The 51,395-nt window shown below is 37.6% G+C and overlaps 3 protein-coding genes across 3 annotated transcripts; 2 read left to right on the top strand and 1 right to left on the bottom strand.

Moving 5' to 3' along the window:
- Window positions 1-707: 707 nt before the first annotated feature.
- Window positions 708-34,282, top strand: ttc6 (tetratricopeptide repeat domain 6; the record flags this gene model as incomplete). The annotated part of the gene is made up of 28 exons (XM_084394168.1): window positions 708-718; window positions 2,435-2,614; window positions 2,801-2,960; window positions 3,514-3,618; window positions 4,103-4,210; window positions 4,918-5,007; window positions 5,333-5,691; window positions 5,928-6,393; window positions 6,561-6,690; window positions 7,887-8,062; window positions 9,345-9,481; window positions 10,703-10,872; window positions 13,745-13,865; window positions 14,101-14,260; window positions 14,673-14,755; window positions 14,921-14,997; window positions 15,986-16,143; window positions 20,293-20,427; window positions 20,590-20,766; window positions 20,872-21,012; window positions 21,117-21,230; window positions 21,405-21,524; window positions 21,867-21,940; window positions 24,997-25,207; window positions 27,570-27,722; window positions 28,998-29,171; window positions 29,287-29,512; window positions 33,213-34,282. 28 exons carry the CDS (start codon window positions 708-710, stop codon window positions 33,341-33,343), a joined length of 4,347 nt encoding a protein of 1,448 aa, XP_084250294.1. The 3' UTR covers window positions 33,344-34,282.
- Window positions 34,283-43,196: 8,914 nt separating this feature from the next.
- On the top strand, window positions 43,197-45,476 carry sstr1a (somatostatin receptor 1a). The gene has a single exon (XM_084392863.1). The coding sequence runs from the start codon at window positions 44,092-44,094 to the stop codon at window positions 45,193-45,195; it is 1,104 nt and encodes a 367-aa protein (XP_084248989.1). The 5' UTR covers window positions 43,197-44,091; the 3' UTR covers window positions 45,196-45,476.
- A 2,860-nt stretch (window positions 45,477-48,336) lies between these two features.
- Window positions 48,337-49,944, bottom strand: clec14a (C-type lectin domain containing 14A). Its single transcript, XM_084392649.1, has one exon. It carries the CDS (start codon window positions 49,844-49,846, stop codon window positions 48,710-48,712), a length of 1,137 nt encoding a protein of 378 aa, XP_084248775.1. The 5' UTR covers window positions 49,847-49,944; the 3' UTR covers window positions 48,337-48,709.
- Between the last annotated feature and the right edge of the window lie 1,451 nt (window positions 49,945-51,395).

The raw sequence follows: 51,395 nt of genomic DNA, 5'->3' as shown, positions 1-51,395 counted from the left end.
AAGCACAAAGTGTCCAATTATTTTTTGTTCTATATTGCAACATTTCAAACCTAACAAATAAAAAAATTTGGTGAAAATGTGCTAATGCTATCCTTTGTAAAAAGAAAAAGAAAGCATACTTTTAAAAAGAGTACTCAATACAGAAATATTATACTTTACATTCGGTTCACACAAAGTACATTCTATTAATGTTTTCTGACCATTAATAGCATGTAATTAAATGAAAATGTTTTATAGTTGAAATTTATATTAAATGCAATTAGTTGAACTAAATATACAATAAAATTAACATACTTCTTTAAAGCATCACAAAAGATTATTAAAAAAACTTAATGATTTTGTAATACACTTTAATTTCAATGCACTTTAAAGTAAAACCAAATTAAAAGTAAACATTAAATGTGCAGTTTTTAAACAAGTACTTAAGTGTGTGAAAAAAGCAGTCATGAAAAGTGCACTCTCTTTAAGTACACTTAAGTGGCATTCTATTTCATTAAAATGATATGTAAGTACAGTTTAAAAAAAATATATACTACAAGTGCACATTCAACACAATTAAGCACATTTCTTTTTCACTAGGGATGCTCCTTTTAAAATAGATGTTGTTTTGATGTTTTGCATATAATTCAATGTCATTCAGACATTTTTAAGTAAGACGTCAATGTCCAAATACTTTTGAGGCTGCTATATACTTATTTTTATGCATAATGACACTAAGGTTCACTAATCTATGTGTTGATATATTGGCATGTTCCACTTGCTATCAGCATGTCAATCTCTCAACGCGTCACTAGCGGAAGAGCGCAGAGGGTGGCCTTGGCCGCAAATGATCATCTAGTTTCACGCTACCTGAGAAGAGCGTCCAAAAGCTGTCATCAGCTCCCCCTCAGCTCTATTTAGGGAGCAGTAACACAGCGAGTAATTGCCCCGTCACTTACTCCACTCATCTGTGCTGCGGGTCTGTCTGGAGCCAGCGCACCCACGCATCCCTCCTCCCAACCTCTCCAGCACTCACCTGAGAGCTGATAACGCAAGATTTACTACCTGCACGGCTGGACCTGCGCCACTCCCTCGCTCTTGAGAAAGGGCCTTTTAATTACTAGCTTTTTCCAGTCACGAGGGTCACTGAAAGGTTCCTGTTGGACGCGGTTGAGAGGGTTTATATGAGAGCCGCCTGCCTACGGGGGTAGATGGATAGCGGGGCAGGTTGAAGGTTCCTCCTTACGGTTCAGGAATGTTTTTTTTCAGCGCAGGCAGGGCCAGTGACTTTGGTGTGACCTTCTAGGTCTTTCGTTGAGGCTTAACCGTGCCAGAGTGGGGTGATAAATCTAGCTTGTCACAGGCCTCAGTGAACGAAACGTACTCAATAAATTGACGCTGTCAGTGGAGCCGTGGGGACGTGGGTGGCGGAGGGCCTCTCCTGCCTGTCTGCAGTTCGCGGAACACAAAGAGCCCACACACAAAGTCAGTTCTGAGGTCGTTTCTCCCGCTGTCTACAGTTCAAACAGTGGTGTGAAGTTATGGCAGAGACGGTCTGTGCAAATAGACTGACGCATCATCTTTTTATGGCAGTGCCTATATCACATTGGCTTGGCACCCAAAATGGTTTACGTTTGAGGTCCAAGAAATGTTCCTGTGAGACCCTAATATTAGATTGATAGACATTTCAGTAATGAAAAAGTCTGAGACCACTGATGGAAATGCTTCTATTTTACTTTTCTTTAAAACATTTTTTATTATTATTCTGATGTATATGAATGTCTGTCTTGTTTTCTTCTGATCACATGATCATGATTCTCATGATCTCAACACTTAACTGTACATAACTCACCATTCTCTCGTCAGCCACAAACCATGATATATGTTTAGGGTTGGTAAGATAATGTTTTTGAAAGAAGTCTCTTACGCTTACCAAGGCTGCATTTATTTGACCATACAATAAAACAGCGAAACTGGTTCTGTAACAATTTAAAGTCACTGTTTTCTATTTGAATATATTTTAAAATGTAATTTATTCCTGTGATGGCAAAACTGAATTTTCAGCATCATTACTCCAGTCTTCAGTGTCACATGATCCTTCAGAAATCATTCTAATATGATGATTTGCTGCTTAAGAAACGTTTCTTATTATCAATGTTGAAAGCAGTTCTGCTGCTTAATATTTTTTGTGGAAACTGATAATTTTTTTCAGGATTCTTTGATGAACAGAAAGGGAAAAAAATCTGTATTTATTTAAAATATAATTATTTTGTAACATTATAAATGTCTTTACTGTCACTTCAATTGAATGCATCCATGCTGGAAATAATTTTTTTTTTTTTTTTTTTTTAAGTAGCATGACATGCAGTAGTAAAGCATGACATCTTAGGTTTTCTGTATTTTGAAGAAAATCAAATAAAAACAATTTCCCTCTAATTGTTTGTTCTGTCCACAGTGCTGAAGGCTATAAAACCATCCACCATTTGTGTACCACTCCTGCCAGTCAAGTCGTGCCTGTTGAGCTCCAGCTTGCTTCTAGAATCTGCCACACTCAAAAACCGATCACTGCAACAGCACAGTTTAACCAGCAGAGGGAAGCACTTGGACATATATCTGTACATCCTGACACACAGAGGTATAAGCCTAGCTCTAGTTATTTCTTTTAGAGTGATTCTTATTAAAGCTCATTGATTTTCAGGTCACGATTTATAATCTCTTTTGAACTCTCCACCTGTTTTAGTCCCTCTTAAGATGTATTCCCATTCCTAAAGATATTTTCAGACGTGATGACTTATCAATAATGCTGTAATACTCATTGTAGGCTGGTGTGTGAAGGTGTTTCTGTTGATTCTACTGGGGTTTCAGCACAGACAGACTGTGTTTCCCACATACCTAAACAGACGTCAGATACTCTGGAGGACTGGCAGAAAATAGCAGAGTATTACGTGGAGAGACCAAGGATTATGATGTGTGGACACGCTGTAAGAAAGATCTATTGTTTTATGACTCACCGTCAGTGACTTTCATCAAAGTGACTAATGCGTGACACTGACAACTCGATCTGTTAAAAACCAAGGCTCTGGTTTTAAGGAAGTACTTTTTTTTTTTTTATGATTAGATAATTATGATATTTAGTGCATTATCAAATATGTAATCAACTTTAGTTAAAACTGACTTTTTATGTCTGTGATCTTCCTTGAATAGCTTATATATAAAACTATAATACAGTTTTAATCGGTTGTTTATGTTCTTTCCAATAAACCTAAAAAAATCAAAGTATACCCAATTTGTCCCAGGGTACATGAAATAGGCTACCTGTCACTAGATGGCATTAGACACACATTATTTTTCCCAATAGAATTAATAAATGACTGAAAGATTTTCATATTTTTTATTGTTCAAGCTGGGTCATTAAATGTAGACTGTTAAATAAATTTCACATTAGACCCTTTGATTATCACTTGAATTATTTGATTTGATTTTAAACAGCTCCTTCTGACATCCAATTATTGTGTTTCTCTTTATTCCTCAAAGGCAACACTGTGTCCCTGTGAGCTCAGAATGTTCTGGAACCCAGCACCGCCTAAATTCATCTGTGCTCCCTGTGTTATGAAAGACACACTTTTCCCCAAATACCAGGTACAGCAGCACCATTACCAGATGGAAATGTGCTTCCTTCTCAGTGTGCTGGGACTTTTTAACAGCAGCTTTTTTTCTGCAGAAATCACTGCATGCCTCCCCCATCAGCCTCCTGCTTTTACACTGTAGACTTCTGCATTCAGAGAAGAGCCTATAGCAGCTCTGTTTTCTCTCTGTTAATATCTCGATTTAAATACAATTCTCTTGTAAGCGCATAATATAAGAAAAACGAGATGAAGCGTTTTGAGAATAATCTTGAGTTTAAATAAAATTATGAGCACGACATGCATATTAACGCCTGTAATTCACAAGAATTATAGTTATTAATATTATCTCTAAGATATTTCCTTTTAGTTTGCTCATGCTGGTTATATTAAATTCCTTAAGTTACCTTCTGATCTGGAAAAATGCTAGCATAAAAAATTGAATTCCAATGTAATACATTTTTAAGCCAGTTTTTCTTTATTAAATTTTGTGTCCTTAGGTAACTCAGCCAGACCTGTGCAAAGAAAATCTGATGAATCTGATGGACGAGCACAATGTGGCGGAGTCAGTTAGCCATGTGATGAATGCAGAACAGAGTACTTCTGAGGTATGTTTATTGAATTAACCTTAAATTAGTTTAAGGTGGAAATCCTCAAAATTCCTGTATGTTCCAATACTTATAATATGTAACACAATGAAGCTCTTTATGAACACACTATTCTGAAATATATATATATTTATTATAGTGTTTCTATGTATTTTCACTACCATTGAAAATTTGGGGTCAGTCAGATCTTTATATATATATATATATATATATATAACAGTGAACTAATCAAAGAAATTAGACACAGCTGCACATAATAATCAGTCAATGAATAACCAAGGTAACTAACAGATAACACGTAACAATATATGTGTGTTTGTATTTTTTTTAAACATTTTTTATACACAAATATTATATACAGTAAAAATAGTAATGTTATATAATATATACTCGCAGCAAAAACAGTAATATTGTTAAAAAATATTATTATGCATGCATAATACATATTTTTTATTTAAGAAATTGAAAAATATTTTATTTAGTTTTTGCTGCAGTATAGAATGTCACAATGCAGAACACTGCTGTCACTGCTTGAAATGTCAACTCTTCATATTTGTCGTCTTACATAAAAATAAAAATAAAGGAAGAAAACAAGATAAGAAAGAATTTGTTACTTTGCATTCATGTCACTTACTCCAGTGAGTTCTCGAGAGTTTTCTGAATAAAATTGTGTTGGACATTCTGTAAAAATTTGGCCTTGTCCCCAGGAAAATGTCTCGCCTATTAAGTGTCAGTCTGTGGTAGACTTCAGAACAACAACCTCACTGACTCTCTCTGGGTTCATCTCAACAGAACAGGTTAAAAACCTTTCCTATTTTTGAGAATTATTTCATAAATTCCTTGTACTTTTTATTGGTTAGCCTTGTTTATTTTAATGTAAAGCTAGAGTCTCAGTAATATAACAACAGTACTCTTTCCTGTTCCTTTGGCTATGGCATTTTAGCATTTAGAAATTTTGATATTCTTCCAAGACACTGTTCTGTGTTTATATTATATAAGGTACCTAAAAGCGTTTTTATTCTTTTTACTGTAATATTTGGAAACAAGCAGCTCTGTTGCATTGAAACCAGTGCAACCAGAATTTCACCTCTTGTAATATCCTGTCTCCCCCCGGGGTTTCAGACCAGACGGCCCCGTTCTGCCCCGCACTTAACCCCAGATCTTGAGCCTCGTCTTCAGCTGCAGTCTGACTTCACCAGCCTTTCCCAGGAGCTGGAGCATGTGTGGTGCCAGTGGCAGCAGAACACAATCTGTGCAGCTCTGGCCAGAGAATCCCCATCCAATGCCAAACAGGCAAAGCCCCAGGAGGTTCACACGGAGCCCAACTCATCAGAGTGGCCAGAGAACCCACACAAAGGCAAAGAGAGGGCAAGGGTGTCCTGTTCCAAACGCAGGGTCATGAAGAGAAGAAAGACACGCAGCTCTGTCAAAACGGCATACATTTGGAAAAAACTGAGAGAACCACCACGGACACTAACAAGGTTTTACTTTTGTTATAAAAGCATATTTTTAATTCCAAAACAAGACCAAAACATGAAACTGCATGTAAACCAATTACATAAAATATTCTCGCACAGCATTTTATGATGCATTGGATCTTATATCTCATAAATGTTCTTGAAGGAACAGTTTTGTACATCATCTTTCTTGAACTTTTGTAAGTCTGCTGTGAAATCTGCATTAATAATGTGTTTATCTTTCTTTTATTCTCTAAAAGGAGCGAGTCTCTGTGTCAGATACCATGGGAGTCCAAAACTTCCAAAGGGCAAGTTTCACCCCTCCTCTGCCTCAGTCTGCCTATGCTCCTAGATTTTGAGAGCTTTGCCACAGATCGTGGTGGGATACCTGACACTACATCACCCAGAGAGTGGGTCAGAGACATATGGGACGCCTGGTTTGACGAAGTTTTTCCTCCTCTGGAAAATGTCCAGAGTGCAAGCTCTCCCCCTGCTGGTCTGGAGGAGAACCAGCTTCCAAAGGACAAGATCCAGAATCTGGAAAAAGTTGATATGTCTGAGGTTTTGGACAATGGTCTCACTAAAGCTGATTTGGAGCATGAAGTGGCCAAGCTGACCCAAACTTTGACTGAACGTGGAAACCACGGTGCCTTCGACCGGTGTCGACGTGGAGCACTTTACATTAAACTTGGTTATCTCAACCAGGCCCTTGAAGATCTCAATGCTGTAAGCCTTATTTTTTTAAATTAGTAATGCATGCTAAGGTATTATTAAATGGTTAATTTCAGAAATCATTATCCAAACCAGAACAGAACATTCTGCTAATGCAACCTGATTTTCTGCTTAGTTTATCATGTATTAATGATTGATCTGTTGTTTTTCTGTTTTTAAAGGCCATCTCCCTGGAGCCCCATTTACTGGACGCCTACTGGCACAGGCACAGCATATACCTGCTGAGAAACGACCCCGATAGAGCTCTGGACGATCTAAACGTCATCGTTAAAAACAACAAGAAGCATGCAGGTGTGCGCATGAGTCCCCTTTCATTACCAGACAGCAGGAGAGACTAGATTCTGATGCAATACTTGCCAATGCTGTCTGACCTCTGTATTGGGCAAAACAGAACCTGTAAGGTTAAAGGGCATGTATCAAAATATAGACATAAACATACTCCAACGTTAGCAACGCTAAGCTTCCTCCCCTGTTCGCACAGACCAAAGTAAGTTCCTTCAGAATAGGGTTATTATTGTTAAATAAAATAAAGCTAATATATAAATATAAATATAAATATTAGATGAAAAACTTACTAAATGGAAATAACTAAAATTAAAAAAATGAAATAAAACTGAAATGAAAATAAATGAAACCTAAATAATAATATATAAAAAAAGGCAAACTCAAAAAAAATGACAAAATATTGAACTAAAAATGAAACAAATCATAAAAATAAAAACCAATTCAAAATATTTATAAAATGATAGTATTAATATTAATTATAATAATAATACAAGTAATACTAAAATAACACAGATTCAGAATTTGTCATGATCATGATATGAAATCCATGAGCACATTAACATATGACTGCGCACATTATAATATGGCTACGTTCACATTGTCAGGTTTTGAGATTTACAACTGCATTTGCTTACAGGTGTGAGTCTTGAAAAGTCCCATTAACACAGCAACTTACCGTAGTGTCTCGGAGACTGTCTGTATGAACGTGGTACGGGAGTCGAGTCCGTATCCTCTGACCAGTAACCACAGCAACAGTATCAGAGATGGCAACATCTATGAAACTGAAAAGTATTATCACTTTTGACACGACAAGAGTCCAATCAAGCTGCGAGTTCATACATCAAATTTTTTCAAAAGCAGTTTTGAAAATTTACGCGTGTGAGTTTGGTTATAGAATGCCGTTAACACTCCCATAAATAACTGAACTGTGTGTGACTGTGAACACAACCATATTAAGGACTCAAATACAGGACTGCCAACCGTATTCTGCTGCTGTGTGAATGTGGCCTATAAATTAGCATTATAATATAAGTTCTTCAGTATTTGTCAGCCTAACCCTGCAGCAAAAGCCTACAAAGGTAAAGGTCAGAGAAAGGATGTAAAATGACAAATGTAAAAGTAAATTATTATATTTTTTGGTGCTCAAAACTTTCTTCAGAACAAAGTGTTGAAGCTCATGACTAATGCCAATTGTGTTCCAGACGCCTTCATGTCTAAAGCAGAAATCTACAAACAAAGAGGGGAAACTGCACTGGCCACATTCAGCTACACTCAAGCCATCAAAGTCAAGCCAGATGATGCAGAGATATACTTTAAAAGGGCAAAGATGTATGAGAAGATGGGCGAAGTACTGCTGGCCATGGAAGACTACGCCAAAGTAAGCCCTAAGAAACAATATAAATACTGTAGATTTGAATTTACAGAAGGAAATACCAGTGCTTACAAGGTGATGTTGATAGACCAATCGCAATTAACTATGCAAATATTACTTACATTATTTACTGCCAGGAAGATTTTGAACATTAATTGTCATAATTGTGGTAATTTACCTAGGTTACATTTGCCTTGATCTTCTGAGATTATCTACAAAAAAATACTGTAACTTTCAGAAGTCAAAACTTCTTTAATTCTCCAAAGACCACAAATTAAAACTTAGCCTTAAAAACATCAATGAATCGGAGTTATGAAAGTTAAAGTATATTTTTATAGTGCAATATGCTCTTTTTATCTTTTATAAACACCAACCACATTTACATGCCAGCAAAGCCTATTCAATGTCCAGATATTTGACATAAAAACTAACACAATGAGGCTGGACAGTTGCATTTTCTTGATTTTTATCTGTTTTATGTTTTATTAATTCATTGATTTATTTGTTATGCTTTTTACATTCTGACCTGTAAAGCACTTTGAGCTACATTTTATAAAATATATGAAAGGTGCTGTACAAATTAAATGTATTATCAAATAATAATAATAATTAATATTACTATTAAAGTGTATTTTTATATTATTCTCAAGCATCGGAAGAATACCGCTAAGAGTTGTTGAACTGTTGAACAGTTGTTCCTGGCTGTGTGTAGCACCTGCATTTCCTTTTTGCAGTCGGATATTGACAGTTTATGCAGCACATTTCAGCATGAATTATTTTGTGAACCTGTCAGAAAGTGATACAGGCTTCACAAAAAAGCTGTTTTTGAAAGATAAGAGAGTTAAAATCATCCTGGGCAAGAGAACTGCAATTTGAAGGGGATGTTTCTTAAAAGCACAGCACTAAAAAAACGAGCCGCTTAATGGTCTGTTTAATTCTAGGGGTCAGAGAGAAGGTGGGAAATGGTTTTGAAAAAAAATAACTAAACTAAAAACACAAATTAGAGTCTGCTCATTATTTATTTTTCAAGTACTGTAAGAAGTTTTTATGAATTATCGGATGCACACTTTAAGGGCTATATTTGCTTGGTGGACAGAATTTTGTCAGGTTTACGGTCGGCAGGCACAATATGCACTCTAAATATGAATTCAATGTTTGAGTTCACAAATGAGCACTGATATTGTTGATTATAGACAGTTGTTCTAAATAGCTGAATAATAATTGCCTCAATTATTGCAGTATACATGAAACAAGGAAGATTTCAAAATAAACCCTTTTTGACCATCAGACCTTCACTATCGACTCAACAAGGACAGATGCAATGATGGCCCATGGAATACAGCACTTCAACAGCTCCAAATGGATGGTGGCCTTGGAAGACTTCACCTTACTGCTAAAGCAAGAACCTGGGAATGCTATAGCCAGGTCAGTATTATTATGAGGATATACAGGGGTGCACATAACTGGTGCCCATGTGTGGTAAAAAATAAACAAGCAGCAGAAAACGTGGAGGGAAGCGCTTCTGAGTACCAACATTTTTGAGGACAGGGACAAGTAGGATTTTTCTCCATCTCTGGTAAGATAGCAATCGTGATGATAAGTGTGTTCATTAATTATTAGGGGTGCAACGGATCGCAGTTGATCCGTACGGATCAGGCCCCACGGTTCGGCACACATGTGATTTGCGGATTAACTCCTAAGTTTAACCATCATAGAGTGAAACTTTATAATTTGAACGTGTTTTGTCTTGCCAATTTACACATTAAATGATTTAACGTGGAATTTAACACATTTAACGCGGAAGAAGAGGCGAAAATCGGGACTCATGCGCTGTTATCTGTGCGCACAGACTCTCACACGCAGAAAGAGAGAGAGCCGCTATTATGTCGTTTATTATGTATTATTACGTTATTATATACATAAAATTATGTCAAAATACCCATGTCAGCATGTATTCTCTCGGTTATGTATTAAGTGAACAGTTGAGAAAGAACCGGATGTGTATTGGTCTATTCGGTCTTAAAGTAACAGCAGCCTAATATTCCTGCTGTTGTCTGTGTCATTAATGTTAATAAAATAAAATAAAATAAAATACATTTTACATTTAGGCAGCGTGTGCCTCACATTTTACAAAGTGTGAGTACCAAGCAGCATCTCCAGGTGCTCCCTTGAGAACCAGACCAAAAAAGTTATGTGCACCTCTGATTATATACCTCATTCAGCATGCTTAAAGTGCAAGTTCACCTATTTTCACCCCACTGTGTTGTTACAATGTTGGTAGTATATGTAAAATAACAATGTTTACTCTTTCTCCATGTTACCTGGAATGAGAAATTACCATTTATTTGTCAGCAAAAGTTTTGCATCATTTTGACAGCTCCGTGGCTTTTGTGAAAACTACCGATTGCACTTCAGCATGTACAGTTGGATCAGTTATTAACCAAACACTTACTGGGAACAATACAAGTCAACACCTTTGTAACTAAAAGTTTGCTACAAAGTATTTCCTACTCAAGCAAGGTGATATTTGACTCTGGTCGAGCCTAGGAGCATACGGTGAATTACTACTTTGTTTTCCACTAAATGTAATTACCTTACATCTATGTTGATGTGTAAATCCAATTATATTTTTTTCACTCAATGCAGAACATACAGAGGAAGGATCTATTCCAAGCTGAGTCAGTTTGAGAAGTCTATCGAGGACTTTTCTCTGGCTGTGCACTGGGATCCCAGTGATTGGCTGGCGTTTTACCACAGAGGCTGTCTGCTGAGGAAGATAATGCCTGATAAGGCCTTAAGGGATCTCAGCACATCTGGTAATGCACATGCTTGATATACCACATGAAAATGTTCACAGTTCTTTCACAGTTTGTCTATATAAAGATACCTTAACCAACATTTTGAGAGCCTTGATGAAAACTGTCACCCTTGGGCATTTTTAAGTTAAGGTCTGGCATTTTATGTTGAGTACACAGTAGGAAAGACAAGATTACAAATGGTTTGTTCAACAATTCATTTTAATTTGAAATTCCCACATTGGGTGTCTTTCATGGATTTTTTTTTTTTTTTTCAGGAAGCCCATAGGAAAGAAAAAGTCAGAAGCACGATCTCTTTAATATCTCTGTTTCTTCTAAACCGCAATGAGATTGCATCTACTTCTCAGTTTTTCTCAGTAATTTAAAAATGTGTCACTTCTAGAGCCGCAAAACAAAATGTCTCAAATGTCTCATCTGTGCTCAGATTTGGCATGATCTGCAGTTTGCTTTGAAAAGTCAAGACTTTAATATGAATATAAACATTTCACACTTAAATGATCTGAACTATGCAATCCAGATCTATTTTATATTGCTATCTATTATAACTCATATTGTATGTCAAAAAAAACAAAAAAAAAAACATTTTGGGAAACAACTGAGACAAAGTTGATAATGTCCAAATATGGGCATCAGATGTTCATAGTGTTATATCCATGCAGATTTCTGAATGACCCATTTTTTGTTTTTAGCTTAGATTTCATAAATAGTCTGGGGAGAGAAATCCTGTTTTCTGTGATATGTCTTTGATCTAAATCTTTAAATGAAGCCATTCTACACACAATTAAACACAATCAACATTGTTTTAAAATCTCATCACAAACAGCTGCATCTGTTGAATCAGTCATATGAGGATGTTAATACTCAGCCAGGAAAACAAATAAGAGCCATTTATTTTGCAACTGTAATCTGCTACATTGATCTCTGAAGCTTGCAGGAATATTTTGTCTGTGTTGTCTCCTGCAAACTGAACAGCTTCATCAGTAAAGTGTTTCACACTGCCTACCTAAGCACCTCGTGCAGTGTAACAGGATCGTAGGCGTGAGTAGAGTTTCGGCACTGAGCCTGTTCTTGCGACACATAGCATGCAGAAAAAGCACTTTAAAGGAACACTCCACCGTTTTTTGAAATAGGGCTTATTCACCTTCTTTCCTACATTTACTGTAGATAGGTGGGCAAATGCATTTTTGTCTCAGTGCATGGATTGTTTTAGTTTGACAGGGTCGGCGCTAGCTTAGCTTAGTTTAATGAATGGAATCCTTTGTTGCCAGCTAGCATGGCCTGAGTAAAAGTGATAAAAAAAAACAAAAAAAAAACAAATTACTTCTTGTGGCCTGCATATTCACAACGAGTACAAATAGCGATGCAGATTAACTCTAGGCGATTTCCTAGGCAGATATTAACTTGAGACTATATTAGGGGGAAGCACAGGCGAAGCACTGCTACTTGGGCACAGAGATATCACGCAACACATGAAATCCCACGACTTCCGTCTACATACCGGCGTGAATAGTAGCTGGCTATTTTTCCTACAGTACATGAATGGCGATGAACATGGCTGATTTTGTGAGAGATGAAGAGGGTGACTTTTCAGACAGTCAAGATCCAGAACCATAACTTACCTCTATGAACCAGAGTTTTCAGAAGATGAGCTGCGTGCTTTGGAAATAGAACAACAAGAGGAGGAGGTTGCGATCGCTCAACAGCCTGAGGACGTGAGGATGAGAGCCAACACGAACTGGTGGTGTGGATGTGGGGGAATATGCCAATCTATGCCGACTGAAATAGAGTGTCTGTGCTGTGGCGAGTGGGACAAGTTTCTGCCATCGATGACCAGGCTCAACGCGTCAGATCAAGATGAGCGTGCCCGCAGTTGTGTCACCGCTACTGAGGAATTCACGGCGTTGATCCATCCTGCAGTACTCGATTTTTTTTCCGGTGTGATAAATTGAACTGGAAAAAACGCCCCACGGCGAATGGACCAAATGGACATCTGTCCACAGAGTAAGTGATTATTTTAAACATGTATAGATCGACCCATATTATGTTGCACGCCGGTATGTTGACGGAAGTTGTGGGATTTCATGTGTTGCGTGATTATCTCTGCGCTTCGCCTGTGCTTCCCCCTAATATAAGTCAATATCTGCCTAGGAAATCGCCTAGTGTTAATCTGCATCGCTATTTGTACTCGTTGTGAATACGCAGGCCACAAGAAGTAATTAGGTGGTTTTTTTCTTTTTTTTTATCACTTTTACTCAGGACATGCTAGCTGGCAACAAAGGATTCCATTCATTATGCTAAGCTAAGCTAGCGCCGACCCTGTCAAACTAAAACAATGCATGCACTGAGACAAAAATGTATTTGCCCACCTATCTAAATGTAGGAAAGAAGGTAAATAAGCCCTATTTCAAAAAACGGTGGAGTGTTCCTTTAAGCCAATTTATCAACACAATCTTTTGCAGTATATGAAGCAATATAAAACAGCAAACCAGTCTACAGTCAAACTAGCAGCTCTTTGGATTCCATTCCATGTGGATTAATGACCAGTTTTAAGTAAATGTAAACTCAGTGTTGATCAAGCTTGTAATAATTCTCAAAGAAAAACTCCCAATAACTATTTTATATTTTATTGCAGTTATTAAAAGAAGTACTCAAAGCAGCAATCCATAAATCGCTTTATTTTGTGGATAGAGCCATGCAGCACTGTATTACAATATTGGCAAGCACTTTGAAAGATAATGAAAGTGGTACATTTGACATCCTCAGAGACCATATGCCTTCAGATATATATGCCAGAACTTTGTGCTGAGAAGTCAGAAAAAAGCCAGATCATCTCATTAGCCATGTTTTATCTGTATATGTGTGTGTGTCATAGTTCTCATCAATGACAGTGCAGAAAACCTGAGCGCGTTCCTACACCGCGGTCTGGTCTACACTGCGCTCCGGCACTGGCGGCAGGCTATGGCTGACTTTGAAGTCGTGATCAAACTTGACAGGTGATGTCCCGGCCTTCTCCACTCTGTGACGAAAATACCTTCACTTTCTTCTGTTGAACAAGTGCACCAAAGGCAGGCCATAGTTGAGGATAAGTTCACTGAAGCTTGAAACTCACTTTTCAAAAGATTTTTTCTTTGTAAAAAGTAACAGTCTCTGAGCAGCTGTGAGTTAATCTAAAATCAATGAAATTGTATCGAGTCATCGTCTCTCCTCTCTGTGTGCACCTCTCTAAAGTCACAGCAGAACTGCAGCTGTTGCTCATGTCAGTATGGGACTGATCTGCATGCTGACGATGGACCGAAATAATGAGGCCATCAAAAGGTTCAGTAATGCTTTGAAAGCAGACCCCACTCATGTAAAAGCCTACGTATGCCGGGCCAGAGCCTATTACAATGTAAGGGGATGTTAGATGATTTGGAGTGCCACATAAAAAAAGATGAAGGAATGTTTTATTAATGTATTAATTTTACAATAAAAAAATCATCACTGTTATATATATATATATATATATATATACATATATATAATTTTTTTTTTAAATATATGTGTGTGAGATAATTTTTCAAAAGCCATTTTCAAAAGCATTTGGCTTTTAATTATCATTGCTTTTCCTTTGGTCATTTAGCCACATGAACCCATCAGTTATAACTGATTTCTTCATTTTTAATTTTCAATTTAATAATACAATAGCTGATTCTTATTTTTAAGTGGCACTCCAAGTGCATAATATTAATTTGGGATTATGAATATTTTAATGTAGATTTTTATTTACTAAATTAAACTAGTGACCTTGTATTTTTTCACAGGTGAATAATCTGAGTAGAGCGGTGAAGGATTTGACTCGAGCCATTCACATGAAGCCGGACGCTTATGATCTGCACATCATGAGGTTATTTGGACACACAACTGTTTGGTCAACTTTGCATGTCCTTGATTCTTTTATTATTTCTCTTGAGTTTGTTGCATGGTTCTTTGGCGATTAAAAATAGTTTTTAATTGGTGAATATTGGTGATATAGAAAAAACTTGTTTGAATTTTTTGTTTCTTATTTTAGAGGGAAGTTCTTGTATGAAATGAAAAAAATTGACATGGCTAGCCTCTGCATACGGTATGCAGCAGAAATGAAAACAGGTAATGATCATATAAAGTTAATATAACTTTAAGGAAAATTGCAAGCATACTTTTAGTTCCTGAAAGATCTGAACTCTTATCACTTGCTATCTTTTAAAGGGGCCATGACATGAGAAATCAAATTTGCCTTGATGTTTTGACATTTAAGGTCTTTGTATCAGTAAAACGTCATGCAAGTTTCATAGACTAAATTTGCCTTCTCATTATATACGAAGCATTTAACCAAGCTCCAAAATTGGCTCATTTGGATGTTGTGAGATTTGTGACGTCACACAGGCAAATACATTTGCATATTACTGCCTCCACTGCTAGACATCAACGATTAGTTAGACATCATCACACAACAGGCCCTCCCACTGGCATTCAGTTGCTTTACAGAAGGATCCCAGTGTCGGAAACAAGGATGGATGGTTTATTTTAATGGTGTCCCAGATCACACCGGAGGATTATATGTTTGTTGGGGGGGAGGCACAGTGTAATGCAAAGTTTGCAAAGAAACTTCGGTCACACTTTAGTTTGGGGTAACAAATATTCATTATTAAGTAAGACTTTTGCCTTACTGGATATGGTCATGCAGAATAAGGCATTAATATGTGCTTTTATAAGTACTAATAAACAGTCAATATGCTCGTTATATGCAATCTAATAAGCAACTAGTTAATAGTGAGACTTGGACCTAAATTAAAGTGTTTACCTAAACTCTTGTAAGATGAAGATGAAAAAAATGTATGCACATTTTTATGGAAAGAACATGTATTTCCATAACGCGGGGCATCAACTTTTTGGTGGCCAGGCAGTGTATATAAACCTGAAGGAACATTAAAGTAATAAAAAAATCCATGTCATGACCACTTTAATGAGCATCATTAAATCTTGTTAGTCCACTTGGCTCAACTGAAAGTGAAATAAACCTAGCAGGGAAATGTGGTTTATGTTGCCATTACAACAACTAGACCAAGCTGTAAACCTCTCCTCCTTTCCGTCACAGCTCTGGGTTTATCACCGGTCCAGCAAGCTGCCATCCAATTGTTCCTGGGGAATGATGCCAATGCCATCGTCTGTCTCGAGGAAGCGGTCGATACATGCCCTTCTCCTCCACACCTCATTCTTCTCGGGAGGACGTTGATAAGGGAACACAGGTTAACAGTGAGTCCAAGGCCCATGCTGGTCTAAGTCATGCTCTGTCTGGCAGAACAAAGCCAGCAAAACACCAAACAAACTTCTCCAAAGACACTAACACACGCAAGTGATTATTAGTAATACTTTTTTCAGAAGTTTTAGAAGTACACTAAAGTGATAAACTAGAGGATGTGCATTACAGTTATTTTTGCAGTTATATACACTACTGTTCAAACTTTTTTCAGCAGTTACATTTTTGTGCATTTTTGAAAGAAATCTCTTATGCTCAACAAGGCTGTATTTATTTGATCAGAAATACTATAAAACAGTAGTATTGTGAAATATCATTACAATTTATAGGGGCTATATGTAGAATTCAGAAACTCTTGTTATTAGCGACACCGGTGGCCGTTAAGTGAACTGCAGCCAAAGGAGTGAACGTCATTCAATGCCCCGATATATACTCATGGCGAAGTTCTTTTTCATTCTTTGCTTAGATGTAAAAAGAAGTTGAAAATGCCTTTGCAGCGAATATGCTTTTAACAAACATCCAGGCGTTGTCTACGCTGCTGAGAGTGACGTTTAGACGAATATGTAAATATGTGCTGTGCGCTTTTCTCTCAATTAAAGCAATAAGGCTGTGGTTTATAGTGAATTTAGAACAGCTAAGAGGCATTATCATGCCTAAAAGCCCCATAGTTGTAAACCACAGTTATTTACCTAACTTTAAGACATGCTAAAAACCAGGGGCCGTTTGCACCAGCTGTGTGTAAATTAAAAAATAGCCTACTTTTGACGTAAATGGTCACTAAGATAAAACTTAAGCATTACTAAATATTTTTGTGTTGCACCATTAAACTTAGTTGAAGCGTAACTCTAATAGCAGACAGATTGAACTGCATCAATAAGCTCTTCTTTTACCTGACAGACTTCAATTCTTTCGACATATATGATAATGCTGACATTTACACTCGCTTACATTTTAAGAGAGAACACTAGATAGATAGATTTTAGATAGATTAGATAGATTTTTTGTATTCGTCCTCGAGAGGAAATTTGTTTCCACCGTAGATGCGTACATAACACAAACACACATAACATGTTAAATTATCAACATATCATAATACCATCAAAAATAGTCAATAATTATGTGAATAGATTACTTTGTTAGCAGCTCATCAACACGAACCCGTCCTACAGCGCCGCTGTGCATCTGTCCCATCGGTCCGTGTTGTGCATGTCAAATAAAATCAGTCATAATCAATAAATGTTATTTCTTATGTTTTTTTTTTGTATCGTTACTTATTTATTTATCCTTATTAATTCCGTTATAAATACAGTTTCTGAATGTTATTTACACATAAAAACACTCATGATTAAGTGTCGTATTTAATGGAACGTATTTTTACTGTTCGTTACGTGATGCAAAAGAAGTTAGAATGAAGGATATACTGAAATTCCCAGCATTTAAACAACTTCTGCTTACTTATTTGAAGGCTGCTATTGGATCATCGAGGGTAAAGGTCATATTATGTGACTTTACTCTACAGAGAGCTTATGACCTACTAGCAACATTCTCAGTGGTGGACGAAGTACACATACCATGTACTTGAGTAAAAGTAAAGATACTCAAGGTAAAATATTACTCAAGTAAAAGTAGAAGTGCTGCCTTTAAACATTCACTTGAGTAAAAGTACAAAAGTATTTGCCTTCAAATGTACTTAAGTATCCAAGTACTATGATTTTTTTATGACTATAATGTCTTATTATAATTTTTGTCACAAGACTCTTGCTTAACTCAGTCTACGTGAAGACTCCAATGTCACTCTTGGCACATCAATCTATTAATAAAATGACATTAATTAGTCTATATATATATATATTTATATTATATATATATATATTTGAATTGAATACATTTTTTGTTTGTTTAATTTTGGACGGAAGGGCACTGTTCCCATAAGGTATAATACATTTACAGTATTTACTGTATATATTTTGGAAGACTATATATATTTGTATATATATATATATATATATAAAATTTCTACGTTATGGGACACCAAACACCAAAACATAATGCAGTGTTTCTGCTACTCCCCAGAAAAAAAATGCTATTATATGCATGTAATTTTAGTGTCAACCATGGTGTCAACGTAATAAGCAATGTTCATTATGCGTCAATATTTACCGATAATTGCTGCAATAATAGCTGCTGCTCTCTGCGCTGCTTAAAATCATTGGCAACGCGATTTGTTTGGAACTATTGAGAGCTACACGAATCACGTGACCGCGCGGCGGCGAGATCACAGCGGCTGCACACTGCACAGACCATTCGGTGAATGATATTAAAATACTGCGAGATCGATTAGAGTGTACTAGTGTAGACGGCTCTGTATGCTTTTCAATCACTCTCGCGATGTCATAAACTGATCGGTCTGTGCAGCTCCGGTTCAAGTCGAACAAGCCTAGTGTGTCGTAACCTTATAGCCTACTGTCTATGGTCGCAACTCTCATATTTAACGGCTCTGGTTCACGCAGATAGCGCCAAGGCAAGTTCAAAACAAAGCACGCACGTTAGTGATTGGTGGCTCGTTTGACCAGTTAAGTTTTTATCCACTCATAAATAAAAAGGAACGACTGATTTTGAAAATGTAGTAGAGTAAAAAGTAAGATATTTGACTTTGAAATGTAGTGGAGTTAAAGTAAAAGTCTTCCAAAATGTAATTACTTAAGTAAAGTACAGATACGCAAAAAAACTACTTAAGTACAGTAACGAATTACATTTACTTCGTTACTGTCCACCACTGAACATTCTGCCTTACGAACAAATGGTACAACAGAATAAAGTACAGAGTTAGTTACAAACTAGCTAGTAGTTACTAAGCCTCTAGTGTGGACTTGACGTTCCAATTTAAGAAAGAATTTACTGGTGCAACCCTACCCAGATGATTTTTTATTATGTTCTGATACGTTAAATCATAAAATTCTTAAGGGTGTCCTTTCTTTTTCACATGACTGTAGATCTGACTATGTGAGACTAGTTTGAAATAATCCCTTTTCTTTGTATGACACATTGACATTACAGTACAAAATATTTCGGTATGTGTGTACGTTTGTTTCCCCCCCAAAAAAGACAAAATAAAAATAAAGTCAAAAACAAACAAAAAAACATTGTTTAAGCTTTCATTTCATGTGTCATAGAATGGAAGAGATGCTCTCGGGAGGGCGCATAACTATCACATCTTTTTGATTTTCCCGGAAGTGTCATTCACATAAAAGTCTACAGGCTTTCATAGACAACCTAGGAGGTCAGGGAAGGTCTCGTTATTCAAAGGAACACACCACCGTTTTTTGAAATAGCGGTTATTCACCGTCTCCCCTACATTTGGCAAATGCATTTTTGTCTCAGTGCATGCATTGGGGTGAAGAACAGGTGAAGCACTGCTACTTGGGCACAGAGAAATCAGATATCTTGGGCGCACCAAGTAGCAGTGCTTTGCCTGTGCTTCACCCCAATATAGTCCCAAGGCAATATCTGCCTAGGAAATCGCCTTGTCTTAATCTGCATTGCTATTTGTACTCGTTGTGAATACGCAGGCCACAAGAAGTAATTAGTTGGGTTTTTTTACTCACAACATGCTATCCGGCAACAGAGGATTCCATTCATTATGCTAAGCTAAGCTAGCGGCGGCACTAACAGACTAAGACAATGCATGCACTGAGACAAAAATGCGTTTGCCCGCCTATCTAAATGTAGGGGAGACAGTGAATAACCCCGATTTCAAAAAACGGTGGCGTGTTCCTTTAAGTTCCATTACAAGCTGTTCACACATTGGCAATAAAAAAAGCAATTAATTCTTATATATAGCCCCTTTAAAATAGTTGTTTTCTATTTGAACATGTTGTAAATTGTAATTTATTCCAGTGATGGCAATGCCAAGGTCATTGGTTCGATTCCATTGGAATGCATGAAATTATCAAATGTATACCATGAATGCAATGTAAGTCGCTTTGTATAAAAGCATTTGCTGAATGCATAAATATAAATGAAAAAGTCAGTATTATCTTTCAGCGTTCTATAACTTCCATTACCTCTGATAAAGTATCTTTTTGTTTGTCTGTTAATCTATCAATGCTGCAAGTTTTCCAGGGTTTATATTCTGTCATACACAGGAAGCAGTGGACAGTTTCAGAAAGGCCCTGTCATGTATGGGTACCAATACAACTAAACTCAAGACTGCACAAGAGGCTGCGGAGGTCATTTATCTTATCGGCGTATGCTACATGACACAAATGCTTTCGTTACAGGTAATAACAGTAAAGTCAACATTAAACCAATTAACCCTGTTCACTTTCTTAATGCACGCTTCTGAGTATTAATATGCGTGTATCACATCAAAAAAGGATAACAGAGAATTAGCATTTTATCATTCTAAAGATGTGATAGTTAAAAAACTTTTTTTAATTTAGGAGTGTGAAGACTCTCTCCTCCTCCAGGCTTTGGATGCTTTTAACAGCACTCTGAGCATGAACCCAGACCATGCTGAGGCTCGCCATCAGAGAGGCCTGTGCCGCGTGCATCTACGAGACTTTACAGGTGTTCAGGACTTTAACAGAGCACTTCAAATCAACCCCAACCTCTATCAGGTGCATCTTGATTGAAGCTCAATGCTTGGTCTGTCTAAACTGATACTATTCTGTGCATCATCATATTCCAATGTTCAGATTTAAAACATGTTTTTCTTTTTCAAGGTGCATCTAAGCCGAGCTGCCCTTTATGGGGCTGAAGGACGATATGCAAAGGCTGTGCTCGACTGTAATGAAGCTATCAGGATCCAGCCCAAGTGTGTCAGAGCATACTTGTATAAAGGAGCTCTTAAATTCTATTTGAAAGTTAGTAAAAATAGCACCGTTCTGAGCTTAATTTACTCTCACTTGAGGCTAATGCTTTCTGTGATATTTGAGAGAAATGTGGTGCATTTGTCATCTTGTTTTAGGCATACAAGAGTGCAGTGGAGGATCTGACAATGGCGATCCATATCGACAGCACCAGTTCATTTGCTTACTACAACCGCGCCATATGTTTTCAGGAACTGCAGGATTATGAGCTGGTGACGTTGTTTCTTTTCATCCGTTTTTTTTTTAAATCAGCAATGTATGCGGGATCATATATACAGAAACGTACACAAATGCAGGATGTCTTTTCATGACAATTGCACTTCTGCATTTGCATTTTAATGCATATTTGATTTCTTCCTCCACATTCTTTCTCTTTAATCTTCCAGGCCCTCAGAGACTACAGCATTACGCTACTTTTGGACTGTAAGACGGAGCTTGAGCTCAAAGTGTTGATAAATCGTGGCCTTCTCTATGTGGAGCTGAATGACTATAGCAGTGCCCTTCAGGTAGGCCAGTTTTATAAAGAAAAAGGAAAAAGCAATGATTGCATCAGGCCGCTGAATCTCAATAATCTGTTCTTAAGGATTACGAAAGCATAGTCAGTGAATCATATGTGTGAGGGTTTTCTTATTTTTGTATTTCTTTTCAAAGCAAACATGAAATACCGTTTGCAACACATTTTTATATCCATGAATAGACATGTTTTCAAATGAAAAAGGATATTAAAAAAATGTAGGGCGGATCATGATTTTGTGTTATATTGACTAATAACATTATCATAGAAGCATTCGTTTTAATAATCTTATTAGTAGTATTATGTTTTTGTGTGTGAACATTTTTTGTTGTAGGATTTTAAGGCAGCAGCAAAGAACCGACCAGAGGATGTAATAATTCACCAAGCACTAGGAGTCATTCACCACAGGTGTGCATTCATTTTTTGTTATTATTGAGTGTAGTTGATCATAGTCACAGTGCTAATTTCCCAAGCTTAAGTTGAGAACCATTTTCATTTAGCAGTCAGATCATATCTACTCCACAGCATGTTAAACTGCTATTGTTTAAAATACAAAAATATAATCAAGGCTTTAGCCCTCTGAGACACCTTCATGGCAGTTCATGTGGTTTTCTTCACTGACAACTAACAATTCATTGAATTTAGATTAGTTTTCATTCTGCTCTTTATAGTGAAATGTTGAATGCGCCACAGTAAAGAGGTGATTTATATAATATCGATCTGTATGTCGTCGTATTGTGGAAAATCTAATCTTTCAAATAAAAGATTTTAAAATGATGTTTATGTAAAGTTGCAAAAAAACTGAAAAAAATTACGTGCGTATTCTAAGAGGGTGAAAAATGGTCATGTAAAACTAAATTATGGCTGCTTTTGACACAAGAAGCTTGGAATATTGTAGCACATTAGCTCAAGGGAAATATTAACTATTAATTACAACTCGTTATAATAATTATAAATATTTGGATCAGTTACCTTAACTTGTTTGTAACTTGATGTTGGAGAATTAATATTCAGTCAATTAACTTGTTCGTCCAGCGTTAAGGATTTTCCTGTTAGAACGGTGTTGCGTTTGTGGCCCCTAAGTTAATAACTAATAATCTTCGCAACGGAAGTGCATCAATAAATCAAAATTAACTTTAGCTGGACAATAACTTTATCCTAGAGCTGTTGTAAAGCCTAAACAATCTGTTACAATAATAAGCGCTATATAAACGAAAGTGACTTGACTATCAATCATCTATCAACTCAGAATGAGGGTTTTTTTCGTGGCCACAGAAAAATAACCCTTCTTACTAGGTATGGTCCTACAGAGCCTGTAGCTGTGATCGCATTGTTAAAGGGACTTTGACCACAGAATCAACACTCACGTGTATGTGCACATAAGTTTTATTGAACTAAATCACAAACACATAACTAGTCTAAACAAACACATACACACAAATTACACATGGGTAAAATAGAAAGTGAAAGGGAATGAAACGGAAACGGGAATGAAGCTATGGATCCGTAAGATTCAGTTAACCACCTGAACAGAACCATCAGCACCTAGGTAATATACTAAACCTCTGTTTAGTAAGTTAAATGTACTTGTGATTAGGGTTGCAAAGGGGCGGAAAATTTCCGGTAAATTTCCATGGGAAGTTAAGCTGGGGAATTTTGGAAATATTCCATATTAGAAACATGTTAGAAACTGACAGGACAAAATTGCGGCGCCCATCTCATGTTATAGATCAAGATTATTTATAAAGGTGAAAGGGTTAAAGAAAAGATCGAAAATAAATATGTGTGTGTGCTGTAAAGTGGTTAGAATTTTTTTTTAGCGGAATCGGCTAAAATCGGTATCGGCCTAGAAAATTGTAATCGGTGCATCTCTATTTAGCATCTAACTTATCAGCTTGCTATCTACTAGATGAATACATTTGTATGTGATATTTGCAATTTAAACATTTAATAAATATATTTCCCCATAATCATCAAAACTTACTTCACTTTTAGTCCACAGGCTCAAATGTGTGCCTTCAGTAGTCTTGTGCTTTGGGCTTCTGTACATGTGATGGAGGCATGCACAGTGCCAGTAGGGGGTGTGGTCTCAATAGCCATGCAGTAAGCAGTGTGCTATGTGCATGTGCATGTGATTGAGGAATGGCATGGATATTCAAGTGTATTTGAATGGCATCTGTTTGTTTTAGTCAAGATTATGCTAAAATATACTTTCCTCAACTATATTTGAGTTCCCTATGAAGAGCCAACCTTCAACTTTGAAAATTCCCAGTTTATTCCCATAAATTCCTGTTAATTCCCTTAAATTCCCATTAATTCCCATGGAAAGTTTCCATCTTTGAAAATTCCCAGAATTTTGCAACCCTACTTGTGATGCCTTGAACGAGTCTCAGATGAAAGTCTTGATGGTTCAATAGTTCAAGTAGCGGTGGAGATATAAATATGTTAGTTCTATTTTAAATATATTTTAAAATGTCATTTATTAAAGTTGAATTTTCAGCATCATTTCTCCAGTCTTCACTGTCACATGATCCTTCAGAAATCATTCTAATATGATGATTTGCTTGATTTGCTACTCAAGAAACATTTATTTTTATTATCAATGTTGAAAACAGTTGTGCTGCTTTTTGCGGACCCAAACTGTTGAATACAAGTTATTTATTATTTATCATCTTTAAATAATAAAATTATTTATTATCTTTATTATTAAATCAAAATAACTTTTCAGAGGAGAATATTTGTATTTGTCTTCTTTTTTGCATGAGTGTGAGTGGAAGAACACTCTAAGGACTACAACATTTATTGGTGTCCTGAAATCTCGTTTGACATTTATGAATATTTATTGATGCTCTCTGTGTACTGTTCCAGTTATCGTGCAGATCTGCTTTTAAATGGTGAATTCAGAGCATATCTATTATTTTTATTGATCAACACTCAAAAGTTGCTGTGCTTCCAGAATGCATTTAGACCTACTTCTATCAGATTAACAGCCTATGACAGACAGGACATCTCATCTCTGTTCAGGGACTATAAAATGTAAAATATCTTACTTATTAGTAGCTCACTGACAAGACAAAACATTGCTCTCTGAAAGATTCAGTCATTTCTTAAAAAAAAAAGAAGAAAGTTTTCAGATCCATAGGAGTCGACATTTGCACATTTTCACTGACTGAAAAGAGCACTCTCTAATAAATGGCTCTTCACAAGATCAATACAGAAAAGCGGCAATTGCAGGGTGGGATTTTTTTTTTATCTTTTAAACTGTGACTTCTGGATGAATTCAATGCTTACAATGGGAATGGTGCACCGCTTGTTTGAAAAGGTATGAAAGCCTTTCGAGCTATTAGAGAGGCAGTTTTTACAGACTGTTCAAGGCAAAGTTCATAATTAAACAGACAACTAATATCCATGTGCAAACAGAATTAGGACACATCATTAATCTGCTTCCTTTCTCTGTTTTCAAGGCTCGGCCAGCTACAAGAAGCTGTGGATGCTTACAGCAAAGCTATAAGACTTGATCCCTTCTTGCAGGATTCTCATGTGGGCAGAGGCAAAGTTTTCATGGATTATGGGGACAATAACAGCAGTAAAAAAGCCCAGAGGGACTTCCTCTTAGCCCTGCATCTCAATCCACTCTGCTTGAGTGCCCGCATTTGCCTGGCATACAACTTGCAGGTAGTGTAAAAATAATTGCCTTGCTGCTTTTTATTTCTCACAGGTTGATCTTTCAGAGCTTAACTGACTTAGAGATGTTCCCAACTGTACCTAGTTATATTCATGCTTCACCTAAAATTCCTTAGGAGAAATAAAAAACCTAAAATGAATGTGGATAGCATAGCTCTGATAATTTGGTCTTGGGAGAATCTGAGATCACTGAATTTTGACTGCAGACTTTTATATCCTGGCAAATGTGAGAACAGTTGTGGTCTCTTCTGAATCTTTAGAGAAGACACATATACAAGATTACTGTTTCTCCCAGCTGGAGAAACATCTTAGAAGCAGGAGATTTAAGCAGTCTCCTTTTAATGTCATTTAGTCTTTGTGACACGACTGAGATAGTAGAGAAATTTTATTTGTGATTCATGTATGGGCAACATAAAACATTTGCATGGTACTGCTAATGCATTATAAATTAAGCGTAAGCGTCAGTTCTGGCAGGCCAGGTAGTCAAGATGCTGCTGACGCTATTGGCCAACAACACGGTCTCATCAGCTGATTCTGCTCAGCTGAGATGCATCAGCTGTTTTGCATCAGTGCATCAGCTGTTCAACTCCCCTCGCTGCTAATGGCTACGATAAAAACAGGGCGCCCTCTTTAAACAGATTCAGTTCGCTCCTAACTGCTGATGCTAGCTTCTTTGCAGCCCGCCACCTCCCCAGCTTCTCCTTGTGTATAACGTGGCATTTGCTTTTCTGTCATCGTTGCTGCTCTGTTCATAGGGGGAATAGTTCAGCTCTCCCAGTCCCTATGCTGCTGCTGTCCTCTGACTCTCTGCTATTTCATGGTGCTCATGAAAGGTCAGAGGACTCCCTGAACAGAGCCATACCGCCAAAAATTTAATTCAGATTTATCAACTTGAATTGCAATTTATTCAATAAAAATTTCCTAAATCATTTTTATTGTCATGTGTGACTTAATGGACCTGACAGAAAGTGCATACTGTATGTTGCAGTTGAATTTAGTTGTGTGCAAGGATCAGGCATTAATATTTTTATCTTCTCAGATGCAAATTACATTATGCTGGATTTATTATTATAAAGCTTATCCCGAGCTTACTTGATGAAATGGGCAGGTCATTATATTTCTGAAACTGAAATCTTGTTTTGTTCTGTCTGCTGCATATTGTGATTTCATGTCACAGGGTTCCCACAGGTCCTTGAAATCCTTAAAAGTTTGTGAATCTGAAAATAAGATTTCAAGGCCCTGGAAAGTTTTTGAAAATAAACATACAGGTCCTTGAAAGTGCTTGAATTTATTTTCTGCAAGAACTTTGCTGTAAAACATTCCATATTATTTGCTCCTGTCCACTAATGTGTTATTTCGCCAACACTTCGTGGCCTATGCATACTAGCTTGCTTGATTTACGTTAGTTATGGGCATTTACACGTTACGTTAAGTGTTTCCCGCGTGAGTTCGTGTTGTACGTTGCCATGACGTTCACGTGCGCAAAACTGTAACAATGTATCTTACAAGGTAACATGATGTAACCTTGCTCTCACTTGAAATGTGTCCCCACGTTAAGATCCTACACATCCTTGAATTTGAGGGTTTTGGACCTGGAAAGTTCTTGAAAGGACCTTGAATTTGAAGTTAACCAAGGTGTGGGAACCCTGTTCATAAATAATTTTATTATAAAATTTTGGCTTATGGCTTGTAATACACATAATTTCAGCTGGCAACCACCGGGTCAAAAATATGCCTATTATGAAAAGAATGCTGAATCACAAGAAAGTAATCATAACTGACAATAAATTATTGACAACATCATTATTTATTTTAAAATTGATCAGTTACAGAACTATTAAAATATTTTGCACAATCATTCCATGGTCTACTTCAAAGCTTGAAATCTAAATAACAAACCATTTTATATTATAAACATCTTCTTAAGCATCTATGCTTAATAAATCCTATCTGTAACCTTGGAAATCTTAATCTCTACAAGTCTCCCGAGGCATGGCTTCTCCTCTATTAAATCTTACACAAAAGAAGACCTTTGTTTGACTCATCTGGCATGTTTGGCATCTTTAATCTGTATGCACCGTCTCTGACTTTGTTGTTCAATTCTCATTTAAAAATCAAACCTTTCTCTATTAAATGTGGAAGTACTAATGCCCAGAGACAAACCACAGAAGATTAGGTTAACAGTAGGATATAAACAAGGATATATCTGATTCCTATTGGTATTCATCCTGGTCCTCATTATCTGTGTCTCTTCTCTGTGCGTCTGAGAGAAAGGTATCTTCCAGACAGCCTGTTGCCTCTCAAGTCTATTGATTTCCACTAAGCCATGTCAATATCTTGTCCTCTGCGGCAGGTTTTGGGATTCTTCCAGAGAGCCTGGAATCAGTTCACTGTGGCTGTAGAGGTAAACCCTAAAAACTGGGCTGCGTATGAAGGCAGAGCTGTCACCAGTCTACAGATGGACAACATGTTTGCAGCCCTACAGGATATAAACTGTGCTATAAAGGTTGTTTTGGAGAATGATTTCTTCCTGTATGTTTTTTTTATTTATTTTTAGCTCTGTTATAGTGTATTTATATATATATATATATATACAGTATATATATATTCAGCAAGGATGCAAAAAGTGACAGAAAAGACATACAGTATATAATGTTTATAATGTTACAAATTATTTCTATGTCAAATAAATGCTCTTTTTAAGTTTCTATTCATCAAAGAATCCTGAAAATTTTTTATCATGGTTTCCACAAAAATATGAAGCAACATTGATAATAATTAGGAATGTTTCTTGAGCAGCAAATCAAATGATTTCTAACGGATCATGTGACACTGAAGACTGGAGTAATGATGCTGAAAATTCAGCTTTGCTGTCACAGGAATAAATTACATTTTTGAAATGTAAATTCACAATATTACTGTTTTTACTGTATTTTTTAATCAAATAGTTGGTGAGCATAAGACTTCTTTCAAAAACAGTCACAAATCTTACCAACCCTAAACGTTTTGAATGGTATATATAAATGTCTTAGGCACATTCGTATTTACACCCCCCAAATAAATTGTTTTAAGCCAGTTATTTATATCTTTTGCTGTAGTGTGTCGGTAGGAAATATCAGTTTACATTTCCAAATATTCCTTTTTGCCATTAAATGTAATAATCCAGAGATATTTTTGTATGTACAAGGAGCCTGACTCCAGCCGGTGCTCCACAGGGAGATCTGATCTCACTGATCTCTCATCGAGTCCATCTGGGATTACATGAAGAAACAGACAAAAACTGAGACCGCTAAATCCAGAAGAACTGCAACAACGGCTTTAAGACACTTGAAGAAACCTTCCTGCAAAGCTCCCCAAAAACTATGTGCAAGTGTAACGAGGACAAAGGCTGTTTCAAACACAAAGGGTGGTCACACCAAATATTGATTTGATTTAGTTAACAGAATTTTTTACAAAAGTGCCTAAACTTCTGTACTGTAGCTTTGCAGGAAGGTTTCTTCAAGGTTCTTGAAGACGTTGCCCCAGATCTTTTAGATTTAGTCTGTCTCAGTTTTTTCACAGACGGACTCGATGATGGTGATATAAATAAAGATATAAATAACTGGCTTAGACCTTTATTTTGGTGAAAATACTAACGTGCCTAAGACTTTTGCAAAAATACTGTATATTTATTTATTTATTTTTTACAAAAATGTCTTGGCCATTTTAATGTCTTGGCCAATTAATTTTAAATTTTTTAGTTAATTATTTCTTTAATTCCTCTTTTCTTTGACCTTTCTAGTGTAACCCTCTCGCAGAACAGCTCTTCACAAACCGAGGTCTGATCCAACAGTTCATGGGGAATAAATCTAATGCCATGAAGGACTACCAGACCGCCATCAGCCTCAACCCGGGATATGCCCTCGCTTACTTCAACGCTGCCAACCTCTTCTTTTACAACGGACAGTTTGAGCAGGTAAAACCCGAGGCAGTTCACTACTGACACACTATTCTCTTGAGACTCTCTAGGCGAGAGCCACTGAGATATTTAGTGAGACTGTTTTTTTTTTTTTTTTTTTTCTGGGACACAGGCATGTGAGTTCTACAGCCGAGCTTTTGAGCTGGATCCCTCAGATGAGTCTGTCATCCTGAACCGAGCCATCACTCACGCTCTGTTGCGGAAGGTCACAGAATCCCTGCAGGATTTCAATGAGGCTCTCTGCCTTAACCCGCAATCTGCACATGCCTACTTTAACAGAGCCAACCTATACTGCTCTCTCAGACAGTTCCAATCAGCCGAGAGGGACCTTACACAAGGTGAGCTGTAGGAGGTTGAGCTCACTGCCACTTTCTACCATATTCTAGACACTCATTCATCATTATGTCCCCTCAAGTCGACTTAATCCCCTGATATACTTCAAGCGAAATTGAAGATGAACTGGTGTGACATAGTTTTGAACAAAATCAGGGCAAAACTCATTTTGTTTGAAGTTTGTTTAGTTAGAAAAAGCTTGCCAAAGTGAACTTTCAGAAAAAGTTCACTTCGGCTGGTAAACACCTTCAAACTACCAATGGTTCATGGCGATTACGTAATTGGTGGGTGTGGTTCTGTGGCTCCACCTTCTTTGACATGGAAACCTTGTCCGGTTCATTCTTCGGTTCAGTCCATCGAGGTCAAATACAAGTAAAAACACGAACGCACTGGAGAGACGCTTTTATAGTACAAATTGAAGTAATTCAAACTGGAAGCGACACTGACACTTTTTTCATGTTTTATACTGTAAAGCTGCTTGCTTCAAAGCAATCTATTATATAAATGACCGTGACTTCAATTAAGTGCTCAATTGCAGAGCTTGTGCAGACATAGCCACGTGGTTATGTTCATATTCTTTCTTAATTGCTGTCATTTTTGTTGTGTGTGGGTTTTTTTATTATTGAGAGGAAAGCATGCAGCACATATTTACATATTCATCGAAACGCCGCTGTCAGCAGCGTGGGCGATGTCAGGATGTTTGATAACAGTATACTGCTGCTCAGGTATTCCAAACTTCTTTTTTACCCCTAAGCGAAGAATGAAAAATAACTTTGGTGTAAGTATATCAGGGCCTTTATAATGTCAGTCAAAGAATTTTTGCACCAAAAACTAGTTTCTCATTAACTCATTAGCGCGTTTTTGTCCAATAGTATGAAACAGACTTTGCTTGTTCATTAATATTCATTGCAGAGACAAAAACCTATCCAACTTTTTAATCATATTCTTATTTGTATTTCAAGCTGACTTGGAAATGCTAACCTTATACCAACTAATTTGCTACTATGCAGATATTATTGATTCTCTGAGCTGGGTGTTTCTCATCACCCCTACGAATACTGAAGGTCACATTAATCTTGTAGCTTGTCGAGAGAGAGCAGGGCCAAAGGCTGAACTACTGTATTGTGTTTCTTGATGTTATGGACGTATATTCAGAAGTGGCCAAAAGTGATGTCCGGAGGGGATATTTGCAAATGATTTACTTTTAATGACACTTCAGGTTCTAATAAGCAATTCAAATATGAAGAGTTTGTTATTGGGAAAAAGAATACACTTCACTTGGTTAAAAGGGTTAGTTCACCCCAAAATTAAATTTCTGTAATTTCTGGTCACCCTCATGTCGTTTTACGTGTGTGTGTATGTGTGAGAGAGTGTGAACTACCATTAAAAAGTTTGGGGATGTTTCTGAAAGCAAAGCAACGTAGTGAAATTCAAATAGTATATCTTTTTTTTATATATTAATTATAGATTGAATATTCGTGCACACCCCTGCTGACACTCTGCTCTGGTGCATCAACTCAAGCACTCCGTGGTAATCACGGGTAAACTGTCTGACCAGTCCAACGCTATCTCACGACCAATTCGTACGAATTCGTACGAATGATAAAAAGTTGGCTAATTCGTACGACCTCACTCGTACGAATTTGTACGATTTGTCTATGGGTAGGTTTAGGGGCGGGGTCAGGAGTAGGTCATTCGTATGAATTCATACGAATTGGCCAATTCGTAAAATATGTACGATTTTGAAAAAACTAATTCGTACGAGTCAGGTCGTATGAATTCGTACGAATAAGCCACACGCAAGAATTTGTACGTTTTCCCGTGAGATCGGGCTCGACCAGTCAGGTGTTTGTCATGAGAAGTATATACCACAAAACAGCTATGGTTTACAGACAGTTATAAGAGTTGATGTTACAAATACATCTTTTGAATATACTTTGTAAACTCATTGTCCCTTTAGCTTGGAGAAGTTTATTTTCCCTATTCAATAAGTTTTCTCAATTGTTTTGTTTATTGGTCTAATTCTGGTCTCTCTTTCTAATAAACCTTGCATTGGGTTAGCCACTCAATTAATTATCTTGTGCTTTTGTTGCATTGATACGGAGTTATCACAAACTAAGACTGTTTAGTTGTGCTATCTTACAATCAATATATAGTAAGTGTAAGGTGTCGCCGATATAACGGTTAAACTTGAAGTGACAATGAGGTCTTAAAATGTATGGAAGGGGTCTTAAAGGTATTACATTTTCAATGATTCCTGTTGTAAGGATGGTCCACTGAAGGCAAGTTTTGTAGAGAACCCAAGTGCAGTTTATTTACAGAACGTGATCAAACGTAAAACAAAAGGCATGACGTGGACATGATGCTTACCAATAGTGGTAACAGGAAACGATACTTGACAAAGACACATGGGAAACATGAGGGTTTAAATACACAAGGACTAATGACTACACAAGGGAACAATGAACCAATGACAACACACAACACGTGGGTGAATCACATGACTGACATTAAACTTGAAACAAAACCAAATCGTGACACCTGTATATACCCTGTTATTCTTATTTAATGCTTCCTTGCTGAATGAAAGTTTTAATTTCTTGTGAAAATTTTTTACTGACCCCAAATTTTTAAATGGTAATGCATATGTTCTTTTCAGTGCTTATCATGTTTATCAATGATAGTGCTTATCATTATCAGTAATCATTCAGTGCTTCAGTTGCATCAGTGATTCAGTTGCATTGTGTGTGTGTGTGTGTGTGTGTGTGTGTGTGTGTGTGTGTGTGTGTGTGTGTGTGTGTGTGTGTGTGTGTGTGTGTGTGTGTGTGTGTGTGTGTGTGTGTGTGTCTGAGACTGTGTGTGTGTGTGAGGCAGATGGATGCTATCAGCGCACACCTTCACACACGAGAGGACTAGAGCAGGATGGGTGTGAACACATGGCTGCCTCAGAAAAAAACAATGAAAACAAATGCAGCAGCCATGTCCCTTTACTTCTGTATAACAAGAGACAGGTGGTTACTATGGTTACAGTGTAAACTAATTATAGATTTCCTCTTGGCAGGCTGCATATTTATGTAGTCGAACGCAAGGATGTGCAAGCATTTCTGATGAAAAACCAGAGGTTCTTAGAGTCCATTCCTAATTCCCTCTGTCTGCGGCTGAAACAGGTGGGATATTAGGAAACAGATGGCCCTCGGTATCTAATGAGTGTGTTCTCTGTGAATGGAGTAATCACTTGCTATTTCAGCATGCCGTTTCAAACAGTATAATTTAGTTAGCTGTAAATAGACACATTGAACACTTATCCTGTAAGCCCTAAAAATGAGTTTTTATATATTATCTCACTCGAATCAAGGCCATTGAAGCAAAATAACATCTGTAAAGGTACCAGCCGAGTAATGGTAATTTATGCTAATGGCGATGGCAAATTGCTCGCAAATTGTCCCTCTTGTGTGAACTAAAAAGTTTCGCTCTCTTTTGCCTGATGTTTCAGTCTTGAATAAACACTGTGTGTTGTGCGGTAGCCTAATATTAATGTCAGTCTCTGTGTGAGAAGAATAAAGCAGAGAGACTGAACAAAGATGTTGTGGTGAAGACAACACAAATGATGGTACACCTCTGTAAACAGGAGACAGGTTGATAAAAGCTGAGAGTGTTATTTTGCTCTAACACATCTCTCTCTGTGTGTGTGTGTGTTTCTTGAAGCTCTAGTGCTGCAGCCTGGAGATGCTCTTCTCTATAAGCTTCGGGCTGATGTCCGGGGTCGTCTGGGGTGGACGGAGCAGGCGCTCGAGGACTACAGGAACGCAGTGGAACTTCAGAACTCGGAGTCGTAAATGTTTACATTTATGAGCTAATGCAACACATTTTTGTCTTAACTTAATTTCATTGCATGCAATCAGTTTAAATTTTTAAAATAAGAGTTTGTGAAACTACATAAAAAACATACTGGCCATAACTGAAGGTGTGGAAATCCATCATCCAGCCATGTATTATAATACTAAACTAAAACATAATTATTTCTTTATTTCTTGTTGTACTCCAGAGAAATATCAATAGTAAATATTTTGTAAAAAGCCAAAATAATAGTCTTGTTTTTAATAATTTTCTGGTATTAAATTAATTTTAATACTTTATTTCATTGCATTAAAAATATTACTCTGTTTAATTAATATTTTTGGAGTGAATAAGACATTTACATTTATTGCTGCAGTTATTAAAACTTTAACCTCTGTTTTATGCACAAACTTGTTATAATTAATAGATGCACTACTGTTCAAAAGTTTGTGGTCGGTAAGATTTTTTTTCTAAAAAACGTGTCTTAAGCTGACTAAGGTTGCATTTATTTGATCAAAAATAAAGTAAAAATGGTAATATTGTGAAATATTGTTAAAAAAAATTCCCACAGCCATTACTCCAGTCTTCAGTGTCACATGATCCTTCAGAAATCATTCTGATCTGCTGATTTGGTGTACAAATATTAATTACTTTTACTTTTTTATTAATTAAAAGTATTCATTTATTTTAAAAAAAAAAATCTTTTGAATGGTATAATTTCCTGATGGCATAAAGATATTATTGTTGTTAGATGTACAATCATGGTCAAAAATATTAACACCCTTGGTAAATATGAACAAAGAAAATCTCTTTATGAAATAAATGTTTTCTCCAAAACACATTGGCCACAATTAATGGCCCCCTTTTATTAAATACTTTTTTCAACCTCCTTTTTCCAAGATAACAGCTCTGAGTCTTCTCCTATAATGCCTGATGAGTTTGGAGAACACCTGACAGGAGATCAGAGACCATTCCTCCAAACAGAATCTCTCCAGATCCTTCAGATTCCCAGATCCATGTTGGCGCTTCTTCTCTTCAGTTCACTCCACTCATTTTCTACAGGGTTCAGTTAAGGGAACTGGGACGGCCATTGCAGAAGTTTCATTTTGTGCTCAGTTACCCATTTTTGTGTTGATTTTGATGTTTGGTTTGGATCATTGTCCTGATGGAAGATCCAACCACGGCCCATTATCAGATTTCCAGCAGAGGCCGTCAGGTTGATTTTTTTTTTTTTTTTTTTTTTTTATCTGTTGGTATTTTCTAGAATCCATAATATCATGTATCTGAACAAGATGTCCAGGACCTCCAGCAAAAAAATAAGCCCACAACATTAAAGATCCAGCAGTATATTTAACCGTGGGCATCGGGTACTTTTTATCCCTGTTGCACCACACTCATCGTGTGGGTTTACTGGCAAAAGCTCTTTTTTTAGTTTCATCCAACCATAAAACCAGGTCCCTTTTGAAGTTCCAGTCGTGTCTGACAACTAAATATGCTGGAGTTTGTTCTTGGATGAGCGAGGAGGATTTTTCTTGAAACCCTCCAAACAGTTTGAGGTGATGTAGGGGTTGTTTGAATGTTTTTTTTTTTTTAGGCTTTCTGACCCCGAGACTCAACTAATCTCTGCAATTATCCATCTGTGATCCTTGGAGGGTCTTTGGCCACTCAAACTCTCCTCCTCACCGTGCATTAGGATGATATAAACACGTCCTCTTCCAGGCAGATTCGTAACATCTTTAGTTGATTGGAACTTCTTAATTATTGCCCTGATGGTGGAAATGGGGATTTTCAGTGCTTTAGCTATTTTCTTTCAGCCACTTTCTATTTTGTGAAGCTCGACAATCTTTTGCTGCACATCACAACTACATTCTTTGGTTTTACTCATTGTGATGGATGATTCAGGGAATTTGGCCTTCAGTCATGGCTAGACAATTTCATAATCCTAGTCACCCTGGTGTACTAACATTTTTAAATCTGAATTGGAATATACTTAAGAGATAGTTTACTCATAATAATTTCTAGGGGTGCCAATAATTGTGGCCAACGTGTTTTGGAGAAAAACATTTATTTAATAATGTGACTTTTTCCCCCAATTTAAATTGTTTTACATCAATGAAATGTTAGATTTTTTGGCGAATGTTTTGAATAAAAGTCCAAAAGGATAAACAATGCAGATTTACCAAGAGTGCCAATAACTGACCATGACTGTATGTAAGCTAAGGTTTTGGACTGCATAAGAGCTGCGTTTCGTTTTGTTTAGTACCTGCAGATTCTCATTCATCTCAGTAGCAGATGGTCAGCTGGTTCATGCAGCTCAAAAGTAAACAACCTTCATGGACTTCATGCAGTTCAGGGGCCTGTTTCAATAAGGAGGTTTAACCAACTCTGAGTTAAAACTTGAACTCTGAGTTGACTTACCCTGAGATGGGAAACTCTGAGTTTTCGGTTACAGAACAGCTGAAATGAGTTAGTTCAATCAACTCTGAGTTAACTGACTCTGAGTTAAGCGCGTGCACCACAACTATAAAAAGCCATTATCAATGGAGCGCAGATATTATGAGTCACCATGGCAACAGCGCCAGACAAAAAGAGGAATTACTGTTATACAGTGTTGGGTGTAATTAATTACGAAGTAATCTAAATATTGTGATTTAATTAAAGGGATAACTCTTAATTCTTCTGTAATTTAAAATAAAATCTGATGTAATTACATTAAATAGGCTACTGCATAGACTATAGAACAATTCTGTAAAACAATAGTGGATTTAACATACATTTTTAAAAGGTATATTTTTTATATATTTTTTTATATATTTTCTCCCTCTACACACTTTGGTCAATTCAAGAATAGTTCATGCAATTGTATATTGTTTATTTGAAAGCATTAAAAGTGCAGTTTCTTGTCTCTCCTTGTATTGTTCAAGTGGTTGAGGTTGATATGGGATTTAGTAATTAGTAATAAGTAGACCAATACTTTCTAAAGATAGTAATTATTACATTAATCTAATTACATTGTTGAAAATAACATTAATAACTATTTTAGAGTAACTTGCCCAACTGTTATAATATCTGAGGTGAAACTGGAAGAACAGTATGTTATTCAACCTAATTTTAATTTTCATGTGGAGCAATCCTGCAGGCATTAAAAGAACATGGCAGCAGCTGAAAATTAAATATAAAAACATAATTCAATCAGGTAAGGCTTGAGCATAATCATGAAGGCTACCTGACTTCACAAACATTTGACATATTAAATAACTAAATAGCATCCAGTGTCTAGCAGTGCAGCAGCATTTTTGGTTGAGGGAATTCCTGGACTTCATCAGAGCCAGTCACTCCCGAAGAGCCAAGGGCCTTCATAAAATGTAAGAGGTTTACATATGTGTTCTTTTTTAGATAGGCTATTTTTGATATTTCCATTTATTTTACTTTGAGGTTGGGTTTTTTGTTGGTCCCAACATATTCTGATGGTAATATCTGTCTTTTGGAGCCTCCTGTCCCAACAGAACCCCTGGCAGTTGTAAGTACCAGAAATGATGACAAATAGTGTTATAAAGTGCACTCGACCAAATGCTCATCTTCACAGGACGATGAGGATAAATAGTTTCTGCTGCCACAGAGAGGCCTAAGAGGTAATGTTAATATTATGTGTCTACACATCAAACAATCTACACATTCACATTTTTTCACATTTTTATGTGGATAATCTAAGTTTAAATCTAAGTATAAACGGGTATTCTTATCTCTCCCCCCGCCCCCAGAGTGTGGAAGAACAGCAGGAGGACGGTCCATCAACTTCTGTTGCACAGATGAACAGTTCAGTGATTTCCAGTAAATGCCACAGTTTAATTCTGTAGAATTTGTTTAGAACTGCATTATGTTACTCTAATCTACTACTGTATTTTCAGTTGCCAGTTAAGGAGTTATATAGACTTCATCTTATAAAAAAAATTGAAAAAAACTGCAGTAAAAATAGCAATATTTTATTTATTAATAAAAGATTAATTTTATTAATAAAAATGTACTGAAAGAATGAATGAGGTGTTTAAACACCGCTTCCCCTTTAAAAAAGGGGAGGAGACCGATAGAAACTCTGGGTTTACCGAAGAAAACCTGCTCCCGACCAGGTTAGGTTCACAGAGTAAGTTACCATGGTAACTGACTCTGAGTATAAGTTACCTCTCTTTCAGAAACGGGCTTGACTTACTCTGCTTTCTCAGGTTTAACATACCTCCCATTCTGAAACAGAAAACTCAGAGTTTCCCTCATTTCAGGGTTAACATACTCAGAGTTTTCACTTAACCTCCTTTCTGAAACAGGCCCCTGGTCTCTGGTCAAACATCTACTATAATATAATGATTTTTTGCCGATTTACATGTTTGCGAATGCTTTCATTTAATCAGAATACATTTGATCATCAATTGAGTGAGATGCTTTTTTCCCCTCAAGAGTTGGAGTCAGAAGTTTGACTAAATTATTAGCAGAAGTTTAATACTTAGAATTTAGAACAAACTCTAACTAGAATTCTACATATTTATTAAGTGACAAACAATAGGAAACAATGATTAATCAGTTGATTTATTAATTCACTGACTATAGTTAAATCAAAGTTGTACCTAATTAAGGTCCGAACAGCTGTATCCGATGTCTGAAATCCCTATTTGAAGCACTCAGGTCACCTTATATGACACTCGGCAGAAACGCTGGTCTTAACTAGACGGGAAGAAAGAAAACACCTGCTGAATGATCTGGCTCCTCTCCAGTTCAGAGAGAGAGAGAGAGATGGAGAGAGGCTCAGAGAGAAGAGTGTGAAGACAGCCATCTGCTCCTCACATGTTGTGCTCTGACTGAGCTCATTACATTTCAAGGACAACACAAGTCTCCATCTGTGAGGAAAAAATGAGGTATCACTCAAATTCTCACAAAAGTGTTTCAGAATTTTGCAATCTCGTCCTATTTTCAAGGTATTTTGAAATGGAGTGTCTTGGGAGTGAAAAGGGTCAAATTATTCCAGCGTGAAATGGTTATTTAACATGTCTTACAAGGTGTCTTCCTTTACGAATAGAATCCAGTTGACCATTAACTTTGCTTTCAAGCGACATCTATGTTTTCTTGCAGATCAGACGGATGACGAATTGTTTGTGTTCCTCATTTGTAAGTCACTGTGGATAAAAGCATCTGCTAAATGAATAAATCTAAATGTTTGCTCACAGCTGATGATTAAATATCCCAAAATTCCATTGACCTTTGAAGAATTTACTGTAATTTAAAGTTACGCCCACTCAAATTAGGCATCTTTAATGCAATGCAAACATTGTTTTTAAGAACTAAAATTAATAATTGGTTATTTAATTAATTTTTAATTATATACACAAACACACTCACCAGCCACTTTATAGAGGGTTTTCACGACGCGTCATCAATCCGGAAGTCGGCCATTTTGGAGGCACTGAACGTAAACAGTGCCATTGAACTGAACGGACTCGCAAATTTAGCTGATTATTGCTTCTGAAAAATGGTCAAGTTTTGGTCTGTACTCATCGGTCGCACCGAGAAAAAACATTTCTAGTTCTATAGACTGCCGAAAGTTAAAGAGAAGAGTGCAAAAAACTGATGAAAGATGGCGTTTGTGGTTGAGAGAGGCACAGCATCAGCCACATGTGTAAATGAAGCGTTAACTATGGCTAAAATGTTGACGTAAAATAGTTAACTATGGGTACATACACACTGTCAATCCGATTATCTTTGTATCCGATTGGAATATGATCTAAAATGATGTCCACACTGTATTGCAACTGTTCAGGTCCGATTTGTGTGTCCACGCAGCTCTTTGACAACACGGCAATGATGTTGCGTTGATGGAGGGGTTTGCATTTGCAATATAAATGTTTTCTTATTTAAATTTTACAATATGGAGATGTGTAGCCGCTGCGCTGGACTACTGCGTCTCGAGCTGCAGAACTGTAGGAGGCTGGTACTGTGTGCACAACTCTTTTTCCGCGCCGGTTTCAAAATACTTTTCAAAAATAATAATTTTCTGCTTGTCCGGCACTTTGCATCAACACAGCCTTGTTTCGGCAGCGACTTTCAGCATGTTCCCTAATATAACAACGTCTGATGTTTACATTTTACGTGGCGTGAGAAAGTCACATAAACCACTCGAAAGAGCGTTCAGACTGGTGGATTTCCTGGTATGTGATTTGAATAGGATATTAAACCACATATGGATGTAGCTTGAAACGGATTTCATGTGCTTTTTATTTGGACTGACAATCTGAACGTAGCCAATGTCGAAATAGAAGTAAGGACTAGTTGGAGAAGCTAGCTCGTTCAGATCTTTACCACATATTACCTTAAGTTTGTCAAAATGTTGAGCTCTTTCCTGCTTTAAGTCCTTCTCTATATGATTTCGCAGCTTCCATGTGTTGTTCCCGTGGTTTAGACATCAGAAATTAGTGTAACAATGTGTTCAGTAGTACATAAACAGTGCAATCCATGCTGTTGTTTACATCCGAGTACCTCCAATATGGCCGCGCATCCGGGTAACTGACCAAATCGTGACGTAGGTGAAAACCCTCTATTAGGTACACCTGTTCACAACTGCTCATTAACGCAAATATCTAAGCCAATCACATGGCAGCAACTTAATGCATTTAGACATGGTCAAGACGACCTGCTGAAGTTCAAACTGAGCGTCAGAATGGGGAAGAAAGGTGATTTAAGTGACTCTAATGGCGCTTTTCCACTGCATGGTACGGTTCGGCTCGGTACGGTTCGACTCGGCGCGGAACGGTTCGGCTCGCTTCGCTTTTCTACTGCGTGGTACGACTTGACTCGGTACGGCACGGTTCGGTTCGCTTTAGCTCGGTTGCTTTTCCACTGCAGTTAGTACCGCTTCAAAGTGGGTGAATGGGTTATATCGTTATAGCCGAATCATTCGAATACATCCGAATCGTTAGCCTAGTTGCCGTCACTACTGCCATGACATCATCATATTAAATGCGAATTTTTCATTTCGTGTTTCCCCATCCACTCCTCGGCAACCAACGAGAGGAATGTCTGCACCTCGTCCACAGACCACGATTCAGCCATTTCTTTTTTTGAAGTTTATACTTTTTTTATTTTTTTTTTTTATTTTTTTTTAAGCAAATACTTTTAAAACAGGCGCTACAGTGTTGGCTGTTGTCTACTGGCTATTTAAATCTAGCGGGTTTAGTGTCTCGTGTCGTAAATACAATGACGCTGACGAAGTGATGATTCTGTCTGACCAATCAGTGATCTGCAGTGTTTTCACGTCACATTTTAGTATCGGTACGGTACGCTTGGAACCTCAACAGAGGTGGTACCATTTAAAGCGAGCCGTACCGTACCATGCAGTGGAAATGCGCCATAAGTGAGCCATACCATACCATGCAGTGGAAAAGCGCCAAAGCGTGCCGTACCAAACCGAGCCGTACCGTACCATGCAGTGGAAAAGCGCCATAAACGTGGCATGGTTGTTGGTGCCAGATGGGCTGGTCTGAGTATTTCAGAAACTACTGATCTACTGGGACTTTCATGCACAACCATCTCTAGGGTTTACAGAGACTGGTCTGAAAAAGAGGAAATATCCAGTGATTGGCAGTTCTGTGGGCGAAAAGGCCTTGTTGAGGTCAGAGGAGAATGACCAGACTGGTTCAAGGCAAGGCAAGGCACTTTTATTTCTAGAGCACATTTAAAACAGCCACTGCTGACCAAAGTGCTGGGCAATCACTTCAGACAATAAAATACATAAATACAAAAACACACAGGAACACACACAAATTCATAAAATTACATTGAACCAAAAGCCAGAGAGAAAAAAAAATAAGTCTTTAGTGAGGATTTAAAGCTATCAACATTGGAAGACAGCCTTAAGTGTTCCGGCAAATCATTCCACAGACGTGGAGCAGCAACCGAAAAGGCACGCTCACCCTTTAACGTCAGTCTATATTGTGGCACAGTCAGCATCAGTTTGTTTGAAGACCTTAAGCGCCTAGAACATTTCTGGTGGAGAAGAAGATCTGTAATGTAGTGAGGAGCCTGGCCATTTAACCCCTTATACACATACAACAAAACCTTCAACTTAGCGCGGTATTCGACTGGCAACCAATGAAGCGAAGCAAGAACAGGCGAAATATGTTCCCTAGCGTTTTGTACCAATTGTAGGCGGGATAAGGAGGACTTAGCCACACCAAGGTACAGTGAGTTACAGTAATCCAGCCTGGAGGAATCTTTTACTGTTAAAAACGTTTTCATCCTGACCAGGACTATAGGGATCACATCACTCCTATTTTGGAGTCCTTACACTAGCTCCCTGTCAGGTTTCGTGTTGATTTTAAAATTCTCATGCTTACTTATAAGGCTTTGCATGGTCTTGCTCCTCAATATTTGTCAGAACTCTTAATCCCCTACATCCCAACCCGCGTTGTAATGGTGTAATGGTGTCAGGGATCTCCGCTCCTTCGAAGCTGGTCCTTCAACTGTCCCGCCAACTCGTTTAAGATCTATGGGTGATGGGGCTTTCTCTTCATTTTCTCCAAAACTATGGAACTCTCTGCCCTCTGAGATTAGGCAAGCAGAATCTGTGTTTTTAAAGCTTCCCTCAAAATGTACTTTTTTAGGGTAGCTTTTATTTGATTACTTCTATTTTTTCTTTACCATTTACTTATGGAATTTATTTGATAAATTTTTTTTTTTGTATTGTATATTTGAATGTACTTCTCTTTTATGAATGCTTTTATATTGGTGTATTTCTCTTTTATTTTTTCTTATTTTTGTGAAGCGCTATAGAAAATAAAATGTATTATTATTATTATAACAGTAACTCATCAACCGAGGTCTGCAGAAGAGCATCTCTGAACTAGCAACACGTCCAACCTTCAAGCAGATGGACTACAACAACAGAAGATACACCACTGCCACTGCTGAGAACGGGAAACTGAGCCTACAAATGCACAGGCTCACCAAAATTGGACAGTAGAAGACTGGAAAAAAAGTTTCCTGGTCTGATGAGTCTCGATTTCTGATGTGACAATTTAGATGATAGGTCAGAATTTGGCTTAAACAACATGAAAGCATGGATCCACCCTGACTGTATCAATGGTTCAGGCTGCTGGTGGTTTAATGGTGTCAGGGATACTTTCTTGGCACACTTTGGGCCCATAACAATTGAGCACCGTATAAACTCAACAGCCTACCTGAGTATTGTTGCTGACCATGTCCATCCCTCTGTCTCATCTTCTGAGGGCTACTTCCAGCAGGATAACATGACATGTCACAAAGCTCAAATCATCTCAAACTGGTTTCTTGAACATGACAATGAGTTCACTAAACTCAAGTGGCCTCCAAATATAAAAAATGAAAATCCACATAGCCTATTACACGTCACTTCACTTCTAAGGATTTGCAGTACAGAGAAAAATATATATAAATATTGAGAAAAGTGTCATATACACATTCAGAGTTGATGTTATGTGGATCTGAAACTGTTTTTTCCCCTCTAGTCCCTCGAAAAGCATTCAGTTTCACTGCAGCTGGATTATTTTCTTTAGATCTGGATCCATCACTAGGTGGTGCCAGAAATAAGCACAGATAAGCTGCTTCTTCACACTCAGATTGCTTTGTTGTTATTTTAAGGCATGTTGTGCAGTATAGGAAGAGTGTAAAGAATATGGCAACAATCACAAAAGATGCCCATATCAGGGTTCCCTTGAATAACTCCAGACTCAAAATACTGAGCCTTTCATTTATTCAGTGGACCTTTTGTAAAACCTCTTGCTTTGTCATATAAGATTAACAATGTGTTTTATTCAATTTTGGAGGGAAGGGGCATTAAGACGAGCTATGAATTTTAAACTACTAGTGTGGAAACTAAGCCTTCCTGTTCTTTTGACACTGTAAACAGAGCATTAACTGCAGTCTGTCTGCACTGGGAAAGAAAATTGGCTACAAATTTCAATCCGAAATTGCTAGTAAATTTCACTTATAATTACAAAGTTTTGGCAAGTAACAATATTAAACATGAAATTTTCTTGTAAGACATAATCCTTTTTTTTTTTTTTTTTTTTTTTTTATTGGGTGTGTGACTGCATGAGCATAGGTTGGGTTTCTAATAAATATTATCCTAAACATAAATATACACAGTTATTTCCAGGGTGCTCTGAACAGTTCCGTTACAGTGTTAAGAACATGCCAGTTCAGGAAATCTCCTTATTCTCCGACCAAAACGATCAGTTAAAAATAAAATGTATTTATTTTTATTTTTTTTACATTTGAAGATGTTACTAATAATAATAAAACGAAGACAAAAAGAAGAAGAAGAAGAAAAGTTCGTTCCAACTATACTAATAAACATATAAGCTATCAGTGATTTTTTAATTCAACTTAGACAACAGGAAAGACAAAAGATTGTTTGAATAGGCCTATTGGAAATGACTTCTTCTTTTCTTTTTTTAATCATTATGCATTTATATGGACATTGAAAAGATGGCCTAGATGTCGTCAGGAAACTATTTTTGTTTCTCAGACACGCTGTCAAACACACCAGCAGCCGATGGCGTCATGTTACACGCGTGACGTCTGTGTGGATGTGGAGTAACTGTCCATGGTGCTGAAACCGCCGCAGCGTCGGGATGCGCGTTCCGGAGTCGCGAGGCATCAATGTGCGCATCTTTTGAGCTCGTGTTTCTATACTTTACATCCATAGAAGACTCAAAGCAGTGTCGGAATGCTGCCCAACGACACCTTCAAGAACCTGGAGGATGGTTTATATCTGTTAAACTCCTCCAGCAACGAGACGCATAACGCGGATTCTCACGGCAGCAGCGCGATCTTCATCTCCTTCATCTATTCCGTGGTGTGTCTGGTGGGACTCTGTGGGAACTCGATGGTGATTTATGTGATCTTTAGGTATGCAAAGATGAAAACTGCGACGAACATCTACATTTTGAACTTGGCGATCGCGGATGAGTTACTCATGTTAAGTGTGCCCTTTTTAGTCACCTCTTCTTTACTTCATCACTGGCCCTTTGGTTCGCTCCTGTGTCGTTTGGTTTTAAGTGTTGATGCCATTAACATGTTCACCAGCATCTATTGTCTCACCGTGTTGAGTATTGATCGCTACATCTCCGTGGTGCATCCCATCAAAGCCGCCCGGTACCGGAGACCCACCATCGCCAAAATGGTCAACTTAGGAGTCTGGATGTTCTCCATCCTGGTCATCCTACCCATCATCATCTTCTCCACCACTGCGCCCAACTCTGACGGATCGGTGGCTTGCAACATGCAGATGCCTGAGCCCGAGCGTCAGTGGATGGCTGTGTTTGTGATATACGCCTTTCTGATGGGCTTTCTCTTCCCTGTCATTGCCATATGCATGTGCTACATCCTCATCATAGTGAAGATGCGGGTGGTCGCGTTGAAAGCGGGCTGGCAGCAGCGCAAAAAGTCCGAGAGGAAGATCACACTGATGGTGATGATGGTGGTGACAGTGTTCGTGATCTGCTGGATGCCTTTTCACATCGTGCAGCTGGTGAGCGTGTTCGTCCAGCAGCACAATGCCACTCTCAGTCAGCTGGCTGTGATTTTGGGATATGCCAACAGCTGTGCCAACCCCATACTGTACGGATTCCTGTCGGACAACTTCAGACGCTCCTTCCAGAGGATTTTATGCCTCCGATGGTGGGAAAACGCCACGGAGGAGCCCATAGATTACTATGCCACGGCTCTGAAGAGTCGAGGGTACAGTGTGGATGACTTTCAGCCGGACAATCTGGAATCGGACAGCACGTACAGGAATGGCACCTGCACATCCAGAACTACAACTATGTAGGATTCTGTATTGCAGCATGAAACTTTTGTTATCTGTTGTCATTGCAGTATGTGTTTTTATTTGTTATTGGTCAGACTTTATAATAACTTTCATTATTGACATTATTAGATCACATAATGCTTAATCAGAAGTTAATGTGCATTTGAATGCGCATGAAATTTCAGTTAAACATTCAGGGGTCGGGAACCGTTTTTGACCAAAGAGCCATTTTTGTTTATCCTGGTTAATGCATTTTTCCAGCCAATATAGCCTATACATATATATGTATATATATGTGTGTGTGTGTGTGTGTGTGTGTGTGTGTGTGTGTGTGTGTGTGTGTGTTTATATATATATATATACCATTTCAATAATAGTACATTTATTAGGTCCATAGACAACAAACAAATATGCAACAAACAATAAACAAGTTGCAATATGGAATTAATTGTGCAGGGCTTTCACTGTGAGTTTGAGTTACCACCTGAGTCGTATAAATCCTCTTCTTCACTGTGAGTGAGTGAGAGAGAGAAGAACAACGCGCAGTGCTTACATCGACTACGTGAATACTCACCAAGGTGGGCGTTTTGACACATTCTGTGGGTAGGCTACTTGTCCATGTTCGGCTCGGAGCGCGCGCAGAAATCATTCTGTCAGTAGCAGAAATGTCTCTTGGCACAGCACCAGTTTCAATAAAATGATATGTTTCAGTCCAGTCACTAAAAGCCTATTTTTACATTTTCGCTGCTATTCTAAAAATTGTTTTCACCTTTACCACAAACAAGTTAGCTGCTTGAATCTGAGTGCAGGAGCTCTATATGACCCCACCGAACACGCACTTTGGCCCGTAGGCTACTGCCTACAACTTGAAATATATTATTAGCCTATTCTAAACTTTTCTTTTCATTAACTTCGGTAGGTAGCCTACAACATAGTTGTAATTGGTTGCTTTTTCTGCAGAAAGCTGATCTCTATTGATGTGTCCATTTTTTTTTATTGGTAAAGGGTGGCTCACGAGCCGTAGGTTCCCGACCGCTGCATATGTTGACTTATTAATGGAAGCTATTAGAAAGTAGGCTATGTCGATATAAAAATAATATGTGACGCTCAGATAAAAAAAAAAAGAAAAGAAAAGAAATATCCACAGCCAAATATTTAGATGCTGTTTAAAATGGAATAAAACGGAGGGGGCAGTCTTGCACTCTCAGTGTATTAGCCTATGTGATAAAACCTGATTTGTATTTTCTGAAGGATAGGATAGCCTACTTGTGCTCGCAAAGCAGGAGCAAAACAATGCTACAGTTTCCGGGTTTTATGTTTTGGTTCTGTTTAATGAAATCAGAGCCGCTTCGCTTTGTCATGACACTCAGCCAAAAGTATGCAAATATATGAAAGAAAGAAGACCAATCAAAATGCAGTATGCAAATATGACGTCACCGCAGTCAGTGAAGTTTTGAGTGTACAGTTCTATCAGTGTTGGTCAGTGAACGTTTTTCAACATTTAATGTTAATGTTATTTTTTGTTGTTGTTAAATAAGTGTTAAGTTGACCCCCCAAAAAAGGACTACACTTTTTTATATATATGGCACAGGTTCATTGTAGAATATTCTATTTCAAGTGAAACCGTTGAATGAGAAGGTTTGGAAAGTTTACTAAACCTAAATGTTAAGTGTTTGACTGTAAGCCTGATCCTGACAGTGAAGGTGAGATCTGATCTGAAGCCTGTGAGAAACGTTTCCATTGCTGTACTTCTGTTTGTGCCTCTGAAGGGAATATGTCTAATACAAGGCTGATCCTTAGTGTAATTCATTTCACCCACAATGTGTAGCCTATATTTATTCAATTATGCTTTTGAATTGTGAAATATTAACAAAACCTCACCATGATCATAGTTTACAGAAAAAGGTGATATAGCCTACTTAGCCCCTACCTGTTTCACCTTTTCAAAAATATTAATTATTATAGCCTATTTTCTTTGTTAAAGGTGCACTCAATACCTTTTCTCTTAATAAAGAATAAAGACAAGAATAGTACTTTTTACAAATATATTTTAAATGATTAAAGAATGATAATTTTTTTTAAAGTTATCAGTAGGCTATAGACTCAAGCCCATTTCCATTTTGCTCACAAACCAAAAAATGCTGTCTGCGTCCGAAATCGCATAGCCTACCATAGCCTATAAGTAGGCAGGCTACTTATTTATTTTGAATAAGTAATTACTTAGCGACTACTAAAAAGTAGCCTATATTCTCTGTAGTATGGGTGTGTGTGTAGCTTAGTATTAATGTAATCTGGACGTATTACATTCGCCATGTTCATTTGCGTCAATTCACTGCCATTCATAATAAATCCTCTCCCGTGGCCTCATGGGATAGTAAAGTGTATTATTGTATATGCACACTTCAGAATCTCGCCAGAAGTAGTAGGTCTTCCGGGTACTTTTTAACTACTCTTTTATAAGTAGGCTACTGTGAATTCGGACTTACTTCTTTTGTCACATACTGTTTTTCGCCTACTACATAGAGAAGTATGCGGTTTCGGATGCAACCACTGAGTGCTCCATTAAAGCTGCTGCAAGTGATTTCAGCGCCCCTAGCGGCACTAAACGGAATTGAACAATATTAACCCGACTCACGAACTCACGCCACAGCCACGCCAGTGGTCGGATTCTTGCTTGCTGTTTACAGGTAGTCACAGAAACAAATGTGATCTCTCAGGACACCTATTTCAGCTCAATCTGTCAGGAAATAGAGACATTTACGTGTGGTATTACATCAGCTTAAACGTCCATTTATTTATATAACTCCTCAGGTAAAAAGGCACATGTAAAACTTTCATGTTGTGAAACATAACAGTAATATTTAATGAGAAAACAGATCCAATGACAATTTTATCACAATATCTTCAGTAACGCTTTAAAAATAAGGTTCCATTTGTTAACATGACAAATACTTTATTCAAATTGGTTAATGGTAATTTCAACATTTACTAATACACTATTCAAAACAAAATATGTATTTATTAATATTTTTCAATGGACCTGAGCTAAGATGAATAACAATGATTTTTATTAACATTATGTAACAAATGTATTGCTCATCTTTAGTTAATGTTAGTTATGTATGTGTTCGTGTGATTAAATGAACAGAGACAACATCAAAACTGGATGAAAAGCCGTGAACCGCTTTTAATCTTCTTACCACATCTTCTACAGTTCTTACATCTCCACAGGTGCATTCAAATATCAGCTATGAAAGAGTAAACAAAGACAGAGTATGCTTCTCATAAATCTAATTACCAACTATGTGGCCTTGATAGGATTAATCCATATCAACATAAAGACCCTGATTTCAACCGTGAGAGTAAAACAGACGGAATGGCAAATGAAATTTAAAGGCAGAAATTATACAGCGCTCTTCTGCCTCTAGACCACACACCTGAAAGTTCTGAGAGAGGAATATCTTCCAGTAAGCACCCTCCATGGTCTAGAGGTGTCACATTGAATTATCTTGCACATTTGCACAGTCTTTTCCACTTAAGTTTCCTCTTTTTCATTCACCTTCTCCATGGAGCTGGATCCATTCAGAGCCACAGCCTCCGCCTTCCTCTGGGACAGTTTTGTGGACCTCCTCCTGATGCAGCCTTTCACGATGGCCGCTACGATTACCAGCAGCACGATGAAAATCAGCAGCGCTATAATCACAGGTACTATGACATTTGAAACGTCTCCAGCGCTCTCCTCAGCGTGTACATCTGTCTCATTCGTTCTGACATCTTCAGGCAGAGACGTAGGTTGAGTCAGCACAGATTTGCCCCTGTTAATGTTTGAATAATCATTGCTTTTCAGATCAGTGGTGGGCGGCTTTGATCCATCACAATCATCCTTGTCATTGACCAAACATGCACATTTGTAGGAGCCTTCTGTGTTCAGGCATCTGTGTGTGCATGGTTTGGATTCTTCGCATTCGTTTACATCCACACAGCTTCCGGATGCATCCCTCCTGTAGCCTTTTTTGCACTCCAGGCAGAGTTGCAATATATCCATGTTTTTGTTGTCGAACACAGTCCAAACTAGATCTTTTGAGCATTTTAATGTGAAACTGGCACCAGAACCACAACGGACATAACATGTGTCCGTATCATTTGAGTAGTCGATTATGTCATGTGTGCCAAGTATTTGGGGTCGATGGCACGTCACCGTAACGTTTCGTTTACAAATGAAAGGATGTTCCTGTTTGCAGGTGGCATCGAAAAACCCATTGCTTGTTGCAGCAGTTTTACCATATTTCACTGAAAGCAGCCCACAACGAATATCTGTGCAAGTATATAAAGGTTCTGTGTTCCACATTTTAACGTCAGACTGAGAGCTGTTGTCCACCGTCCAGTAGAATCCTTTAAGAGGCAAATCTTTTCTAAAACAGACACCTTTATACCTCTTTAGTCCAATCCAGAACGACGTGGCAGTTTTGTTATTCTTGTCCCAGATTGTTTTCAGAATCTTTTCCATTTCCTTTTCTTTCGGAATGTTGGTCAGGAAACTTCCAGGTAGGCAGTGACTCTGAGCAGCATCGAATGAGAGTTTGTTCAAATGAACAGTGTAGGATGATTCAGGCAAGCAACATGCCATGTTGAGAAAGCTCATAAGATATAATCCTGCTGTCCAGAATTCCATGTCTAGACCTCCCTGCCTGAATGCTCTCTGGCTGGAACTAAATGACAATGTCTGCTTTTTCCCCTGGCTTTCTTAGCTGCCCTAGTGAGGCCCTCCCAAGACAACAAGCACAGGAAGTCTGTTCAGCCTTGATAGAGCCTTTCACTTCCTCTTGGGTGGTGGTGGTGGTGCTGAAGCAAAACAATCGCAACTATGAACAAAATTGGTTGCTGGTGAAACTAAAGCTTCCATAATACACAATCCCACTTCCAGACTCCCACAGTAGAGTGATAGATGAGCTCAGGCCAAAAGGAAAAATCTATGTTCCTTGGCACAGGTCTGATAAACTGTTCGTTCATCCACACCCATCACCTTCTTGAGGGCTTTAGGTTTCAGTAGCTTGGAAACATCACAACTATCTAGCCTAGCAGGCTGTTTGTGCCGCATAGAGATAAGTGCAACATTGAACAAGGACTTTTCCTATTTGTTTAACTTGCTTATTGTGTCTGTAACAGGATCCTTTGACAAAGCAGCTCTGGGAAAAAAATTCCCGGAAGCATTGCTCATTGCATTAGGGAATGCTCTTTACAGTAGTACTATACCTTTGTTTACATGTCGCACTCAACACTGTCAGATTCAAATGTGTGTTGATTGACCTCAGCGTGTGTTTTCAAGAACTCACATGGGACTAATGCGGTGTTGAATGTCCCATGACTAACACAGTATTATTCTGTCCTTCCAACAGGCCGCTTCGTGAAAGACCAGCAGATGCTTCCTGGAGGAAATGTCAATGAATAGCAGGAAGTGAGGGTTGCAGGAGCACTTGATTTTCTGTTCTACAATCTGGAGCGTCAGAGAGGTGGGGAATAAGGACAGGAAATGAAATTATGGGTAACAGGAAAACCAGTATGCCAAGACAGAGCAAAGAACAAAAAGTTGAACTAAAGGTGGTAGACAATACAGGTGTTTTGGGAGAGCTCTGCTGTTTTGTGGGCCAACAATTAACAATCAAACCAACTTTTTAAAAATAATTATTCTGTTGCTTTTTTAAGTTAATATTTTTACTAGTTATTCCGCCTACTAACCACCTTTAAAAAAAAACCTAGCAACGCCTTAACAACAGCATAGCAATGAGCAAGCAGCGATTAAGGGGCCAACTAGAGGCCAAGATTAAGGGGCCAACCAGCTAAAAATCAAGGCAGACCAAAAGCAAAAATTAATGAAGACATTTGGAGACATTTTAAGCAAAATTGTTGAACGCCCATAAATACTACAATCACTTGTAATGTGACATAATTGCTTATTACCTTTGACCCATACATTTGACCAAAATGTCAAATCGTTCCAGAGATACAGCTTTAGATGCAGTTTGGCATTATCCCAGTTTTGTCTATTGGCACTGAAATGGACTGAAAATGATCTATTATAATCAGTTTCATTATAAAAGGCATGCTGCATCGAAATCTAAAGAGACTAGTGTCATGATTTTTGTTCAAAACTGTTAAAAAAACATTAAAAATATTTTTTTGACCTAGTGATCTTCTGATCACTAGGTGACACTGTGGCGAAA

This window comes from Rutilus rutilus (genome assembly GCF_951802725.1).
Source record: "Rutilus rutilus genome assembly, chromosome: 21".
In the NCBI taxonomy this organism is placed as follows: domain Eukaryota; kingdom Metazoa; phylum Chordata; class Actinopteri; order Cypriniformes; family Leuciscidae; genus Rutilus; species Rutilus rutilus.
This window is presented reverse-complemented; position numbering and strand designations above follow the sequence as displayed.

What these genes read in the sequence shown, in the direction of transcription:
- sstr1a (XM_084392863.1), top strand. Translation starts at nt 44,092, where the DNA reads ATGCTGCCCAACGACACCTTCAAGAACCTGGAGGATGGTTTATATCTG.
- clec14a (XM_084392649.1), bottom strand. Translation starts at nt 49,846, where the DNA reads ATGGAATTCTGGACAGCAGGATTATATCTTATGAGCTTTCTCAACATG.